The following is a 72089-nucleotide window of genomic DNA, read 5'->3' as shown; positions in this document are numbered from 1 at the left end:
CCCATATAGCTGTCTGTGTCTTTTCTTTTAAGGGCACTAGGCATATCGGATTAAGGGCCCACCCTTGTCCATCTTAATTCAAATTTTAGTCTTATCTTCAAAGACTTTATGTTCAAATAAGTTCACATTTATAGGTACCCGAAGTTATGACTTCAGCATCTTTTGAAGCACACAATTCAACCCACAAGCATTATTGCCAGCAATGGTGGCCTAATCCTTCCTTCACCACAATCATCAGTGTGTTTGACTGGGACACTAATGTCCTTGGATGCATGTTGGTGGGTTCAAAGTGGGTGTGGACTGCTCCAGCAGGCAGACCCTTGGCAGATTTTTAAGGTCATGGCACTTCTGGGGTTGCCGGCACTGACGAGATAGTAGCATTGCCAAGCAGAATAAACAAGAAGGAAAATGATGGTGGCCAAGAAGATGAGATCTTCACATACATATATAAGGCCCCTGGAGTCTCTCAGGATTATCCAGGGAGAATTTAACAGGAATATCAGGGTTTCCATATAATGGATAAGACAGAATAAGAGAAATACTTTTTGGAATGACACAATCTCTTGCATATAAGCCAGAGTGGTTTGAGAAGCACATTACAGGGTAGCCACTTAGTGTCCCCCTCCCAATAATTAACTCTCTTTTCTCCTGGTCTGCTACTTAGCTGCTACTTAGAAAATATTCTGCATCAGACTGCAGAGTCTGGTTAGGTTTCTCAAGCTGTTGGCAAAAAGGTGGGTGCAATGAAGCTGGAAAATAAAAGGGCAGATAGCAGAGGGCATGCTGACAGAATGCCAGGGCGTTAGCATGGCCGAATGCACAACAGGGAGCAGCCAAATTCAGCAGTGAAGATCATCTAATCCTAGCAGGAGTGCAAACTAGAAGCAGAGTCCAAGATGAGAGTCCACAGGTGTTATAAGGAGGGGACAAAGCACAGGAATTCAAGAAAATGAGCCTGCAAGGGGCTACAAAAATGACCTAAAGCCCAAGCACCTGCCCATCTTGGGTATACTTTCATCTTAGAGAAACCCTGTTTTGAATGTTTTTTTCCACTGGAGGGGGCATCACATGCTGCAGCACATTCAGCAGATAGTATGTTCTACCCCCTCACTCTACCCCCACTCTCACCCCCTGTGCAGCTAAGATAGACCCTCCACCCAAGTTTCTCACTCCCACTGGTTTTTGGCCATGTGAGCAAGCTGCCCTCTGCCTCAACACCCACTGAGAGCAGCACTGAGAAGCGCTAGACCAGGGGCTACTTTCTCAGCTTCGTCAGCTTCACTCTTAGAGACATGAGAAAGTTCCTTCAATGTCACTTTGGTTCTGCGCCTACCCCATGTTGTAACGTTACCTCCCCTACCTGCCATGACAGCACTGGGGACACACAAGGACTCCAGAAAAATAGCAGCAGGGTCTTTTTCACTCTCAGTTCCCTAAGCTTATGGGACATGGGGAGGTTTGGCTCATCCTCACCCATTGGAGTTAACCTGGGGGGCGGGGGGAACTATGGATTTCAAAGGATTATAGGAGCAGGATGAGCACTGAGCAGGGTATCTATGATCCGAGCAGACCGGGCCGGTAAAAGTGAGTCTTGGAGCCCTCGGTGGGTTTCTCAGGCTTTTATTGAGCTTTACATGTAGTGTAGCAGACAGGTACACGGCAGGCAGGGGTGGGGACGGGGACAGGAGGCCAGGAGGCCTCCATGCCCCCAAAAAGTCTTCACTCTGGGCTTCTCTGGCTTCTTTCATCCCTTCTCTCTCCTGCTTCTCTCCCTGACTATCTCTCAATACTCCTCCCATGGCCCACAGAAGTAAACAATAGTTTACAACAATATAACAACTGTGGGTGCCCCATCAGGCAGGGCAATCCTAATGGTGGGAGGGCAGAAAAGCCTGAAAAACCATTTACCCTAAAAGATTTTGGAAAGTTTATTATTCAAAAGGTATTTTCCCCTGCATCTGCCTATCTATTGTAGTCTAATTTCACAGACTTCTCCCATCCCTAACCCCCTACAAACCATACACAGACATGCCTGTTCTCATAGTCTGTGTTCAATGAGCCTGAATGTTTCCTGAATGTCACCACCCTCCACTTACCACACTGCAGCCCTCCTCTGACAGACACTGCCCCACCTGTGCAGCTAACGAATCCTAAGCATGCCCCATGTAATGGTCAGACACGGCCCCTCTATGCCTCCCTGAGGTGCAGCAGATTCCCATGGTGTGTACAAATGACCAGGCCACTTTGCCATAGCATCAATTATCAGGGTGCCTGTGGTGGCAGGAAGGGCACAGAGCAGGATTTCTATGATCCCAGCAGAGGAGGGTAAAGGAGGAATCCTGGAGCCCTTGGTGGCTTTCTCAGGCTTTTATTGAGCTTTGCATGTAGTGCAGCAACCAGGTACACAGCAGGCAGGGGTGCCAGTAGGCCTCCAAGCCCCCAGCCCCAAGTCTTCACTCTGGGTTATCTGGTGCTCTTTCACCCCTTCTCTCTCCTGCCTAAAATCTCAATACTGCAATCATGGCCCACAGAAGTAAACAACACAACTATAACAATGTAACAAATGCAGGTGCTCCATCAGGCAGGGCAAGCCTAATGGCAGGAGGGCAGAAAAGCCTGAAAATCACTTACCCTACAGTACCCCAGGACCTACTTCCCATAAATTGACCCTAACTTTAAAGGAATGAGGATTGTGAAGTGAAGAAGGGTAAGGAAGCTCGTTCTCCGTGCTGTGACAGTCATAGGTACCCACCAGCAGGGCCACTGCTGAGCAGATCAATCAACTCAATCAGAAGCTGATGACTCCTGTTTGAGAGCTAAGAGCTGTTTTGCATTACAAGGGATAGAGTGTTACATCCCACTGTGTTCTGATGTGTTACTTGGGATTGTGCTAGCTTCTATAACAAATAGACCCCAAAATATAATGACTCCTTCCTAGTTCCTGTTCACCTGCCAGTTCTAGAAAGGCTTTCAAGTCAACAGGGTAGTCTCTCCCAGTGATCATTCGGATCCCAAGCTTCATGCCTTTCTGTCTTCCCCAGGGTTGTGCTGCCATCTGTATCTAGCCAGTTGGAACGAAAGAGATCCTGGAAGAAATGTTGACTCAAAGCACATCACTTCCTCCCACTTTCTGCTGGCAATGACTAGTAATGTGGCCACAGCTGACTACAAGCAGAGCAGACAATATGGTATAGCCATGTCCTGGCCACACTATTATGCTAAAAGGAGAGACTAGATCAGGGCTGACCTTCCTGATCTATTCATACCCCATGGACACACCTTCCTTATGCTTTCTCCTCCAGGAGCCAGTGTATTAGGTCTAAGGCCTCCTTGTTCCAATGTTGACTACCCACTCCCAGCTACCTTCAAACCCTTTAACCTTCCCCTTCTGAGAGACTATTTTTTCATTAAATACATTTGGTAAATGTCTGAAATTTACTAAATTAAGTACACCGACTTCCAGTTGCTACCTCCAGGGGATTCTAGGGTGTGCCTCCATGTTGCCTTAGCTGAGTATTGATTAGCCTTTATTGAATGTCTACTGTGCGCTGGATGCCATCATGAACAAACTGTAATGCTGGCCTTTGACAGCGACCAGGTCACGCATCAATGTGAGACTTACTTATTTAAATGTGAAACTCCTGCTCACTGGACAGCCAGTATCTTTGTTCCTTCCCAGGTGGCAGGCCAATATGATCAGGTCTTCGTAGCCTGGGTGTTAAGTTTTTTCCCCTTTGGAAAAAAAAATCTATTTTCCTCCATGATTAATCCCCAAATAGCCAGGCTTACCTCTGCCCCAGATTCTTACCACCTACAGGGTTTTTTCCGTGTGTTTTAAGTTAAGCCCCTGATCTGGTTTCATGTTTCATTTGCCATCCACCACAAGGTTACTTTTTCCAAAGGATAGAAATCATAGCAGATGTGTTCATTGTAGGATGTTTCCTAGACACACACCAGTGAGCTCATTAGTTCAAGCTAACCAGGAGGTTTTTTCCTTTTCTAATTTTTTTTTTCACTTTGCAGCAAAAAGCATGATCACGTGGTCTCCTCCAGACAGTTCCCATTCCTGTATGTTCGGGGAGTGGTGACTGAATTATTTTCAAGAAGAACTGTGTTTTCTAAACATGCACACTTTCAGGAGCATCTGCTTATTTAGCAGAAGACAAACTCAAACAGAAAATTTCTAGGTCAGCTGGCCTCTGCTCTAATAAAAGAAAAGTCTAGCCAAAAAGAACAGCAAAACTATGGCCTGGATTTTTTAGCATGTTCTCTGATCACCCAATTATTACAGCTCAGATTAAGAAGGGATTAACCCCTGAGGTTGGACAGATGGAGAACACTATTAAAAATACCCCATGTGGGGATTCAGAGTGAATAGCAAAGTGACCACCTGTCCCTGTTTCTGGGGTCAGTCTGTCCTAATTTAGAGCCCCAAGATTACTATCTTTGATGCCCAAGTGTGGAGAAATTGCATAGCAAAATAGCAAGGTGGGGCCCCACCCTGTCTCATCCATAACTTCTGCCTTGACTCTCTCTCCCTATTTTGTGTCTGCCCTAGATTGACATGATTGATTAAGAAGTGTCCAAATAGATGACAAGTGACTTTGTGGTTGTTATTTCGCAGGGTCTTTGGGAAAAGGTCTGGGACATTTTATTAGATCCTAACATCAGTGACCTCCTATTCTCTGTTCGCTAACTACTCTCCTGCACCTCAGTAATCAAGGGCCTATGTCCCACTGTTTATTTATCCCAGAAACTGAAGAGAAGTGAAGAGAGAACTTTCTATGTCTCTGTGTCTTTTCATCCCTGTGGTTGGGGAAGTCAGAGCAAGCTCTGTACCACCTTGCTAGGCAAGACAGCTGAGTGGTTGGGGTCTCATGTCCATCCTTGAATTCACAGGTAGGAAGGTGGTCCAAGCATTACATTCAGTAGTCAATAAGCCAATTAGCTCTTCTATTTCTAACCCTTTATCTTACAGAAGTGGTAATGCTGACCTCATGAGGTTGTTCAGGAACATTAATAGTTGATGAGAAAACACTTTGACAAATAAAATATGCTAGGTAATCTCAAAATTGTAATGATTTAACTGGGTGAGTACTTCTCATATATTTCTAGCTCAAGCCAATTCCATAAAAGCATGTTGAACATTTTGAACACCACCTCCATCAAAGACATTTGAAACTACTTCTCAAGCATTTCTGAGTCTTCTGTTTTTCAGGTTAGCCTTCTTATTCCTTCAGCTGTTCTTTTGATATATGGAACCAGTCTATCCTTTTCCCCTGATATGTTTAGAATTTAATGTCTCATTCCAGGATGTACACAAGCTGGTTCAAAGAAGAAATATAATTTCCTGTCTTCTAGACATAGATACTGAATCAAATGAGAATTTTCGACAGTCACACAGCATCACATGGGAATTCTGACATGGAAATGTGATGCCCTCAACACTGTACTTGTGCCCATTAAAACTGAGTTACATTCCAGAATGGAATACTACTCAGCCATAAAAAGATAAACTCATACCATTTGTAGGAACATGGATGGACCTGGGAGGGATTATGCTAAGCAAAATAAACCTGAAGAAAACAATAGCTGTCAGATGGTTTCACTTATATTTGGAATATAGAGAAACAAAACAAAGGGTCAAACAAACACAAAACTTAAAAGTTGACCATGGATATGAGGTATCCAGGAGGGGAGCAGGAAGAAGGGGGATGAAAATGAGATAGGGGGCTGAAGCGCATAAGGGACTATAAAGATACAATGTGGGTGCTTTGGTGGTGGGAGAACATTAGTGACCACACCTGAGGGAGAAATCACACACTGTTCAAAAATTAACATCAACGTAAGAAAAAAAGTACTTTATTTAAAAGTAAACTAACATGAAAAAGAAAACAAATTATACCATTAAAAATTAATAAATTAATTAAATGCTTATACTGAATACACTGAGCTCCACTGAGAAAGCCCTGGGGCAAGTGCGAGCCAGCCTGGCACTGAGCGACTCTGTGCCTCGCTGAGGAAAACTAATTAACACAAGCAACGGAGATCTGAATAAGCCAAGAGGCAAAATGTCATCATACACATTTTTTTGTACACACTTTCTGGGAGGGCACAAGAAGAAGCACCCAGCCACTTCAGCCAACTTCTGAAAGTTTTCTAAGAAGTGTCCAGAGGGGTAGATGACCATGTCTGCTAAAGAGAAGGGAAAATCTGCAGACATGGCAAAGGTGGGCAAGGCTGGTTATGAAAGAGAAATGAAAACTCATATTTCCCCCTGAGGGAATAACAAAAAAGAATTTCAAGGATCCCAGATCACCTGAGAGGCCTCCTCTGGCTTCTTTCTTGTTTTGCTCTAAGCAATGCCAAAAATTCAAAGGAGAACATCCCGGTCTATCCATTGGTGATACTGCAAAGAAGCTGGGAGAGATGTGGAATAACCATGCTGTAGATGACAAGCAGCCTTGTGAATAGTAGGCTGTTAAACTGAAGGAAAACTCCAAAAAGAGTATTGCTACATACTGAGCTAACGGAAAACCAAGAAAAGGGGTTGTCAAAGCTGAGAAGCAAAAAAAAAAAAACAACAACAACAACATTGTTTTTTAAAGGGGAGAATGAAGAGGATGATGATGGTAAGTTGGTTCTAGTGCAGAGTATATCCTTGTCTATAAAGGAACTCACTCCTTTTAGAGGAAAAAAAGTGAAATGTAAGGCTGTGTAAAGATTAGTTTTTATACTGTACAGTGTCTTTTTTATAGTTAACACACTACTGAGTATGTCTTTAGAGAACCCTGTCCTGGTGGTATCTTCAATAGCCACTAACCTTGCCTGGTACAGTATGGGGGTTGTAAATTGGCACGGAAATTTAAAGCAGGTTCTTGTGGCTGCACAACACAAATTAGTTATACATGGGGATGGTAGTTTTTCATCTTCAGTTGTCTCTGATGCCGGTTATACAAAAACTGTTGTTTTGTTTACTGAATAGCACTGTAACTGGGGGGAGAGTGGAGGGGGTGCGGGGAGAGAGGCTGGAATGTTGCAGCTATTTTGTTGACATTCTGAATGCTTCTAACTATAATACAGCTTTTTTCAAAAAGAAAATAAAATGTTTACATCATTTGACTTCAGTGCTCTTAAAGTCCAAGGAATTAATCCAAGCACAAAGCTATTCAAAGCGTTATTTAAATGATTCTGCCATTTAATGGAACAATAGGCAACCGCCAAAAGACCATTAAGAACGTGAACCTGGTATCAGCTCAGGGACCTCAAAGGCCCTTTCCTTAGTCTCTCAGATATCTAATTAACATGCCCTGATTCTCCACTTTTGTTACATTTATGAAATGCGATTTTTTCCCTTTAATTTTGTAGACTACCAACTGCTTCCTTTCAAGTGCATTTTTCTGTCTATGCCCTGTCCAGGGCTACCTAAACTCAGCTTCTGCCTCCCTCCAGCATTTCTTGATGGTGGTTTATTGCTGTTGGGAGGATCTATAAAGGGGGTTCCAATTAGGAGCCTATCTCACGCTCTCTTAGCTCCCTAGAGCAACTGAAAAGTTCTTCCCCATGCTATCCCCAGAGCTTTTTCTCTAAAACAGCCAATTTTGCCCTAAAAGGAATTTTTATTTCAGTTGCTAATAATATACATTCTCCCTTCACATTGTATGAAGAATTTTTTGTGACATGGGAAAATGCTTACGATAACATGAGCTGAGTAGGGGAAAAAAGTAAGATACAATCTTTAAATTATACCCAGTATTGTCTCAACTATGTCAAACAATACATATCTAAGAGGAAATTTAATCAAACAGTAGCAGTGACCATCCTGGGACTCTGGATGATAGTTGGTCTCTGATATATGTACATTGCTCTATTTTCCAAGTTTTCAGAGATGATTAAAAAAAATTGGAGCTCAAATACCTAGGAGAATTGTGTTACCACTTGGAAAAATCAGAAATTCGGGAGACAAGAAAAGCCAGTGTGAGACTGGTAAATGCAGGTTACCTCCCTGCCAGGTTCAAATGGAGTGCTCCTGTGTGAGGTTTCCACCCTCCTCACCTTGTGCTGACAAACACCAGCCTCCAAATGAAAACCTGACAGTTCAATGTTTTTACATGGCAGATTTAGTTATCTGACTTCACCTTGTCTTGTTGCCAGACTGTCTATAACACCTGAAATCTCTCCAGGATTTCTGGGAGGAAGCAGTGCAGGCCCTGCAGGCCTCTGTAAACCATCAGGATGCATCTGCAGGTTTCCCGGAGAGTGTGCAAGCTGCAACTTTCCTCCCTCTGGGTTTCCACTGCCAAGTGTAGACATAATGTGGGTGGGCTCCTTTTTTTCCTCAGTCTAGCAAAACTATGGGAGTTAGGGCAATTTGTCATCTTATTTCCTCTGCTAGAAATATCACATCTTTCTAATCCAAAACTATCACCTGATAGAAACAACAATCCTCTGTGCAACTGGCAGACCTGTTTCCAGGGGAAACATGAATATCCATGAGTATAGGAAGAGGCTGTTAATATTTCTGTCTGAAATGATTTCCCCGAATCTTCATAGAATACTTTGGAGTCACACACAAATACTACTGTCTTGATGTCTCAGAAGCACAGCAACTATTCACAGCTCTGCTTAAGATAGATAGAGGGCTTGGAGGTGGGTAGTATTGAATAAGCTTCTCTTCTCTTCCTCCAACAACATGAAGAACTGGATGTTTTGCCATGCTAATAATTTATGGAGGTGGTACGTGCAGACTCTTTCTTTTATTTCTTTAAATCATTACAAGAGGTTTGCTCTCTGTGTAAGTTGAGAAGACTCTTCCTGCACCTATGAAAACATCACTCCATTGTCACTGAATGGAATTGCCCTCATTCACGTGTGAGACATCGTATGTCATGACTTCTAGGCCCCCTCAGTTTATACACAGAATGCCAGTACTTGTTTCTGTTTCTCCCCACTCACCCCTTGGCGGGAACAACACCCAAGGAAGTCAGGCAAGAATTCCCTGTCTTTACAGAGACTGAGGGGAGTACCTGGACGAAAGGGGACTGCCATTCCACTTAGACACGTAGCCCTGGAAAATGGGAGGGAGCAATAAAAAACCCTCCAGCAGATTCCAAACCAAGGCAGGACCCAGACATGCAGGGATCTCCATATTCTTTCTATTTATTTATACTTAAAAACAGGTCAGTTGGCTACCAGGGCCCAGAAGCTATGTGATATGGGGAATAGTTCAGCTTTCTCCATGAGCAGCTCCAAAGCAATCTCAACTTTATATACTTAGATTAAAAATCAGTGTTCTTGGTGCCCAAATATAGCATGAAGACAATTCTCTTAGTCTTCCAGCTAGATTATGACTCTAAGTCCTTCCTCTATAGAAAGTCTCAAGGTTCTAAACAGGGGGTGATGAAACTGGCTTATTTTGAGTCTATCGCCTGACTATTGTGGAAAGGTTAGATTTGTGAGACAGGGTGGACATGGGAAGGCTATCAGGCAGCTATGTCAGCATTGAGGGAGGGCGTGTGGTGGTTTTGACTAAGGCGATGGCAGTACAGGGGGTGAGAGTTGGTGACATGTGCTGTTAGACTGAGTACTCAGACCTGATTGTTGGTGATGATCCCTCCTAGTTAAGCATTAAACATCTGAATATGACATCGATGGTCACTATGACAACTACTATTACACTTAATTATTGACATTTAATAACTAATCTAATGAGCTCCCTTAAGGAAAGTAAGACACAAGACCTATCCTCAAATAACTTGTAAAATCTAGAATGAGAAATTCTGCAGATGACCAGATGTGACAAGTGCCATTTGAGACTTTCAATATGGAGGGCTTCAGACCTCCAAAAGGAGAAACGACCACAGACTGGGATCTGGGAGTGCTTTCATGGAGCAGGCCAGGTGCACTGAATGTGCCAGATGAATAAGGTCTTGCTGAGTAGACACAGGAAAGGGGTCCTGATACGTATGATGGAACATGGGTTAGGAATGCAAAGGCATCAAAGTGGGTTCAAATATGATGAGTTGTGGTTTGGGGGCTGGAAGGTAAGATTCACACAAAGGAGTAATCACTGGAAGAGAAAGCATGAAGATTGGGTAAGATTAGTTTAAAGAAGCTACAAATGCAGGTGAAAGAATTTATTGTGGGGCCTCCCCGGTGGCGCAGTGGTTGAGCGCTGGGCTGCGAGGCTGCCTGCAGCCTCTGCAGCGCCGGTTCGATCCCCGGCTGCTCCCCGGCCACCGGAGGAGGGTCCCATATGGCGCGCAGACCTCTCCTGCCGCCCGCTGCTCCCCTCAGCAGTGTACTTCGGTCCTTCTGCCTGCTCTGCTCCCCGCTCTGGCTCTGGTGAATTCTCTCACCCTCCCGCGCTTCTGACTGTACCCAGTGCTTGTATAAATAAATAAAAAATAAAAAAATAAATCTTTAAAAAAAAAGAATTTATTCTGTGGGCTAAGGGAGGTTTTGGAGCAGGAAATAATTGCTGTTTAAGAGATACTACTGTTGTCTGTTGCAGACAGGTGGAAGGGGGGGAAACTGGGACATGGAGATCAAGCTCAAGTCTGGTTCTACAGGAAATCAAAGTAGATTAGAAAAATGGTGCAGAGTCATGTTGGAATTTTCTGGTTGAATGTGAAGTGCAAGGAGAAAGAGAAAAGCAACTACAGGGTGTGTGGCTGAGAGAATTGGGATCTGATGTTTGTTTCTAAAAGAATTTCAAGTGCCTGTGGAACATGACGATCAAGGTTCCCTGCAAGCCCGTGGAGGCACAGCTTACACTCAGGAAGCCCAGGGTTGGGCTATTGCTCTGAGTATTCTTGGAGATAAGAGTCAAAGCAATGAGAGTGCATGAAATTTCCAAGAGAGGATAACGTAGGAGAAAGGAGTGAAGAAAACACCCACAGTTAAGGAGCTAGAAGGGAAGGGATTTGGTACAGAAGTTATCAGGAAAGTTGTTCGATGTCTTCACTCTTCTCTATCAAACTTTATTTTGTTTGGAACTTGGTGATACCTTGACACACTGCTGACTATATGTGTTCCAAACAACCTTCTGACTTCCTTGTCTGGGTATTCCATCTACACTTCATTGGACACTATGATACCTAAGTAATAATAGGATTTACTACTGCTGAGAAAGATTTTTGCCATAATTTCTGTTATAGAATTTGGTCCATGAACTTGATAATCTTTATTTTTTTTTAACCAGATAATTAATACCTTTGCATTTTTACACTTCTAGACATCTATAAATAGTATTTATGCCATCCTGGCTATCTCAAAACCATTCAGCAATATTCAAATCCTAGACTAGTGGAACTTTTCAAATTTTTTTCTTGGTGATAGTTTATTTCCTTTCATGAATACTACATCCAGGAATCACATCATGCAGAATATATGTTATTTCAAGATAAATTTAAAAGGGGCTCACCCCAGAATTAATCCAATGTGTTCCTTATGTACAAAGCACACTTACTATAGTCCCAAGTCTTGGCTTCCTGAATAGAAGCATGTGGCAGAAACTGGAAAGAGAGAAAGACAGAAATAACCAAAGCTAGATGTGAATGGTTCAGACTGCAAAGCAAGGCCAGCTTCATTCCAAGTCCAGCTGCACAGGGTCCATGCTGGACTAATGTCCTGCTAGTCGAGCTGTCTCACATTGTTGATACTTTTTGAATAGGGAGAGCTGTATTTTTATTTTTCTCTGAGTCCCACAAATTACATAGCAAGTCACGCTGCAGAGCTAAACACATGTCCCAGCAATAGCAGAAAAGGTCATTCGGGTCTCCCCTGGAAAGATGTTTGAAGCAGCTCTTTAGTTGAAGGAAGCCAGAACTGCAGGCTGTGGCCTCAAGGGCTCCCCTCACTGTCTTTCCTCACAATATTCACTGAAATAGCTTTGGGAAACCAGGGAGTCCCCAGACGCTGCTGGGAGCTTTACCTTTGAGGCTGGCGCCTGGCAACAGCTGCTCACCCTGCTTGGCTGAAGAATTTAGCTGCAAAAATCTAATTTGGAACTCCCTAATTAAGCTAATGAAGTCAGATCATTTTAATCTGTTCTTAGTCCAGTTTTATGTCTAATCCCAGAATAAATACCTCATTATGACTTTGTGGCATATGTGTCCTTTTTGGTGTGATATACCAGCCAAGCAACATCTTTATATGATTTTTTAAAAAAAACCTTAGGGAATGAAATGATTTTTCTTCACCCAACTGTTTGAGATGAGGGAAATTGTAGTGCCTTTAAAATAAATCAATCATGCTCCCAGTTTACTGGCTTACTGACTACTATAAACAAGCTGTGCCCAAATAGTTCCTTAGTTCTGGAAGATCCTAGTTGATCCTCAAATTTTTTCTTGCTTTAAAAAACACTTACGGAAAATAATTGTCACCGTACACAGATGCCTCCTAATCAGACTGAGGTTAGTAAAATACAAACAAAGCTATTCCTCTTCTTTTGCCGTGCATGCTATAAACTAGGAAAATTCACTGATTAACCTTTAAATTATATCAAATTATGTTCCTGAGACATGTGCGTCTTTGTAATCCAGAGGCTAAAGTGCGTACTCCAGATAATTCATCCATCTTCCCGCCAATCAAGACTTCTTTTTATGAAAATATTTTCATCTTCTTTTCAAATAAGTATAATTAAATCATTCTTTCTCCTTTGGACTTTGTTGATTCATTTACTGAATCAACAGAGTACGTAGCTTACTATTTAAATAGTAATCTAAGTCTTATGCTAACTTCAAGTGTCATATATCCCTTTCCAAAGGACTTCTTGTTTCTCATCCCTGTAAATTAATTTCTAAAATTATAGGGAAATATAGGAACCATTTTTAAATACTCCAGTTGGTTAATAATAACAGCAAGATAAGAGGTACGATTGATAGAGTGCTTCATATATGTGTGTCAGGCATATATGGAATATTCTACAGAAATCATTTAATTTTCCCAGTCATCAGAGGAAGGGACTCTGACTGTTAGAAATGAGGAAATTTTGGCACACACTGACTCTGCCCTTTCCTGGTTGCCCAGCTAGCAGGCAAAGGGTGAGGATCTGAGCCCCAGCCCAGCTCAGATGCTTTTACATAAGAAAGGGCCTCTGACATAGCTCAAGCTCAGCTAAGTTCCATATGCAAGTTCTGTGTTTCAGAGTGCCTGCTTTGAGACAGGATGGATGATGGATGGATGGGTACCACGCATTTGCTCTTTGGGAAGGAAAAGTCCTCTCCAATCACTGAATGCCTGCTTCCCATGTATGTGAGGCTGCCTACTCCACTCAGTGGATCCAGAATGCTCAGAAAACATAGCAAAGCCTTCCAAATTTCCTACATGGAGATCACAACCAACCATCCTGGTTTGCCTGAGACTAAAGGATTTCCAGAGATATATGACTTTCAGTCTTGAAATCAGGAAAAACTCTGGGAGACCAAGATAAGTTGCTCACTGGCTAACAGAAAAGTAAATAGTATCACTGAGTAATTTAAAAAGAAAAACACATGCACCCCTATTTGTGAACCCTCTGTTTGAACAGGCACATAGATTTTGTTGAGGTTTCTGTGTGTACCCCACGACCATGGGTGACAATATATCACCGAGATTAGCAATGTGCCCAGTCCTCCCATCTCTAGCATTGTGATTCTTAAGAACTCCAACACATTCCAAAACAAGGCTCAGAGGAAGAAAATTCCAGACGCCCCCAGGGTGGAAGAGAAGTGAACATGCAGCAGGGCTGCCTGCATGGGTGGGAGTGCTCTGGAAAGAACAGAAGCTCCCTGAGCACACTATTTGTCCCTCTTCTCCTGTTTCTCCTTCCCCTCTCCTGTAACTCTCCTGAATGACACTTGACTCTTTCAACAGCAGGCAGGAGGAACCACTGCTCTGCAGTGCAGCACACACCTCTTTCCCCCTCCTGCTGGTGACCCCAGCAGCCCTGTTCTAAGAGTCTGGGGCCATCTCCCTGTACTCTGCAAGCCTAGGGAAGATGGCAAAGCTCAACAACATACAGGACAAAGTACATTTACTCCCAGGACAGATGCTACCATGTCTCTCTGCAGAATGTTTTGAGCCTTAAGGTGGAAGCCAACACAGTGGACAGAATTAGAGGGTTTTCACGACTCCCTGTTAAGGAATCCTGTCAAACTACTAAGAATAGAGAAAGACAAACCTCTTTTCTTTTTTTTCGGTATTTGTTGCTGAACAGCCCCTTGTTTATAATTCTTTGGGCCTGTATTCAGTTCCCATGACAATGCCTATGGTGAAGCCAAAATGTGAAATGAGGCTTATTGTCACCCACAGATGTGCTGCCACAGTCAGAGTGATACAAAGTAGGGCAGGGCATCAGCTGAGCACCCAACAGTGGCCTGCTGTGTGCTGTTTACCATGATCAGATAATCACAATAGTCCAGATGGGGAATTTCACTCAGGGTCTAAAAAGCTTTAATGCAAGAAATTCTAGGGAGAAGAAAGGAGAAAATAGTTGGGTAGGTGAACTGGGTCTGAACTGGGTCACCGTAATACTTCACTATTGTCAAGTCACTGCTGAGTCAAGAATAAGTACTTGCTGTTGTGTAGTTGACACTTTACAACTTTGTTTGTTTTTTAAAGATTTTTATTTATTTATTTATTTTGTACAGAAGTACTGGGGTATAGGCCAGAGGTGCAGGGGGTGAAAGGATTCACCAGAAACAGAGTAGGGAACAGAACAGGTAGATCTACTGAAATATACTGCTGAGGGGAGCAGTGGGCAAGACAGGAGAGGTCTGCTGTGCCATGTGGGTCAGCTCCCTGGTTGGGGATCAAACTCAGGCTCCGGCTTTAGAGGTGTTAGCGCTGAGACTTAACTAACCCTAGTCTATCCCGGAGGTCTGACACATTCCAGGTTTTGAGGAGACAACTGATAAAAAAATCACTAACACTTAAGCTCATTTAAGATATACATTAACTCAGTTGAAGTGTGTCACTAGATTATTTTTTAATGCTATTTTAATTTTGAGATTGAAAAAACAAATACCATTAAAACTATTTCACCTAAAAAAATCAATTTTTAAAAATATAAAACCATAAGATTACTAGAAAAAAATCGTGATTTTAATTAAAAAGGTACCAATATTAATTTATGATTAAAATAAATCTCAGGAAGTTAAGATACAGGAGAATGTCCTCAACGTGATAAATAACATCTACAAAACATCTAGCATCATATTTAGTGATTAAAACCCAACAAAACTAAAACTAGATTTCTTGTTTAGATCAGGAACAATGTGGGAATGTTCCCTTACACTTCTTTCCAGTATTGCAATGGAAGTCCTACTTAATGCAATAAGACAAGAAAGGAAAGTAGAGAGGAAGAAATAAAGCTGTATCTTTTTGCAAATGATGTGATGATCTATGTAGAAAATCCAGAAGAATCAACAAAAATCTACTGGAACTAAAAAAGTAATTATAGTAAAGTTGCAGCATACGAAGTTAATATACAAAACTCAACACTTAATATCAGTAATGAACAAGTAGAATTTGAAATAAAAAATACAGTATCACTTACATTAACTCCCTGTAGTGTCAGGATGGCCAATGAGCAGGTTTCTAGGATCCGAGCAGACAGGTAAAGGAGAGCACTGGAGCCATCAGTGGCTTTCTCAGGCTTATATTGAGCTTTACATGCATCACAGCAACCAGGTACATGGCAGGCAGGAGTGCCAGGGGGCCAGGAGGCAAGTCTTCATTCTGGGATTCTCTGGCCTTCTTTCCCTCCTCTCTCCTGCCTCTCTCCTGCTACTGCTTCCCTTGGTGACTACCTATTAATAACCCTCCCATGGCCCACAGAAGTAAACAAGATAGCTTGCAACCATGTAACAACTGTAGGTGCCCCATCAGGCAGGGCAATCCTAATGCTGGGAGGGCAGAAAAGCCTGAAAAACCATTTACCCTACATCCCCCAAGTGAAATACTTAGATATCAATATAAGAAGATACATATAAGACCTATGCGAAGAAAAACACAAAACCTTGGTGAAAGAATCAAAGACTAAATCAATGGATACATATTCCATGTTCATAAATAGAAAGATACAATATTATCAAGATGGTGATTCTTCCCAACTCAATCAATAGATTCAAAGAAATCTCAATCAAAACCACAGCAAATCATTTGTACATATCAAGAAACTTATTCTCTTATTTTATAGGAAAGGCAAAAGATCCAGAATAACCATCTTAATATTAAAGGGGAAGAACAAAGTTAGGAACTGACACTCCCCACCACTGAGACTTACTATAAAGATAAAATAATTGAGACAGTGTGGAATTAAAAAAAAAAAAACAAACTATGAAACTCCTAGATGCTAATACAGGAGAAAGTTGGGCCTCCCTGGTGGCACAAGGGGTTAAGACGCAACCTATGAAGCTGTCCGCAGCCTCTGCAGCACAAGTTCTATCCCCCAGTGGGCCAGGGAGCAACCCACATGGTACAGCAGACCTCTCTGACTCACCCACAGCTCCCCTCAGCAGTGTATTTCAGTCAGTCTGCCTGTTTCATTCCCCACTCTGTCTCTGGTGAATCCTCGCACCCTCCCGCCCCTCTGGCCTGTACCCCAGCTCTTGTATGCATAAATAAATAAATCTTTAAAAAAAAAAAAACAGGAGAAAGTTTAGGTAACATTGGATATGGCAATGAGTTTTTTAGATCCAATACCAAAGATACAATCCATGAAAGAAAGAATTGATTAACTGGACTTCATTAAAATTAAAGACTTCTGTTCATCAAAAGATAATGTCAGAAAAAGGAGAAAATAAGACACAGACTAGAAGAAAATATTTATAGAAGATATATCTGATAAAGAACTTTTATACAAAATATATGAGTTCTTGAAAGTCAACAATAAAGAAATGAGCAAATCAATTTAAAAATGAGCAAAGATCTTAAAAGACACCTCACCAAGGAAGACAAATAAACACATGAAAAGATATTCCATATATTACATCATGAGAGAATTGCAAATCAAAACAACAGTGAGATACCACTATATACCTATCAGAATGGCCAAAATCCAACAGTAACAACAGCAAATGCTGACAAGGGTGTGGATTGTGGAAAAACAGGAACTCATTCATTGCTGGTGAGACTATAAAAAGTATCAGTTTCTTACAAATCTGAACATACACTTAATACATGATCCAGCAAACACACTCCTTGGTGTTTACTGAAATAAATTGAAATTTTATAGTCACACAAACATCTGTCATTGTATAGAGCAGCTTCATTCATAATTGTCAAAGCTTGGAAACAACCAAGATGTTTTTCAGTTGGTGAATGAATGAAGCTATGGCACACCTGCAGACCATAGAATATTATTCAACAATTTTAAAAATAAAAGTATTATTTATTTATTGCCAGTCTCCTCAGCTAAGAGACAAGAAGTGTCAGCCAAGAATTCTCTATGCTTCAAAGTTATCAATTAATGAAAGGGTAACAAAGATTTTCTCAGACAAACAGAAGCTAATGGAGTTTGCCACCACCAGAACTGTTCCTCAAGAAACAGTAAAAAGACATCTTCTACAAGAAAAGAAAAATAGAAGCAACATGACAATAGCAATACAACACTAGTAGCAAGAGCAAGAATACTATGAGTTAGCAACAAAACACTAATTGAGAGGAAGAAATGGATAGGCTAGTATAATTAAATGTTGGAAAGCAACCACCAGGAACTAAAACATAGACATTCAAGTAAAACCCCCATGGCAAACAGTAACCAAAATCCAGAATAGATCCCCACAGATCAAGAAACAAATAAATTGATGGAAATACTAAGGAAAGTTATCCAAAAAAGCAGAGAGAAAAAAAGGCAAAAGAAACAATAGAAAAATAAAGCAATCAAAAACAAAATGACGGGGTCTCCACTGGTGGCGCAGGCGGTTGTGCACAGCGCTGTGAAGCTGTCTGCAGCCTCTGCAGCACCTGTTCGATCCTGGCCGGCCGGCAAGGGTTCCACATGGCACGCAGACCTCTCCTGCTTGCCCGCTGCTCCCCTCAGCAGTGTATTTCAGTCAGTCTGCCTATTCTGTTCCCTGCTCTGTCTCTGGTGAATCCTCTCACACACACACCCCCCACCCCGCCCCGCACCTCTGGCCTGTACCCCAGCTCTTGTATGCACAAATAAATGAATCTTAAAAAAAAATACAGTCGTTGTAGGAGACTTCAACAAACCACTGATAGTAAGGGATAGATCATCTAGACAGAAAATTAACAAAGAAATAAAGGCTTTAAGTGAAGTATTATATCACATGGATTTACTGAACAATTAAAATTGCTGCCGGAAAAGCATTCAACAAAATTCAACATTCATTTATGATAAAATGTCTCCCAAAAAATGGGAATGAATGGAGACTATTTAAATGTTATAAAAGCCATAAATAACAAACCCACAGCCAATATTATACTCAATGGTGAAAAGCTGAAGTATCAGGAGCAAGACATGGATGTCTACTTATTACCACTGTTATCCAAGATAGTTTTGGAAGTCCTCACTGCAGCAATTAGGCAAGAAAAAGATATGAAAGGAATCCAAGTTGGAAAAGAAGTGGAACTGCCACTATTCGCAGATGAAATGTTAACATACTTAGAGAAACTAAAAGGTTCTGCAAAAAAAAAAAAAAACCTTCTAGAAATAATAAATGAAAACAGTAGAGTGGCAGGATACAAAATCAATACACAAAAATCAGTGGGATTTCTGTATGCGAACAATATGTCAGAAAAAGGAAAATAAGGAAAGCAGTTTCTTTTACAAGCACACCAAGATTGAAATACCTGAGAATAAACTTAATGAAGGAGGTGAGGACCTGTACAACCCTAGAAAGCTGAGTGCAGAAATGAGGCTACCAGAATGGGAGGCTGGAAAATGGCGAGCAAAGGGGGGAGAAGGGGTTCCAATGGACAATGGTGGAGAATTAGGTTGCTTTGGTGGTGGTTGTGGTGTGGTTACATATATCTAAAGAGCTGTGAACCTCTGAGTTATATGCAGTGCTGCAAAGCCATCAATATCTCGATAAAAAATTAATGCTATTTTAAAAACATTGAGCGGAACGAGAAGGCAGGAAAAAAGATCACATGCCTTCTGTTTTTTCTTGGGGACAGGAAAGAAATGCAAGTTTCATCCAGACGTGTTCTTTGGATGTCCTCCAGGCAGTGACAGTGACAGTCTCTCAATGCCACTTGGTCCTCTGCAGAACAGCAGCCCATCCTCACGGACAACTGGAAGCTGTCTTCCCAGCTCTCCCAGTGCATGGCTATCCCTAGAACCCTGTCAATCCAAGACCCAGCAATGTGTGCTCTTGGGTAGTGGGAGGGAGGTGGGTCTAAGCCCAGGGAAGCTAGGGCAAGACCTGCACTGCACAGTGGTGCCAGAGTTTGACTTTTAAAACTGAAAAGTAATAAAGTCATGTGAGTCAATATGTGACCGTAGCAAAGTCCTTAATGATTTACCCAATTGATGTGTGAACTCTTGCATGCTGGAGTTTCAGATGGATTCCAAGGAAGGAAATGTAGCTTCTCTGTCAGATGCCAAGTTTTCCTAGAATGAGTGATTGTGCCTAAGCATTTGCCAGATACAGTCTGCATAAACCAAAGAGAAAGATCTAATGCAGATAACTGGCTGGCTGATTCAAGGCCAAAATCGAAGACTGGATGCTGAAATCAAATGCACTTCACTTTTAAATTATTTTTTTCTAGGAAGTGGCAGCATTCAGAAGTCCAATTGATTCACCTGTTCTCTCAGAGTCCTTCAAATCTTACACAAGAAATGGCTAAGAAAACTTCCAAAGGGAGTAAGGAGTGATTTTTCATACTTATTCAATAGTTGGATGTTGCACTCAAAGAATTATTATATGCTCATATTTACTATTTTCATATCTCCACTGCCTGGATACACCACATGGGAATTGATCACAGACAGAGGCAAATTCTTGTAATCTTTGTAAAATCTTTTTTTCCCCATTTTCCTCAATAGCCCGTTCTTAGTACATGTGAGAACAATTATTCCCAACTTGAATATACTTGTGAAGAAGCAGAGATACTAGATGGAAAATTTTTGGCAAGAAACACTTGACTTTGGATTCACAGGCTAAGGGCCTTAGAAGAAATCAGCCTGATAAGTGGAATAAAAACAAAACAAGGCCAAGGAACGGAGCCATTTAGATCAAGACTTTGTCTATAAAGTTTGTTAACCCTTCACACTGGCAAAATTCTTCTCACCACTCTGTTAACTCTTGCTACCACTCTCAATTCTGGCTAAGTTAACTTTAGCTTTGCTTCATCTTCTAGAACATGTTATGCACACAGAGAGCCATGTTCCATGGGGGGAACTGATATAGGCTTGTTTCCTCTTATGTTTTATGTGTTGATAACCTCGACATTTCCTTCTGTCAGAAGCAAACAGCTGCTGGTCTGCAGGGGCAAGAGTCACTGCTCATCTCCCTGGGAATCTCTATACATGTCTTCATTGTGTGAGGGGGAGGAATGTCCAATTATCCAAATGACAAATGGGGGGAAAAAAAACAACACACAAAACAGATCTTCCAAATGTTGCTTAGAATTCTGACATGTTACTGAGGAGAACCATCCTTCCATAGGAAGGACTCAGTAACTATTTGTTGAATGGATGTTCCTGCCAGGCATCATCTGAGATCACATTACCTGCACCAGCATATCTAACTGAGACCACGTGTGCTGGGGTGGGATGCCAGGCCTGCCCCCAGGGAGTCTGGAGGTTCTACAGGACAAGGGGGCTGAAGCCTCACACAGTCAACTAGCAATTCCTCCTCTGCTTCCACCTCTAAATGGTGAAACTCTGAGATTAAAATCCATCTTGTTACAACCATCCAGAAATTTCATTTTTCTTAGGATATTCAAGTCTGAAATGCTCAACACAGTCTGTGTTTGCCTGATGACATGCAGGGTCCAGAGAAACTCAGTAAACCTCAGAGCACTACAGAAACACCAAGCGATTCCCTTTGGGGGAGGCAGCAGAATTGTTTTTCTCCCTTTCTCAATTCTGCAAAAAGCTTCACTGGGCGCCTTCAGGGCAGGAGGGAGAATAGACCGATCCAGAGTTCTCATGTCTTTCCAAGTTCCATTTCAGCCTCCATTTCTCGCTTTCATGGTAGTGGTGCTGATAAGCAGAGTAGAAGCTGCTATTTCCTTTCCGGGCTGTTCTCCGAGGACTACCAGGGTGCACACTGGGCTTCCTGCTGCACAAGCACTGTGACCTCATGAAAGCAATTTCAGAGAGAAAATATATGACCCCTAAAAATTCTTCTGGAATGGTGATTCCACTAACTTCAATATAAAATAATATTTATGAACTAGCCTGGGCTTTTGGTTGAAAGTGAAACATGAGGGTCATAAATATGTCATGGAGCTCATTAAGCAAGGCCATGGTCCTCGTGTCACATAAAGTAGGTCTATAACTCTGGGCGCTATTCATCACATTATTCTGTGATTACCTCGAAATCAATATTGAGTCCCTTTTGTGGGAGGGAAGATGAAAGATAAAATTTACAGTTAGTAAATACAGAAGTCCTTCAATACTGCCAATACTTAAAAGAGAGGCTGGGTGTGTGGAACTTAGAAAATGATTTTCAAATTCCCCCCACTCCCTGCAGCTGTGACACAGGTTAGAAACTATGTTGGGAGTATAAGGCATAGTAGCAGAGTTCTACCCCTACCCTTCCTCCAAATAAGCAAAAGTAAATGGCTTTCTTGTTTCTCTACTCCTAAGCTGCCAGTGCTTGGGAAGCTCCCATGCATGAGGGGAGGAGGATAGGGAACCAAACTTTGCAGAATTCAGTAAATTCCCACTGATGTTATCATTTAAGCATTGCCTTAAGCATTGAGTCTCTTCAGTAAAATGCGGAGTCTTGAACGCATTTTTCCTCTCTTCCTGCTCAACTCCAAGATGGTGAATGAGAGGCTGATAGTACATGGTGCTGGGGAAAGTCATCTCCCTGGGAAGTCCTCTGGTCATGTCTGTAGAACAGCTGGTCAGGGCAACTCCCAGATTTGTTGAGGAACCATCAGAGGTTAGTGGATCAGGGGAGCAGGGCAGGGAGGAGATGTGCCAAAACCCTCCACAGGGACTTTGTTATTGCCCCTGGTCACCAAGAGTTCTGCCCCTTGGTACTCTCCGAGGCCAAAGCTTAAACAATGAACAACAAAATAAATAACATAGTGTGAATTTATATCCCAAAATATAAAATAAATATTAATGAATCCTTGCTGATATAAAGAATGTATAAATAAATAAGTGGAAAAGAGACAAATCTTCTTTATAAAAGAGTTTCAAATTATTAATGTAGAAGTGGAGTTTTATCGTCTTACCTTTTGAATATGAGCTGTGCTTTAACTCTAGTGCTGGTGAAGATGCTTCCAAAAAGGAGAATATAGAAAGGAAGGAAAAAGCAATGCCACAGAGGATGGGAGAGTTAATTTTATACATCATCTTAACTGTGTTGCAGGGTGTCCAGATATCTGGTCAAGCATGATTTCTGTGTGTTTCTGTGATGTTGTTTCTAGGAGAGACTAGCATTTCAATCAGTGGACTGAGTAAAGTAAATGACCTCCCCCCATGCAGGTGGACGCCCTGCAATGCACTGAGGGTCTGAATTCACTTTGTGCCTGTCAGCTGGGACATCATCCACACCATTGGCTCTCTGACTCCCCAGCCTCCATTGACACCCTTTCAGGTCTTTCAGGTTTTAAGCTGGCAAATGGCAGATCATTGAACTTCTCAGTCTCCATAATCATGTGAGTTAATATTTTATAACAAATAATAAAATAAAATAAAATAAAATAAAATAAAATAAAATAGTGTCTTCTCTGAGAACACAACAAATGGCAGATGATACTGGTGCTGCAGCAGGGCTCAGAGCCCCAGGATCCATGGAATGGGAAGCTTCCAGTGCCCCCCGCCCCCAAGCCCAGGTGTCCTCAAGTGTCTATCAAACTGAATGAGAAACAATCAGTGGGAATCAGGTTGTCCCCCAACCCAATTAAAAATGGAATGTTCAGAACACTAACACAATAACACAATGCTAAAGCAATGTGCCAAAGGTAGTTTCTAGAAGGCAGGCCAGGTAATGAGGGAAACTCAGTGGGCCTTAGTAACCAAGGAGACCCTAAGAGTCAGACCACTCAGCAATGAGGAGGCACCCAACCGCCAAATCCCCACTCCTTGCCCACTATAGCTATATAAACTCCTGCTTTTCGCCCCCTCAGTGGTTACCAATTCGGAATCCCTTTCTGTCAGAGAGATTTCCTGTCCTTCCTCTTATCAATAAAAATCTTGCTTTTCTGTAACTCTGGTGTCGACTTTGAGTTCTTTCCTCATCAAAGACAAAAACTGAGAGCAGCCCCCGGGGTTCCCAAGCCCCTAATGCCCAATTCATCAACCTCTATAGGATACCAAACGTTAAAAACATTAAGGTAAAACTAATGAAATCTGAGAAAAGTTTACAGTTCAATAGTAATTATCAATGGCAGTTCCTGACAGCAAACATGTCATAGTCATGTAAGTTGTCAACAATTGGGAAAACGGATATAGAGTTGTAGATTATATGGCAGAAAACCCTGAGGGGGTGGACTGTAGGATAAGGAAAATGTCAGGCTTTTCTGCCCTCCCGCCATCAGGACAGGTGATGGATCCTTGCGGTCCTGAATGTATGCCTGATGGCGGGCACCTGGAGTAGGGTGTGGGCATAGGTAGATGGGATTCACCTGGGCTGAGACTGGGCTTTTAAGGTCGGCGTCACGGGGGTGCCAGTAGAATCCAAAAGAGAAGCCAAGAAAGAAGTAGCAGAAGCTGAGAGAGAAGCAGAGAAGGCCGGAGAGCCCAGACAGAGTGAAGACTTGCTGGGGGCAAGTCTGTGTACTAGGTAAATCCCAATAAAAACCTGCAAAAAGCCACTGAGGACTCTGGCTCCTCCTTTGCCTGGTCTGCTGGATCAGAAGACCTGCTCCGTGTCCTGTTCCTGGCCCCTACAGGAGTGGATAGACACCTCCGTGCCATCTTTGTAATTCTTCTCTAAACCTAAGACTAATTGTAAGGGCAGGACAGGACACGGTGCAGGTTTTCTATGATCCCATGCAGACCGGGTAAAGGAGGAGTCAGAGTCCTTAGTGGTTTTTGCAGGTCTTTTATTGCGATTTACCCGGTACATGGCAGGCAGGGGTGCTGGGAGGCCGGAAGGCTGGCAGGCCTCCCAGCCCCCAGCAAATCTGCACTCTCTCTGGGCTCTCCCGCGTTCTCTGCTTCTGCTTCTTTGCCTCTCCCTCGGCTTCTCTTCGGCTTCTGCTGCTGCTGGTGTCCCCGTGATGCCGCCCTTAAAAGCACAGTCTTAGCCCAAGTGAATCCCATCTACCTATGCCCACACCCATTCCAGGTGCCCGCCATCAGGCATGCATTCAGGACCGCAAGGATCCATCATTTATCCTGATGGCGGGAGGGCAGAAAAGCCTGACATTTTTCCTTACCCTACACTAATCTAAATTAAATGTTTCTAAAAATTAGATGAGTCTAAGAAAAAGTAATATTAAACCATTTGTATAGGACTAAAGAATGAAGAACTGAAAAAAGAAGTCCTAGCCTAAAGACAGTTGAATCCTGTTACTTCAAAGAGTAGTTAATATGGAATCAAAAGCAGATAACAATTTTACCAATTGCTAATTACTTCAGATTTGGGATTTAGGGTTTTGAAATTATCCATGACTGCATGGCGTAATTAATTATAAAAGATTAACTAGACTATTTGATTCAATTTAAATTTCGAGTTTCAAATTTTGCTCCCTTTTTTTCTGGGTAATTGTGAATACATCTCTGTACTGTAAACTGCATTTGTAATGACATCTCAGGAATTTGAATCAAAATGTTCTCCTCTACTAGGATAAATATATCCATGAATGATCAATTTTTAATCCCCAATATTAAGAAAAACAGAAGAGGACTTAAATTACTGGGGCTATCTAAAAACTAGAAAATTTCTGCACAGCAAAGGAAACCATAACGAAAATGAAAAGATACCATATTGAATGAAAGAAAATATTTGCACACCACACTTCTGACAAGGAACTGATATTGAAGATCTACAAAGAACTTACATCACACAACAACCCCCAAATATCCCAATTAAAAGAATGGGCAAAAGAACTAAACAGGCATTTCTCCAAAGAAGACATACAGGGGCAAACAGACTCATGGAAAAATGTTTATCATCATAGAAACTCAAATCACAATGACATACCACCTCATACCTATGAGAAAACCCCATATCAAAAAGATCAGAAACAAGTGCTGGCAAGGATGTGGAGAAAATGGAATGCTCCTACCCTGCTGGTGGGAATGCAGATTGGTCCAGCCTTTGGGGAAAACTGTATTAAGGTCTCTCAAAAGAGTAAAAGTAGGTCTGCCATATGACTCAGTAATTCCACTCCTAAAATTAAAAAACACTAATTCCAAAGGAGACTTGCATTCTCATGTTTATTGCAGCACTATTGACAATAGCCAAATTATGAAAACAACCTAAATGCCTTGGAACAGATGAGTGGATCGAGACGATGCAGTATATATATACACAATGGAATACTACTCAGCGATCAAAAAAGAAAAACTCATGCCATTTGAGGCAACATGGATGGATCTGGAAGGAATAATGTTAAGTAAAATAAGTCCGAAGGAGGAAGATAAATACCGGATGTTGTGACTAATATGTGGAATATACAGAAACAAAACTAAGGGTCAGATAAAGACAAGTTTAAAAAAACTAACCCTTGCTAGCTGACCAGAGAACTGGAGCATGGGGGCAGGGGCGAGGCGCCGGAGTGGTAAAAACAAAGAGGGAAGGAAGCACAATGGACCGTGGTGGTGGACTATGGGTGATTTGGTGATGGGTGCACTATGGTGGTGATACCTGATGAGAGGGAACCTAATATTACCTCAATTTAATTATTAATTAAATGAATTTTTTAAAAAAAGAATGATAATCAACCGGGCTTCTCTTTGGCCTTACTGCTACCTGATGAAACTTAATGCAGCACAAGCAGCAACTAATCCTGATTTACGGGAACTGAAAGGGGATTTAGAACTTTAGAGCTTTAACTCTAGTGCTAGTGAAGATGCCACTGGTGGTGCTGATGAGAGCAGAAGCCTTTTCCCACAGCTGCTTCTCCGTGGAAATGATGCTGCTTGGATGCTCCTTTGGCCACAGCAGCAGGGTCATCTGCTTCCAGTCACACTGCCATTTGAGTGGCAGCTCAGTGGGAAACTCAGCGCCACACAATGAAGGCCCTGCTCTTCAAGACCAATTCAGTAGTAACGCAGCTCTTTTCCCAGGCTTTCTGAGGAAAGGGGCTGGGAGACCAAGGGCACAGTGAAAATGCCACTTCCTCCGGCATCCCGCTGTTTTATTTCCCATCGCTGGCCTTTTCAATAAGCTAGCTTTCACACTCTGAAAGTGGTAATATCATGGTTTTGACAGTGTACTTAGATTTTGTCTTCATAAGAAAGAATTCACAATGAGGACAAAGGTTCCTTTCATTACATTCTAGCACAGCACACCAGAAGAAGGCCAGCAGGGAGACAGAGACAGTGAGGGTGTTCGATTTTCTTCCAAGAACACTGGGAAGCTCCTGGAAGGTGCAGCCATTCAAGGTCAGTGTGTGATGAGGAATTTAAGGAACCAGCCTGGAACTGGGGAGTTTATTGCCTCTATCATCTTCCTCATAAATTTTATGACAAGAGAGAACATTGGGGTCAAAAGAAACAATTTCCCCAAATCTTGATTTCCTTCAAAGGTTTACCCAACAAGCAGCTGTTTTCATGTGCTATCACCAAGTTGGAATCAGGTTTCAATTTGGGAAGGGGATGTTGGCATTCTAGATCATCACACAGCATTTTTACATGCAATCAATTAAAAAATTTTTATTCAGCATTGGCAATGACCCTGTTCTGGGCGTCAGGAGTGATGATGAACAAAACTCAGCCACTGCCCTTAACATTTTTCCAGCCTAGTGCTGGAGAAAGTCAGTAATGGGCCCTGGTTGGGAAAGATCATTTCCAGTTACCTCAGGCTTTTATAGCTTTATAAACTCACCCCCAGTTAAAAGATCTATAGAATGATACCAAGATGTACTCTGCTATTGAGACCCTACAAGTCTTTATGACTTCAAGCCTCCTTTGATGATCTTTTTTTCCCCCATCACCACCCATTTAACCCTTTCTCCCTGCCTTTTCCCGCTTCATCTCAGAAACTTTACTGTGATTATCAATGTCTGCTAGTATGTAATGTCCTAGTTCATCTTTCAACCCTATTTTACTCATGTATATGAAATTATCCAAAATTTGTCTTTATCTCTCTTACTCTGCTACATCTTTCTATATTGCTGTAAGTGGTAACATTTCCTCTTTCCTTATAGCTGAATAGTATTCCACAGTGTGGATATCTTGTTTATCCAATTCTCTACCAGTAGGTACTTGGGTTGCTTCCAAATCCCAGCTATTATAAATAATGCTGCAATAAAGATTGCAGAGCATATAATTTTTTGGGTTGATGGTGTTTTATTCTTTGGACAGACTCATTATTAGACTCACTCATTATTGGTATGGAAAAATACAAAAGATTTTTATATGTTACATTTGTAACCTGCCACTCACTTCACTGTATTCATTTATTGTTTTTCATAGTTTCTTGGGTTTTTTTTAGTCTTAATTTTTTTATTGGAACAAAATACACAACTTGGAATGGATATGAGGTAAATTGTGCTGGGGCAGATTTTCTTGAAGTAGCTAAAACAAAGTTTAAAAAGTAACAATGAAAAAAAAATTCTGGTATGGAACCAGTAGTGCAAAAAAACACTTGCTATCCAGGTGTATGATGTCTGCAGCTGCAAGTGTAGATCTACTACTGTGCAGGTCTCTGCACCCCTACTCCTATTGCTCTCCAGAAGTACACCCCCATACCAAAATTGTGAGCCCCCATATCCAGTGTAGTCTTTAAGTTCTAAATTCATGGATATGAGTGTCAATCCTTCAGTCAATCCCAGCAAAGAGGTTCCCTCTTGCAGCTGCCCCCTCCTTTCTTGGGTTGAATCGCCTGATAAAGCTCCAAACATAATTAAATTGTAGTTTTCCCTATGCCCACTCTTGTTTATTCCCTCTTGATCATAGAATGATAGTCCACTGTAATCCAGGAAGTGTTGCCTTTATTAATGTATTAACATAATTATTGTAAATATATAGAGGATAATTGTCTTCACTCTTCCAGCATTTTGCCAGACTCCCTCATCTTTAAAGTGCATGTGATTTCCATGTACAAGGAGATTCCTCAACCTACTAAAGATAGAGCTTCCATATGATCCAGCAATTTCACTCCTAGATATTTACCCAAAGGACACATTCCAAAGAGCACCTGCACCCCTATGTTTATAGCAGCACAATTTACAATAGCTAAGCTTTGGAAACAACCCAAATGCCCAAAAATAGATGACTGGATCAAGATGATGTGGTATATATACACAATGGAATACTATTCTGCTATCAAAAAAGATAAACCAGGGCCTCCCCTGGTTTATGTATATAAACTTAAAAATTATTAAAAAATTGATAAAGCAAAAAATAAAGTGTGTGTGACTTAGAAACATTTTCTGTTGACACTAGTGATTTTACTAAGGCCAACAGCCATCCACTCAGATGCTTGGGAAATTGGGGTACTGATAAAATGTTATTTGGTAACCTCCTGATTATCTTTCTGTATCAGTTCCACTGTCTTTAGAATTCAAAAATATCTCATTCACTCTCCCCACTCTGTCCTTTGAAAGCAGTCTAACACACTCACTGAGTTTTAAGGTAGAGATGAAGTTCAGAGTCTGTTGTAATGGGGCCAAAGGTTTTTCTTTCTTTTTTTTTTTTTCATTTCGTTTTGTTTTGTTTTTTTGGTTTTGGCCTAAGCTCTATCTACTAAGTTGGTTTATATATGTTGAATAAAAAAATAAATTAAGGGCCTCCTTGGTGGCGCAAGGGGCTAAGACGCAACCTATGAAGCTATCCACAGCCACTGAAGCACAATTTTGATCCCTGGCTAGGGAGCTAACCCTGCTCCCCTCAGCAGTGTATTTCAGTCAGTCTGCCTCTTCGGTTCCCCACTCTGTCTCTGGTGAATCCTCTCACCCTCCACACTTCTGGCCTGTACCCCAGTTCTTGTATGCATAAATAAATAAATCTTTAAAAATATAAAATAAAATAAAACAATAAGATTTATTGGAAAGAGCAAAAAGGGGAGAAAAGTTAGCAGACACAACAGTGGCATTCTACTACTCTAGTAAGATCTTAAAGCAATAAACAAACAAAAACAAAGACATTATGACAGCAAAAAATGTAGCAATGATATGCTATTACAAATAAAGATAATCTATCTCAAAAAAAAAAAAAAAAAAGGCAGCGAGCGCTGTCCATTCATTTTTCCAGGAATGGAAATTTTAGCATGGCCTAAGACCCACAAGCTAATTGCTGTCTGGAGTCATAGGGTCAGAAAGTGCTGTACTAAAAGAAACTCTTTAACTCAGAGAGATAGAAAGTGTGATGTGTAAGCAATGAAATTTGCATTTTATGTATGTTGCTTTTTCCTTGGATGTTGAAGTCACTGATCTGCAACATCTGCTTTGTTAAAAAGTAGACTTCAAACTCATAATTTCCTTTGCTTGGGAAGAGGGCACCACTTCATCTTTTTCTTCCATTCAGTTCCACTGCCTCACATGATCAGTCACTTCTAGTGTTCAATAAAGTCTCGATTTCTCTTTCAAAAAAAAAGGGACACTTAAATTTTCACCAACAGATATTGACTCCTTGGGTAATTCTTATTTCAAGCCACCTTTTAAAGAGCTCAAGGACACTGTATGTTCATTTCCCTTAATCCATATATATGTAGATTACACACATATATAAATATAATACACACACACACCCCTCATTTATCAAGTAACTCTTATTTTTAAGATCAGTTTTAAACAGAATTGCTTCCTCAACCTCTAAACTTCTTTGTGGGCTGGTAATGTATGTGAGGACCAAGGCAAAATTCAATCGATGGGGAATAATTTTTTTTTTAACAAATAAGACTCTAGTTTCATTTCTAAATTATGACAAATTATTTGTTTTAGAACAGGTAAAGAATGCAGCAGTTTATTGGTCTAGAAGCAAGCTATTGATTTTTAGATAATTATTTTGCATTCAGCCACTTTACTGACTCCTTATCCAACGAAATACTTTTAAACTGATTATCTGGTGTGTTTTTGTTTTTTTTAAAAGATTTATTTATTTATTTATACAAGCACTGGGTACAGTCAGAAGCGCCGGAGGGTGAGAGAATTCACCAGAGCCAGAGCGGGGAGCAGAACAGACAGACCGATGAAACACAGTGCTGAGAGGAGCAGGGCACGCAGGAGAGGTCTGGGTGCCATGTGGGACCCTCGCTGGCAGCCAGGGATCAAACCAGCGCTGCAGAGGCTGCGCCCGCAGCTTCACAGCCCAGCGCTCAACTGCTGCGCCAAGGGCGAGGCCCTGACTTTCACTTTTACAAGCGTTAAGAGCATCTACTCCCGCACATTCCTTACAATGTTAAATCCCAGTGGCATTTAAATCATTATAAATTGAACCTACAAAGTGAATGCCAGATACCAGAATCTTTAGTTAAGGGGTTTCACCCTATTTCTATTTACAAAATTATATTGACTATATGATCCCCCTTTTTTTTTAAAGATTTATTTATGCATACAAGAGCAGGGGTACAGGCCAGAGATGCGGGGGGGGGAGGGGGGTAATGAGAGGATTTATCAGAGACAGAGTGGGGAACAGAACAGACAGACTTACCCAAATACACTGCTGAGGGGAGCAGGGGGTGAGACAGGAGAGGTCTGATGTGCCATGTGGGTTGCTCCGGGCTGATCAAGGAATCGAACTTGTGCTGCAGAGGCTACAGATTGCTTCATAGTGTGGTGCTTTACCCCTTGTGCCACCAGGGAGGTCCTATGATCCCTTTGATCATCATTCTTTTTATCAATACTAACCATGAGTTTTATACCTATGAAAAAAATGAACAGTCCCTATGTCAGGAGTACACTTGTATTTGATTTTGGATATGTGACCACACCATCAATTGAGGATGTTTGCATTGGCTGCATTTGAGCCCTCCCCCCCCCATCCACTCTTGTCCTCCAATTCCTCAGGCCTGCCAGGTATCTCCTCCTCTTCCTCTGATAGTAACTCCTCACCTCTGCCCATCTTTGCTTCCATGTCACCTTCTTGGCGAAGTCCATCATGATAGTCTTATGTAATCTGCATTCTTAAGCCCTGCTAATTTTTTTCTTAGCATTAATCTGTATCTATCAAGAAAGATAAATTAATTTTAATGTCTATAATTTGTTGACACCTCTTTTCTTCCTAACAGCTACTCTGAGTATCCTCAAGTATTTTTGCCTTAACCATACCTTGTATGTTCCCTTGGCCACCCATGCTCAATTCTTTTCAACAGTGTCAATTATATTTTAGATATTGAGGCTGCAAAGATCAAATAAACCTTGATCCCTGTCCAAATGGAGATTTTATACTATATTTGAGGAGGTAGATGTGGTAACATTTTCACTACACTGTTCTGCTAAAGATAACTATGGATTTACCTGACTCTAGATCACTCAGTCTTGATAGGGAATTAAGGAAATTTCTTTATTGATCATGAATTCAAGGACTCACTGGCTTGCGATGAAGCTTTAAGGATGACTTAGCAAAAGTAAGGAATGAGGGAGAGTAAGAACAAGGGTCACGTTGGCAGAGCCAATAAACCTCCCCCAAATTCCAGACAGGTCTGCCCAGTTCCCCAGCCTATACCACCCTGGAAGGGCTGCATCTTGCAATGACTTCCCAGAGCACTTAGAATAAAATCCAAGCCCCTGCCTGTGAACATGCTTATCTATCTATCTCTTTCCTTCCTGTACTGTCCTCAGAGGTAATAAAGGGACTTTAGTTCTTATCATGAATCCTTTATTTAGAAAGACAAAATTAAACAATAAATCTCTAATATTACAACTTTTAATAAATGAATGTCCCCTTGGTTTAAAAAAAAAAAAAACAGTAAAAACTTGAAGGGAAATTAAACAGTGGGGTAGAGGACGATAAGCTCTTTACACAGCACTCTCAACTGTAACTTGGTCTTTCCTCTGAGCATCTGGAAACAGCTGCATTTAACGGATGTGAGTCAGTCTTCTTTGTGTAGATGCGCTCTCCTTTATGTTCACGATTCACAAAGCTTCCAGGCACTGCAGACCTCTTTTCTGAGCTCCAGACTCGAATCCAATTACCTACTGACCTTCTCCACCTGCAATTCCCACAGTGTTCTAAATTCTTCATGTGAAAAGTGGAACCCGTGATCTCCACCCCCTCATACATCCCTTCCTTACAGCTTTTTTTCTCAGCTGAAAATAATGACACCATCAACCCTTTCAGTAATCCAAGAGATATCAGAAGTCTCTCTTTAAAAAAAAAAAAAAAAAAGATTTATTTATTTATTTATTCACAGAAGAACTGGGGTGTAGGCTAGAGGTGCAGGGGGTGAGAGGATTCACCAGAGACAGAGTGGGGAACAGAACAGGCTGCTCTATTGAAATAGACAGCTGAGGGGAGCAGCAAGCAAGAGAGGAGAGCTCTGCTGTGCCATATGTGTGTACATTACTTACCTGTTCTAAGTTGATTCCTTCACAAAGTGAGAAAAATGCCACCATCCTTGCAGGGTTACTGGGAGATTTAATGAAACAATGTCTGTGAAGCACCCTACATAGCATGTACTAGGCATTCAGTAAATGCCAAATGACTGAAAGAAGAAAAAATGGAGGCAAAACATAAGTAAAAACAGCATTAAACAAGAGGAGAGTAGGAAGATGGCATGGCTGAGACAAATAGAGAAAGAACAGGCAGAAAGAAGCATTTTATACATTTATACAAATTTAAAGCACATAAAAAATTTAAGGACAAGCATCTTGAAGGACATTAAATACATAAAATGAATATTTTGGTGGTGGAATAAAAGTGAGATAAAAGGGAAATATAGAACAAGTAAGGGATTGTGGAGGTGTTCTTGATACCATATACCTGAAATCCAGGACACTCCTGGTTCAACAGACTTCACTCATGTACACACACCTCCCTCAGACACATGGGCAAGAAAAGAGGGACCAAAGGCCAACCTCTCTGCCCACTCAAATTTTGTTCCCAAGCTCCCTGATGTCTTATCCTCCTATCTACCAACTGCTCAAAACATCTACCTCCTGCTGGATCCAATGAGCCTAAAATCCTTAATAAATTCCCTTAGGCCCTCACCTGCCACAACTACTTAGCCACCAGTGCTCCGCCCCTTCTCAAATGCCAAGATTGCTTGCTGAGGACTTGCTTGGCAATCTGTCCATATCTGCTATTTTTAAAGAATACGTCATTGGAGAAAGACTTCAGGATTTACATATTCCTATAGGAACTCTCTCATATAGAAGTTTATAGATGATTTAAGAACAGAGGAAAGAAAAACTGACAATTTAATTTGTCAAACTGTTGAAAATTAAATTGAAAAACACATCTGCACAAGTGAGATTCAACTGTTTAGATTTTTGCTGTCCAATATAGGAGACACCTGTAAAATGTGATGAGTTCAAACTGCTATGTGCTATACGTATAAAACATACAATTTTTGAATTTTGAAGACAGTACAAAATACTAAATGCCAGATTAAAAGTTTTTATTAATTATTTGCTAAAATTATAATATTTTGATATATTAACTAAATATATCATTAAAATTAATTCTACTGGGACTCCCCGGTGGCGCAGCGGTTGAACACTGGGTTGCAAAGCTGCCCACAGGCTCTGCAGCGCCGGTTCAATCCCCGGCCACCGGGCGAGGGTCCCACATGGCATGCAGACCTCTCCTGCCGCCCGCTGCTCCCCTCAGCAGTGTACTTCCTCTGTCTGCCTGTTCTGCTCCCCACTCTGGTTCTGGTGAATTCTCTCACCCTCCCGCGCTTCTGACTGTACCCAGTGCTTCTATAAATAAATAAATAAAATCTTTAAAATAAATTAATTCTACCTACATCTTTTTACTTTTTAAATGTTGTTTCTAAAGAATTTTACATTACATATATGGCTTGCATTATATTTCTCTCAAAGAGCACTAAAATGGACTCTCCTTATTACTGTTTCTCGGTCACTATTTTACCATAGGAAGATCCGCTGACATCTGATGATCTGGTGATTTCAGTAAAACTTGTCACTAACCTAATCCACACCCATATGTACTACTCCACATGTTTCCAACCTCTTTTCTTGTATAACATTCTGTGTCTACTTTCAGATAGCTATAGTGAGTCTAGAATTTCTCATATATCTTACATGATCCTTTCAGTCGTATTTATTTTAATTTCTATGCATTTGGTAACCATGTCGAAAGAAAAATTTAAGATGAATTGAAGTATGATGGCTCAGTTAATGAAGCTGAGAAATCCTGTCTTTCCTCTTGCTTGCCTATCAGGTTTTCATGGTGGTAACTCTACCTCTATTTTACAGAACTATAAATAATAGCTGGACTAAAGCCAAAGCCACCAAAAGAAAACTAGACCAGTATGCCTTACAGACATTGATGCAAAAATCTTTAACAAAATATTAGCAAACTTTGTTCAAGAGTATATTTAAAATATTATAGAGCATGACCAGCTGGAATTTATTGCTGGAAGGCCAAAGATGATTCAACACACCAAAGGCAATCAATATAATACATTAAACTAACAGAAAGGGAAGACATAGGATCTTGATTAATACAGAAAAATCCTTTGACAAAATTCAATGATAAAAAAATGAATAAAAGAAAATTTTCTCAATAGAATAAGGACTTATATGAAAAATCCACAGCTCACACCACACTCAATGATGAAAGACAGAAGGCTCTTTCCATCAGGTCAAGAACAAGATAGGATGCCTATTTTACTTCCACTTCTTTTAAACAAAGTACTGGAAGTTACAGCCAGATCAATTAGACAGGAAAAGAATGGCTTCCAAATTGGAAAAAAGTAAAAATATCTCTGTTTGGACATGACATGATCTTATCTATATAGAGCCCTAAAGATTATAAACACATGCACACACAGACACACACACACGCAAACACATACACACTGGAGATAATGAATGAATTTAGCAAAGTTATAGGATGTCAAATCAGCATATAAAAATCAGTTGTGTTGCTACATGCTATCAATGAACAATCAGAGAAAGAAATTAATAAAACAATTCCATTTATAACAGCACAAACTAGAATAATGCTTAGGAATAAATTTAACTAAAGAGGCAAAAGTCCTGTGCACTAAAAACTGAAAAACATTCCTGAAGAAATTAAAGAAAACACATATGTATTGGAAGACTTAATACTCTAAAGATGACAATACTATTCAAAGAAAACAATATATTTAATACAACACTTATCAAAATCCCACAGAATTTTTTATTTTATTTTTTAAATTGTATTTTTATATTCCTCATACAATTGCAACCCCCTTATTTTGACCCCAACCCCTCCTTTCCCCGCTCCCCACCCCCCCATAGTGTGTCTCTGGTTCATAGTTGTTTGTTGATTTTGATTTTTTTCTTTCTTATAGCTATTCTTTTTCCTGGTCCCTTATTTAGGTTTTTCTAGATTCCTGCTATGAGTGAGACCATCCGATATTTTTCTTTTTCTTTCTGGCTTACTTCGCTGAGCATGATCCCTTCCAGCGCCATCCATGTTGCTGCAAATTGCATGTGTTTATCTTTTTTGAATGCTGAGTAATATTCTATGGTGTATATGTACCACATCTTCTTGATCCAGTCATCTATTTTTGGGCATTTGGGCTGTTTCCAAAGCTTAGCTATTGTAAATAGTGCTGCTATAAACATAGGGGTGCAGGTGCTCTTTGGAATTGATGTTTCTGTGCCCTTTGGGTAAATACCTAGGAGTGGAATTGCTGGATCATATGGGAGCTCTATGTTTAGTAGGTCCAGAAATCTCCACACAGCTCTCCATAGTGGTTGGACCAGTTTGCACTCCCACCAACAGTGCAGAAATGTTCCTTTTTCTCCACACCCTCGCCAACATTTGTTATTGCTAGTTTTTTAAATATGTGCCATTCTCACTGGTGTGAGATTGTATCTCATGGTAGTTTTGATTTGCATTTCCCTGATTGCAAGTGATGTTAAACATTTTTTCATATGCCTGTTGGCCATTTGTATTTCCTCTTCAGAGAAGTTTCTTTTTAGCTCTCCTGCCCATTTTTTGACTGGATTATTTTCTTTGTTTTTGTTGAGTCTCATCAGCTCTTTGTAGATTTTTGTGATCAGTCCTTTATCATTAGTGTTGGGTGCAAAAATGTTCTCCCAGTCGGTGGGGTTTCTCTTTGTTTTGATTATTGTCTTTTTCGCTGTGTGGAAGCTCTTTAATTTGATGTAGTCCCAGCTGTTGATCTTTGCCTTCACTATCACTGCTTTGGGTGATGTGTCTGTAAAGATGTCTTTGATGTGCATATCATGTAGTGTTTCGCCTATATTTCCTTCTATATATTTTATGGTTTCAGGTCTTATGTCTAGTTCTTTAATCCATTTTGAGTTGGTTTTTGTGCATGGTGTGAGGTAGTAGTCAAGTTTCATTCTTTTGCATGTAGCAACCCAGTTTTCCCAGCACCATTTATTGAACAAACTTTCTTTGCTCCAGTGCATATTCTTTGCTCCTTTGTCAAAGATTAGTTGACCATAAATCTGTGAGTTTATTTCTGGGTTTTCTATTCGGTTCCATTGGTCTGTGTGTCTGTTCTGGTTCCATTACCATGCAGTTTGATGAAAATCCCACAGAATTTTTGCAGAAATAGAGAAACATCCAAAAATTATTATGGAATCTCAAGGGATCCTAAATAACCACAACATCTCAGGAAAAAAAAAGAAAGTACCATTGTTTTACATCTTGTTAATATTTTGATAATATAGGATTTCTCCCCTTCGGTGTGGCGATTGTAGCTTTCCACCAAAAGCACTTACAGTCTTCTGTCATAGTCCATTGAGCACAACAGAATATGGGGTTGTTAAGAATACATTATTTTTAGGAAAAAGGAAGCATCTTGAGATGTGAATTTGTTGGGAAACAAACTTCTAAAGATAAGCATCTTACTGAGACAAGATAATATAAACCAATCAGGAGACAGACAACAAAGCCAGCCATTTATTAGAGAAACTGCATTTCACTATAGTAACAGAAGAGGCTCTGTTACTTAGTAAGACATGCTAACTATTCCATTCTTCTACAAAGGATCACTTGTTACAACTGACCCAGGAAATACAACACAATTACTCATGAATCGAACACAATTACTCATGAATCGAAAACAATCAAGCAACAAGCATTTGTGTGATGTTATTATATAATGGGAATTAAAACTTTTCAGTAGTTGAGACTGATGGAGGATAAGAATAGAAAAACTGGAAAGGAGACAAAAAGTCAGGAACCTGTCTCCCACAAGGAGGTCGGGGGGCGGGGCGGGGAGAAGTGATTAACATAGCCAGTAAATCCAGCTGTAGAAACTATCAGACTGTTGTAGGGAGTGTCAGGAGCACAGACCTGAAGGTGAAGATAGGAGATTAAGGAACAAACCATCCACCCACAAAGATGAGCTACTACCTACCGAAAGATGATAAAACCTAACATTGCCTCCCCAAAGGGGCAGCAGTCTTTCTGCCCATCTGTGACTAAGCAAGTGCTTCTTTTCACCAACTCTCTCTCTCTGCAGGGCAGCAGCCTTCCTGCCGCCAGTGACCTGTAGCATGCCAGGGCTTCTCTTCACTGACCTCCCTCAGTCAGCTCTCCTCAAGGCCGCTTGCCTGCATCTATGCAGGCCTCTCCTAGCAAACCTGTCCGATTGTAACAGGGTGGTCCTCAGGAAAGGGGGAAGTCCCAGGTACACTGCCCCACCCAAGGGAGGGTGGAGCTGAGCAGATAAAGAGAGAAGCTGCAGAGGAGACTGAGGAAGGAAGCAGGATGGAGAGCCAGAAGGAGACCTGGAGGAGGCACATGGAAGCAGAGAGACACATGAAGAAACTGCACTTGCCTTTTGGTCATGAAGTGGTTGACACAGATGTGGCTGAGAGACCCATGGGGAGGTGACAATGGTGGTTTTTGTATTGATTTTGATTTTGCTCTTTTCCTTCCAGACTTGTCTTGTTGTTTCTGATCCTTTTCTGTGGGTCCCCACTAGAGGATGCTTTAGACTTGTGGCAGGCTTTGGGGCCTTGCTCTGGGCCAATCCCTTTTGGATGGACTTTTACCCACGAGGGGACGGGTAACTTTGAGTACTTGATTTAGAAACTAGATTCTTTGCCTTTCCTGTATTGTTTCCTAATTGTATTAAAGTTCCTTCCCATTAACGTCTCATATTGTTAGGGAGAAATGATGTCCCGAGCTAATCCCATACAGGCTTTGTGGACTCCACCCCCACTCCAGACTAAAACCATCAAGACATTGGGAAAGACAAATACCATCACCACCAAAGGGAAGGGGCTGGGACCTGAGGGTGGAGTTAAGCAGCCAGGTTGGGTATAAAAACCAAACACGTGGGCCTTGGGGGGCTCGCTGTCGCTCGCCTCCTGGCTTCACGGCTCCTGGCTTGCAGCCAGCTCTGAGTGCCATTTGGGATTCCTGATCGGCAGATCGGGTAGGACGCATTTAAAACTTTGTCTCCCACTTTTCTCCCTGAGCTGTGCATTTCCTCATTTCCCCTTCCCTTGTAAATAAACCTTTTATTAACCTTTCGCGTGTGCCTGCAGTAGAGCATTGGTAAGTCCTTTTAAGCGCGCGGGTGAGGACCCACAATCAGGCACCCCATTTTGTATCGGGGTTGCTCTACAACAATATGTTTTGTGTTAATGCAGAGGATGGCAGAGCCCATCTAGAGTAGGCAGGTTTGAGGGGTCTAGGATGCCCCCTCTTCCTGCCCTGTAACACCTTTAGGGGCAGCACTTTCTGTCCGCTTGTGTCTATGCAAGTGTCTTTCACTCTTCTGTGCCTTTTCCTAACAAACCTGCTCTTTTAAATATAATTAGCGTCTCTGTATCGTGGAGAAACTCCCCTGGGAAACTTGCTGCACGCCACTGAAATGGGAGCTCTGGTGAAACCTTTCCCAGTGGGAAACCAAAGACCCCACACTCCAAACCCACAAACTCCAAAAACGACATCAAGACCACACAGAGAAAGGCTACAAGTAGAGGGAAATTATAGCTATACTAGGAAAAAGTACATTAAAATAGAAGTGAAAAGGCAAGTGCTGATATAACCACTAATCATAAACTGAAAAGCTCAGAATAGAAAGGAAAAAATGTGAAACTAAAACTGAAGAGATTGAAACAAAACATTCTAAAAACAAAGATTAAATTTTAAGCTTCTAAAAGGGAGAATATGAATACTTGAACATACAGTAAGAAATATAGAGGAAAATCAATGTTTTGGTGTCCTTTGGGTAGATCTCTAGTAGTAGAATTGCCGGGTTGTATGGTAGCTCCATTTTTAGTAGACAGAGGAACCTCCAGACAGCTTTCCATAGTGGTCGGACCAGTTTGCACTCCCACCAGCAAAGTAGGAGAGTTCCTTTTTCACCACATCCTCACTAACATTTGTTGTTGCTTGTTTATTTGATATGTGCCATTCTTACTGGTGTAAGGTGGTATATCAATGTGGTTTTGATTTGAATTCCCCTGATTATAAGAGATATTGAACATAGGAATCTACCCAATGGACACAAAAACATTGATTCAAAAGACCACCTGTACCCATATGTTAATTGCAGCACTATTTAAAATAGGTAAAACCTGGAAACAACCCAAATGCCCAAAAATAGATGACTGGCTCAAGAAGATGTGTTATGTATACACAATGGAATATTATTCAGCAATTAAAAAAGATAAACTCATGCCATTTTTAGCAACATGGATGGAGCTAGAAGGAATTTGCTCAGTGAAATAAGCCAGAAGGAAACAGAAAAATATCGGATGGCTTCCTTTATAGCAGGAACATAGGGAAACCAAATAAGACATCAGTGTAAAAGAATAACAGTACAAAACACAACAAAGCAAAAACAGACAATTATAAACCAGAGACATCCTGCAGGGGAGGAGGAGGGAGAGGGATCAGAGGGAAGGAGAGAGGAGCACAGGGGACTGAGGTGATGGTGCACGGGTGCATTGGTGAAGGAAACTCTATGGAGACTACACCTGAGGGGGTGGGAGGAAGCAAATATTGTTTAAAAATGAACAATGATGTAAAAAAATAAAAATAATTTTTAAAAAAGAAATGAAAAAGTGCTGAAAATTAAACAGACATGGGGAAAAAGGGTAAAAAGGAAAGCTGAAATAGAAAATGAAAAAGACCCAACATTCATATAATTTGAGTTCCTAAAGACATAAAGTAAAACAACAGAACTAGTGTTTAAAAGCACAATTCAAGAAAACGTAACTGAAATTAGAGACCTGAATCTGTATGTTGAGCCAGGTCTTAATGCACCAGGTCTTATAAGCATTGGGCAGTTACCTCTTCTTGGAAAAGTTGACCAAGAGGAGGTAACTGCCCAATGCTTATAAAACTATTTCACTTTTAAAAGAAAAGAAAAGCCCACTGTGCCTCTAGGGAAAGAACCAAGTCACTTACAACAGAAAAAAATCAAACTGGCACCAGTCTTCTCAACGATATACAAAAGTAAGGAAACTGTGGAACATTATTTCCATGAAAGCCCAGAAAAATTGTGAGCAAAAGATTTTATAACTAGCCATGCTACCCTTCAAGAACCAAATCTATGGGAAAAGTTGTAATCATACCAGATATAAAGATTTTTATACCTGTAAGCCCTTTGGAGGGAATAAACACTGCAGAAATGTTGGCAAAAGGTAGGTGTTGAGCATTGAAGATTTTCTGTGATAAATTCAAGAGTACAAGATTAGAGGTAAGGGTGGGAAAATACTTTGGTAATGTCACATATCCCCATAACATGAAATAAATAGCTGGAAAAAAAGGGAGGAGAAAGGGAAAAGTAGAAAAAGCTCATTGATCGACAGATGAGTCAAACAATAGTACATGTAGTTGACAATCCAAAAATAAGAACCTAACTAAAGCAAAATGAACAAAGTGCTTTATATAGAGTAAAAAGACAACTACTAGAAGTCCAAATACATAACAAAAAAAAAATATTTCTCTGAAGAAATGGTTAATTCTAAAACTGGGATAGAAAAAAAAAAAAAAAACAGAAGCTTGGGACATCTGCTTATGCCAGAGACCAAAAATGTGCTCAAAACTAGTAAGGCATGTCAAAAAAGGATATAGAAGCAACTTGAAGGGCCTCCCCTCTCTAGATTTAGAACAGTTTGAGGGAAAAGCACTTACTGTAATTGACTATAAAAATTCACATTCCTGCAGACAGAAAACTCATTTTGGGTAGGTGACTATTACAACTCCTTACTGTGAAAATTAAAGGGGAAGAATTAAGCACATGCTTTGCCTTTTTCTCCCCAAGGAAATTTTCCCAGTTGATAAATGAAAGCATTTCTTTAAAAAATGTCATAAAACAAATTTTACAGTGGAAGACAAAATTAGAAAATCACCATTTTAAAACACCTAGTAAAACAATCCATTCAGTTAAGTACCGTCAATGGATAGGTGCTAGGGAATGAGATAGTTTGTTGCCAAAACATCACCCCATTACCACAGAGCATTTGGTAAGTACAAAAGAGGGGGTGGTGTACCTTTACAATGGACTGCTTAATTTGAATTTCATTTATGCTTATTTTGCAGGAGGTACAGCAGATAGAACAAGTTAGATTCACACCATGAGGAAGTAGACAAATGTAGAAAAGTGAGAGGATACAAATCTGGTTCAAAGTCAGTGCTAAGAGGGAGAAATTGAGGGAACTGTCAAAGACTAAAGAGTTATAAGCAAGTGCAGTGCAAGAACCTTAACTTGATATGTACAAAAAAATAACAGAAGACCATTTGGCAATAATGAGTGACTAGTCTGTAGATGAAATCAGAAAGTTATTGATTTCTTAGGTGTCTTAGTGACTTCATCTTTGACAATGAACTAGGTTAAGCTACAGAGACAAACTGTCCCAACTGTCAGTGACTTAAAACCAAGGTTTATTTCTCACTCCTACTTATGTAGTAATGTTTCAGAAGTATGCTGCTCCCCAATCTATTGCTCTTCATACAAGAGTAATTCTGCATTTCTTTTAAGAACAAGAGATGGTTGCTGCTCTCAGGGTAGGTGGCTTCGGACATTTCTCAGTGATTCCCCTATCACTTTGCATCAGAGTCAAAATATTGTTAAATGAAATACTTTGCTATGCAAATTATTTTAGCTCCAAAACCCCAACTAAAACCTGTTGAATGAGAAACTCAAGGTCGGGCATTAAGTTGTTTTCAGTCATACATGCCACTATTTTTATAAAAGTCTATGCAAAGATACTTCACTTGCCTAGAAATAACAAGTAACACACTAGTACTTTTTATAATAATGGCAGAAATCAGTTTTTTTTTTTTAATAAATGGCAAGTACAGTAGAATACTGTTTTTCAAGACAATCATTCTGGATTAGACTTTATTAAAAATAGATCTCTAGATTCCTAACACATAGTTAATGCAATTTTGAAAACAAGTTCTACATCTTATTTCAAGATATGCTGATGTCTATTAGATGGCCACATTGAAAAGCCAACAAAGTAACTAAAACTTGACTAATGAATCAATGTCTCTGAGAAAAGTCTGCAACTGCTCTAGTTTTGCTGATGATCGACATTTCATTAAATTTAAGAGTAACAACCACATATTTTTCAGTATTTTAAAGGTTAGTGTTACCAAAATAATCCCAAAAGGCTAGTACATGCCTGTTAGAATGGTCAAAATTCAGAACATTTACACCACCAGACACTAGCAAGATGTGAAGCATCTGGAGCCCTCATTCAAGATGTTAAGTGTAAGGTATGCAAATGGTACAGCTACTTTGGAAGACCGTTTGGCTGTTTCTTAAAAAATGAACATACTCTTAACATGTAACCCCAGTAATTATGTACCTTTGGTATTTACCCAAAGGAGATGAAAACTGGCCACACAAAAACCTTCACACAGGAATTTATAGCAGCTTTATTCATAATTGCCATAACTTGGAAGCAACCCAGATGTGGGTTGCTTTTTAAAAAAGTTTATTAATTTACGCATACAAGAAATGTGGTGTAGGCCCGAGCTGCAAGGGGTGAGAGGATTTACCAGAGACAGAGTGGGAGCAGAACAGGCAGATCTGCTGAAATACACTCTGAGGGGAGCGGTGGGTGAGGTCTGCTGGGCCACGTGTGTTAGCACCCTGGCAAGGAATAGGACTCACCCTGCAATGGCTGGCCATAGCTTGATAGTGATGAGACTTTAACCCCTGCGCCACCAGGAAGGTCCCCCAAGATGTGCTTTAATAGATGCATGGATAAACAATCTGTGGTACATACAGAGAATGGATACTAAAAAGGAATATATCAAGGCATGAAAAAACATGGGGGAACCTTAAATGCCTATTATTTAATGAAAAAGTTAATCTGAAAGGCTATATACTATAATTCCAACATTATGACATCCTAGAAATGGTAAAACTATGGAGATAATAAAAGGATAAGTGGTTGCCAGCGGTTGGAGGAAAGGGGAGGGGTGAACAGGTAAAGCAAGATGACTTGCAACGCAGTGAAAAATTTAGGGCATTAAAGTACTCTGTATGATATCATTATACATTTGTCAAAACACACATAACATACACCACCACAAGTGAATCCTCAGGCAAACTATGGATTCTGGGTGAGGATGAGATGTCAACATGGGTTCACCAAATGTAACAAATTACCACTCTGGGGGGAGATGATGATAAGGGGGGAGGCTGTGCATGAGTGGGGGAAGGGGCTGCAGGAAAAAAAAATCTCTGAAACTTTCTCCCAATTTTTTTCCTGTGAACCTAAAACTGGTTTAAAAACAATTGAAAAAAAAAAAAAAAGTTAACACTACTTCCCAACCAAATAAAGAGAATTTTTAAAGTCTTTCCTACATTTTAATTTATTCAAGGTGCTCTAAGCTACTTCTAGCCTATCTAACCTATTCAAACATCCCCAAATAAAGTCATACTTTTCTCTGCCAGTAATTTTCCTTCTATTTAAACACCCAGATCAACATTTGGAGAGTCATTTCACCTTGAATGTACCTATTCATCAGATACTGTCTTCCATCAACATGTTGGTAAGAGCACAATAGTGATTATAACATTAGAAAGTGACAGAAGCAAAAGGAAAACGTAATGATATTATAAACTGTATTTGCTGGAAATTATTTACGCATGTAACAGTTACCATTTTTCCACATCCATATTTTGAAAAATGAACTGCTCAAACTTTATACTGTTATGATCACTATAGAGTGGAGGTCCATTTGTTTAGGTAAAGGGGAAAAAAAAACAGCCATCTGATCCTATTTGCTTTTTCAAAAGTAAAACATGAACATTTAATTACCTTTAAATAATACATGAAATAATTTACATGCTATAGATTCTCAGACATACTGAATGTAAATCCAATTTTTTAAGACATATATACAATCTGCTTCTTGCCAACAAACATTTACCTTGCAGGTCACTTACAATGTTCACTGATTTCTCAGTCTGTGTGAGCACATAAACACATACATATATGTGTAAAGTTGAAGATTATGATAATAAACCAAACAGGTGAATATAAAAGTCTGCCAAGAAAGATTCTAAAACCACGATCAGTAACAAGAACCAAGTAACAAGGCACTAAAGTTTCCCTTTGCAGTCACAAAGATTAAGTTTCCTGTCCCAGAGCTTCAATATGGAAATAGGCTTTGCTAAATCACAGACTATATTTAATAGTATTTTTCTGTTACTGTTATTGTTTAAAATGAATATTTTTCTTATTATGTAACATGTTACAGAAAAGCATTGGAAAAATAAACAGGGTTAGATAAGCTCTCATACAATAAAGTTGTTTTCTACTTGAAAAATATGTTTACGATCAAAACTAACAATAGACATAGGTGTAATAAAGAGACACTTGAGGAATCCTATGCAGAGACGCTCGTACTCCTGAATCATACCTTGTGCCACTCATGTTACTTAAACTTTCCATTTTAAAGCCAGAGAGGTGATACTGTCAATTACAAATGATTTAATTTAAAGGTATGTACTAGTTCATAGACTAAACAGTTAACATGGTAAAATAAAACAATTCCTAGTATCTAAGTTGCTTTTGTTAAACATTAGCTTCATATTAGGCTATCCTTAATTATCCTTTTTCACTCTTCTCTACTAATAGAGAAGAAAAAAAATGTTTCACAGAAATAACTGCTTTAAAAATGTTCAACATCACTTGTCATCAGGGAAATGCAAATCAAAACTACCATGAGATACCATCTTACACCAGTGAGAATGGCACATATTAAAAAAACTAGCAACAACAAATGTTGGCGAGGGTGTGGAGAAAAAGGAACTCTTCTGCACTGTTGGTGGGAGTGCAAACTGGTCCAACCACTGTGGAAAGCTGTGTGGAGATTTCTGGACCTACTAAACATAGAGCTTCCATATGACCCAGCAATTCCACTCCTAGGTATTTACCCAAAGGACACAGAAACATCAATTCCAAAGAACACCTGCACCCCTATGTTTATAGCAGCACTGTTTACAATAGCTAAGCTTTGGAAACAACCCAAATGCCCAAAAATAGATGACTGGATCAAGAAGATGTGGTACATATATACCATGGAATATTACTCAGCATTCAAAAAAGATAAACACATGCAATTTGCTGCAACATGGATGGCGCTGGAAGGGATCATGCTCAGCGAAATAAGCCAAAAAGAAAAAGAAAAATACCGGATGGTCTCACTCATAGCAGGAATCTAGAAAACTTAAATAAGGGACCAGGAAAATGAATAACTATAAGAAAGTGAAAATCAAAATCAACAAAAAACTATGAACCAGAGACACTTTTAGGGGGGCGGGGGCGGGAGGGGAGGGATTGGGGTCAGAATGGGGGGCTGCAATTGTATGGGGAATATAACAATAAAATTTATAAAAAAAAAAAAAAAAAAAAAAAAAAAAAAGACTCAAAAGCTAATAAATATGAATATCAATCTGTGAAAAAAAAAAAAAAAAAAAAAAAAAAAAAAAAAAAAAAAAAAAAAAATAAAACTCATGCAACCAAGCCAAATCTAAACTATCTGTAGTTCCTTTTTTAACCTCTAAAATTTTGGGTAAACTTTAAGTTAGATATTCTAGGAACAACAATTCATCAGAGATAAAGAAGTTTAAAAAATATGTATGTATGTACATTGTTTCTAAAAACAATTTCAGTTAGAACACTTTACACTTAGTTACCAAAGGAATAAAGTCAACCACAAAAAATAAATGGAATGCAGTAATCCATACACAAAAGACAGTCAATATTCTTATATATACTCAAGAAGCCAATAATCTAAGTTGTGAATAAGTTATCAAATGTAGCACTAAACAAACCGTAATCAGAATAAAACCTTCAGTTTTGTTAATTTTGAATGCAGATTTGGGACCTGCTAAACATTACAGTAGCAGTGTACTTTTGCAATTGCTTATATAGGCATATTATAGCATGCAACTGCTGTTACAGAGCACAACTCTTTACAAATAAAACAAGGTTGGCCAAAACAAAAAAAAATCTTATTCTAGGCTAAAAAACTTACGTGTAAAGAATAAACTGAGATTTTAAGGCTTTCTTAGAAATATATTTCATGGCACTTCAACATTAAACATCACTAGTAGGCAAAATATGTAAATATTCAGCTACATAATCAAAGTACATGCCGTTTCAATTATTAGGGACCACTTTGTTAAGTTTGTTTACTGGCAATTAAATTAAGATACTTAAGGATGGCCACTGATGTTTGTCTGTAATTAACATATAAATGATACAGAAATGTCAATCCACTACTATACAGTAGAATTGTTTCTTGAGTGAACCCACCAACACCACTCATTTCTCACAAAACTGAAAGTCATTCCTTGCCAGAAATGCAATAAAACTGACATATTTCTCTGACAAGAGCAGTTATTATCCTCTCTTCAACTATTAACTGTTAAACTCTAAGATCATTATAAGACAAATTACTTTTGCTCATGCACACACATCACCCTCACAATAATCCACTTCTTCCATTACAATAGGTTCAGAAAATACTCCGTAAGTCTAACAAGTCATTCTTGCTACACCATACTCTAAGCTGACCACAGCAGGTTCTGATTTGGAAAACTCTTCAGTGTATTCACTGTAACGATTATCTGCTGGGTTGCTGCCCTCTATAGTTCGAAGAGCATCATTCCCAGGTAACAGAGATTGCTCTTTAAAACACAGTGAAGCTTTGAGGGTAGGTGATTCAGGATGAACTGAATGCAACAATTCCTTGGTGAGAACTCCATCTGCTTGCTTCTTTTTGTATTGCTTCATTTTCTAGAACAAATTCAAATTTCAAAAAAAAATTACTAAATAACATATACTACATGTTCAACATGTTATATGAAAGAAGAAAACATGCTTTAACAAGTTTCTTTTTATGTACAATAGTTAAATTGTATATAATTAAAATTACTCTAAAAAATTAATAAAATTGAATGTAGGTGAAAAAGACATTGTTGAGAATCCTAGCTCTTCACAAATTTTGCAATGAAAATCATTAGCTAAGATTTTATTACAGAAGATCATGGACTACAGAAGATCACTAATATTCTATATAAATTAATAATAAATTAATATTTGAAAAGGACATTTACTACCTACAAAATCTAACTATACATTTTATAATGAAAGAAATACAGAAATACACCCTGAATTCACAACTGATAATGTAGCAAATACATTATCTTCTTATTGCCTAAGAAGATTTCTTACATGGTTTTTCTACAAAGATTTGTGAAGTAGACATGAAAGCACTTTTTAAAATTTTTAAACATAACAGAAGATTGAAAAAAAATACTTTCTGGCAGAATATCAAACTCTCCAAATCATTGGCCTGATCTCCATTCAATCTTCTTTTATTAACTACATTACATCTTCGGTTTGCCTCTCCTTTTATGTATCTTCCTGCAGTTCACTAAAGCAATCATTACTTCTTAGCTGAGAAATGGTTAAAGAATGTTCCCACCCGAGAGGCAGACTAGATAGTCTTACTGAACTACAGCAACTACCTAGGATTTAAAAAATACGTAATTACTATTCCTTTTCAGTTATATATATATAAAGACAAAGAAAAGATTATAGAACAATCTCAGGGTGGAGAAGGCTTTCTTAAACAAGGTACACAAAGATGCACAAAACACTATATTAAAATTCAAATATCTGTACAAAACTTGCCACAAATAAAGTGGGAGAGACAAAAATAGACAAAGACATTTCCAATACATATAACAAAGAATTAGTGTCTTGTATATGAAGAATTCTTACAAAGTCAGTAAGGAAAAGGCAAATGTGACAACAGGAAAATGAGTGAAGATTTGAATAGGCCATTCGCATAAAAAGAAAAACCAAGTGGCCAACAAACTCATAAAAAAGTCATTCAGCTTACTTGTTCATCATGGAAATCCAAAACTGAAAACGTTTTAAATATTCAGTAACAGCTGAAGGGATAGACTGTGATATATTTATTCATATAATAGACTATTATACAATAGTTTCCCAAAAATGATAAAACTACATGTATCAATTATCCATGCATTTCAAAACACAGTTGAGCAAAATGGAGAATGACCGTATGAGAAGCCTGTCATAGTTTTAAAATATGCAATCTCTTAAGTGTGTAAAGGATATATGGGCATCTGTATTATCTGCTGCCTCATGTCTTTATACAATATGTATATTCTTTTGTGTTTTCTCAATACATAATAATAATAAATGTAATATATATTTATATAATAGTGGACAAATGTATATTAAAACATTATAAATTGTAGTAAACATGCAATACAAGTATAGAAATATACACAGGTATGATTCAGCACAGTAAAAGTAGATGGGGAAAGAGTGAGTAGAGAGTCCTCAAATACATTTATAATGCATTATTTCTTGAAATGAAAAATCTGAAGCAAACAAGGTAAATGCTAAAATCTCACAGAGCTAGGTTGTGGATACCCCAATATTTATTAGGTTTATAGCTATGCTTTTCTAAACATTTAAACTATTTCAATATATTTTAAAATATAGAAAGCCACTTCAAACAAACCTAAAGTAGAGATCTGATTTTGAAGCAATCGTGTACTTACAGTTTTCTGTACACACTGATTTGCACAGACAACACAAGTAAGGAAACAGATTTAATATTCCAAATATTTTACATTAGCTACATTAGAATACTTACAGATTCTAAGTCTTTAATATCTTCCTCTAACTGCTTGTTTTGCTCATTCATATTCGTAATTATGTCAAACACAGACTGTCTAGGATGCAATGTTCGATCAAATTGGTGGTACATGCTCCTCCAAAACCTTTATGACAAAAATGAAGTTTCAATAAAATGTGTTTGAGAAAAGTCAAGTATAAATTAAACACTTCAAAGATGCTGACTTACTTGAAATTGAAAGAGACTGTATTTGGCTCCAAAACTGCAAATTTCTGAGATTTGGAGCTGTAGAGAGGATTTAAGTACTTCTTTTGATCATCCAAAAGAAATGGCCACACAGAGTAAGTCTTCTCCTTTAACCTTAATGTAATGAAAAACAAAGATCTTTCCCATAGATGGTCACACTAATTTTAATAAATCAGGCAAAAAGTTTTACTTTCTCTTCCTATTCAAAGTCTAACCCCGTCTTGTCTCTGAATTCTGTATTCTCGTTTCACCTTTTTCACTCAAAATCGTATAATAAAGAAAACCACATATCCCTTGAATATATACAGGTTTATCAACTTCTCTCAAAACCATAAACTTTAAGAGATTCCTTTCATTTTTAAAAAGATTTTTATTTATTTATTTTTGTGTAGAAGAACTGGGGTATAGGCCAGAGTTGCAGAGGGTGAGAGGATTCACCAGAGCGGGGAGCACAACAGACAGATCTACTGAATCAATACACTGTTGAGGGGAGCAGCAGGCCAAACAGGAGAGGTCTCCTGGGCTGTGTGGGTTAGCTCCATGGCTGGGGATAGAATTCAGGCCACCAAAGTAGCATTAGACTTAACCCTAGGCCACCAGGGAGGTCCAAGAGATACCTTTCTTACCTCACACAATTTCATAAAATTTGCTCCCTGTTACGCCTATTTCAAATCATCACACCTAAGTACATCGAACAAGGTGTTAAGAAAAAATCATATTACTCAAGAGTAAAAATTACTAATTATATTGCAAATCTAAGAATAAGTAGGTGAGTAAAGAATAGAATAGTTTTAGATATACTTACGAAGTATACATAAAATAGATAGGAGTAAAGGGGGGGAAGTGGAGAATATGCTCATTTTTTTATAGCCCTTAAAATGACACGTAGGTATGTTCTTAAGAGAATGACTGGTAGGAAATAATCTCTTTTATTATCATTCTCTTATTTATGAGAATGTTTAGAACTAATTGAGAAGGGAATTTTTCGTAAAATAGCTTTAGATTCCAAGAGTCACCTGCTCCAAATTATGATAAACCGTGAATTACTGCAGCACAGAGCTAAAGTCTTAATGTTTGTGATTTTGTTCATCTCTTTCAAACTCTGTTTACATATGCTCTGTTATTCCCTTTACACATCTTAGAATCTTCCATATGATCTCAGTTCTGCCTTCAACTCTGTTGGGAGTAAGAGTACATGGCTGCTCAAATTACTAACAGATTTAGCTTCTCTAGTATCTCACTTGAACATTCACGAATCTGTAATTGCTTTTTATTGACTCTTTGGAAGAAATCTATAAACTCTGAATCCGAGGCATGGATATATACCTCATAGCCTTACCTAAGCCCTCCCTTGCATTAGAATTCAGCCAGAAACTGCTACCTTCAAAGCCAGGGTAGGGAAGAATAAGTATGGGACCCCACTCAAGGACAAACTGCAACCAACAGAGGCAAATTTATTCATGCCAAAGAAATGCCTGTTTAGAAATGTAAGAACTATAAGGTTTCATTGTACTTTAAAATCAATACTTAAATCTTTTACCATACTTTAAAATTTAATGATGAATACTTTCTGGAAAATGGAATTGTGTCAAGATTATTTTGTTCTAAATGTAAATTCAGACTAGAAAGGAGCATTCTAGAATGTTGGTAATGTTTCTTATTCTGGGTGCTGGTTACATAGGTAAATGAATTTAAGATTTATTGGCCTTTAATTGATACTATAGGTACTTTTCTATATGCAGGCTACACTTCAAATGTTTTGAATGTATTTTTACTATTAACCTGAGGCTATGAAGGATGAAGGTATTGAGTTTCAGAAATACAAACAAAATTTTTATGATAAAATTCAGGACTATTTCATGTCAAGATATTTTATGAAGTTCAAGGATCTATGTTAGACCTCCCTCAGCTAGTAGAAAAAAAGAGAGTCCATTTTCATCAAACCATCTTACTTGAGTTCTTCTCTTTCCTTCTGACAATTTCCAAGGAAGTTTCCAAACTGACATGAATGAATATGTTCATGGATCTGAAGAAGAAATGCTTCATTGAATTCAAAGGCCTGTGGAAACTGTTCAGTCAAATGCCATACACATTCCAAGAACTGAGTAAACACCGGTGAGACTTCCTTTGCATCACCATCCAAATGGCCACACCTGAGACCCCAGAAAGTACAAGCTTTTAAAGTTGCCTCTAAAAATTCATTGTTCAGGTATTGTTAAAATTAAACACACACACACACACACACACACACACACACACACACACAAAATCACCATTGTTAGATTATGACAAAAAACTATATTGCTTTTATTAAAACAACTTATGATGATGAGTTTTTCAAGTGCAATTTTAAAGGATCTGTAACTACTAACTACAACATATAAACAAAAAAGGTAGCAAGTAGCCATGAAAATTAACTCAGGTAAGAAAACTGAAATGACAGAAAAAAATTAAATCAGTCTTTATCCAAAAACCATAGCACTCTCACACCCCATCAGATATGCAAGCAGATGAAGACAGACATTGTGGCACTCTAAGTTAGTTATGAATTTTACAGCATATGTAAAAGTCTAACTGTGACTCACCTCTCTGAAAATTTATGTCCAAAGGAGATCCAATCCTTTTCTATTAAAACCTTAATGATAAAAAAGTATAAAATTTATTTTATAACTATTTTCAATTTTCATTGTTGTTCAGAATGGACTAAATCTTATTATCTTAAAAAGAAGCACTTATACTTTAATTTTATGGTTGAAAACAAAACAACAAAATATTTTTAATTGTAAGAAAATCCCTGGATTTTAGAGGTGGGGTTAAAGAAGTGAATGACACATAAAAGGAAATTCAGTTATCTGTGACTTTAACTGTTTCAGTTGTACTTATTACATTTTAAGTGAAAAGCACATATTATTATAAAGCAGTACTGCACTTGCAATTATGTATGTATGATGAAACTATGTGCATAGAAAAAAAGACTAGGAAAATGTAAAACAAAATGCTAACAATGGGTAATTTTGGGTGGTAGACTATTGTGGATGTTTAAAACTTTTGGCTTACTTGTATATTACTTATATAATAAAATGGTAGAGACCAATGAAAAGTTTGCATTCAAATTCAAAAGTTGACATCGAATCTCCTGAATCTTCCTTTTATCTGTTTTCGGTCACAACACGATCAAGTAAAGATGCAATTTCTGGAGTTATATTTTATGAACTTAAATCCTAACTTTGCCACTTCCACACCTGTGACCTGGGCAACTGATCTTCAGGCTGGAGCTCAGATTTTATTATAAGCCCTCTTCCATTCTCTATACACCAACATTTAAAACTTAACTCAGTATCTTTCCCACTAGATATATTACTCTGCTTTCTTCAATGAAGAGCAGAAGAATAGCAATGTACATATTGGCAACTGAGTCTGGAGCCTGGATCCTGGAAATGCCTCTCTCTTATTCCACATCCACAATCCATGAACAATTCTTACTGACTGTACTTTCTTAACACCCCTTTGGAACTTATCCCCTCCCCTCCATTTCTGTGGTCCTGCCTTAAATCTGACCTCCTTTTTTCTCTCTTGAGTTATCATAACAGTTTCTATATTGGTCTCCTAGCCTCCGCCTCCATTCCCATTCCCCTAGTCTTCAAGACATGAAAATACCTTCTTAAAAGCATCTAAGCAAATTACAAAATGTTTCTCTAAATAAAGTCCTTCAATGGCTCGTCTACCCAAAGAGGGCATAGTCCAAACTCTAGTCTTCTTCAGACTCTCAACTCCACTATATTCCTCTGCACCCAAGTTCTTAACACTAACACTCACCCTGACTCCACTCTGCAGACATCTAACGGAGCTATGCTTTATTCTCAATGTTCCTGTTACCTGGGAAGCTCTTACATTGTCCCTATTGTTTATTACATCATTTTACTTGGATGTCTAGCAAACAATCACAAATTAAACATGTACTTCCCTTTGTCCTGCTCCAGATTCAGTATGTTAGCACCACAGAGTGGTGATATTAAACCTGGTGATACTAAACTTTCTCTTGCTTTAAGCTGCATTTTAATTAATACTTATAAACTAATGAAAACTTTCTACCATCTCTTCATTTACTTTACATGACAATAGTTAAATATATATAAAATTTGAAAATGAGTTAATCTGATCATATGTAAAAGAAACAATAGACAAGTCAGGGTTTTAGTTAAAAAAGCTGAAAATCTGTTCAACTGGAAATTTAATCTTCAGATATAAAACATGCTTCCTAAAAAGTAATTAGCATATGAAGAACTTGTAAATAGTAAGTTTCCTCTTGAACATGATTTTTTAATATTCTTATTTATGCCTTATTTTACCACATTATTTGTATTTGTTAGATAAATGAGAAATACTAAATACCTCTATTGTAATATTTTAGGGAAAAAACTTAAAATCTAAAATTTTTGTCAAGAAGGTGTCACAAAAGGAAATTAGTGTAACTCAAGGCCTTTTAACCTTAGCGTTACTAACATATGTCCAGATCATTCTGTGCTGTAGGCCCATCCTATATATTATAGAATGCCTAGTGTCTCTGGCATCGGTAAGCTAGATGTCAGCTACAGCCTTTCTTTCAGTTGTAACAATATCTCCTAATACTACCAAATTTCCCCTAGAAGGACAAAAATCAACCTTACTTTAAGAAGCACTGGTCTAGTCTAATAAATCCTTACCATGAATCCTTGGATTGTCCTGTAGTAGGAATCCAGCAATAGAGAGCCAAGGGAACAAACCTGGGAAGTCCTATCCCACCCATCAGAGCAATGTACCAACACACTTGCACTTTCAACCATTATTGCCTGAAAAGAAAGATCACATAACTTAGATTCTACTAGGATACATGTTAGGTAATCAATAAGTTCCACTTATTCAAATATCATACTAGTAATTATTAAATGATAAAGAACTCTGATTGCAATGAGAATGTCACATAATAATTTCTAAAAAAGAAGACAAAACACCATATAATCTTAAAGCAAAAACCAAACACAAAGGCACTGTTTCAGAGAGTGTGGGAATTTCTTTTTAAGTCCCTACATTAAGTGCTACATAATATTGTTAAAGTTCAAATTAAAGTAAACCTCATTAAGAGGAAAAACATAATAAAATTTATCTAACTGGAAAAGATTCTAGCACCCAACAGAATAAACCCATTCCTTTCCAATCTTCATAAACCCAGAAGCCAAATATGAACAATGAACAGTTACTCTGGCTAAGAAGATTGCAGCATCCATAACAGCTTTGATATGACGAAGCCATCCTGAGTTCTCCAAGCCAGAATAGAAATCATTGACCGAAAGCCCCTTAGTCCCATTGACTAAAAAAGGGAGAAAAACATTTCATTAGAATGGCACAAGAGTCTATTTAAGATGTCCTATTTAAGATGTCTCTAGGTGAGTGAACTGTGTAAGAAGAGAAGGTGACTATAGGGAAAACTATATATAAAAAGATACTATGAAGCTCAATAACGGATTTGGGGGTACATTTTGCTATCATTTCCTGTGTTTTAAAAAAAATGCTCCAATCTCTTTATTAAAATAATTTGCAGCACAACAATTTAATTAAAAATAGTCTGGTATTTTAATTTTTAAAAATTCCACACCAGATCATTAATGTTTAAATGAAATATTATGATCCTACATTAATCTTCACTACCAAGAATATCTAACAATAGTAATTTTTCTAAAACTATTAGAACCATACCATCCAATAGAGTGGCCACTACCCAATTATGGTTATGGAACACCTGAGATGAGGCTAAGACTTACAGCGAAAATATGTAAAATATCTCATTAATAATTATTTATATTGATTACATGTTAAGCTTTCTTAATGTTAGATTAAGAAAATATATTCTTAAAATTAATTTCAACTACTACTTTTTTAAATATTAGAAAATACTAATTCTACAATTTTAAACTTTAATATGTGATTAGCATTATATTTCTATTGGACAAAGCTGCCTAGAAGGTAAGCAATAATCATACCTTCCAGTAATTTCTGAAGGCTGGACCTCATGACATGAATATTTTCAATTCCAACAAACTGAAATCTAATGTTAGAATAGTTGTCTTCATTTTCATAACCTTTTCCAGCTGCTCTGTTGGCCATTGCATTCAGCTAAAATTTAAAATTATAGAAATTTAGTGACAAATTATCTTTTAACTTAGTTTTTACCAAAATATGAAAATATTAAATAAGCCATATTTTAGCTACAAGAGAATTTAAAGGAACTGATTAAAACTGAATATGGTGCTATTTTTTAAATAAATAAAAATGTCACATGTATTAACAGTAAAGAAGAATACAATAGGGCCTCCCTGGTGGCATAGGGGTTAGTCTCAGCACTATGAAGCTATCTGTAGCCACTGCAGCACAAGTTCGATTCCCAGCCATGTTGCTGACCCACATGGCGCAGCAGACCTCTCCTGTCTTGCTTGCTGCTCCCCTCAGCAGTGTATTTCAGTCAGTCTGCCTGTTCTGCTCCCCACTCTGTCTCTGGTGGATCCTCTTATCCCCCTGCACCTCTGGCCTACACCTCAGTTCTTGTATGCATAAATAAAATAAATCTTTAAAAAACAAAAGAATACTATAACAACATGAATACATAAAAGTTCCCTACAAATAATTCATGAAAATAATTTATTTTTGTTTTTAATTAGTTTTCCATATTTCAAAATTTATGTTTCTAATTTTTCAAAATTTAAAAAAAGGAAATAATCTCTCCTTAATCTGAGATGATTGGAGCTGAGCAGAGCTGTGGAGTCTTTGTTTTACAGAATGAACCTATAAATTTTACTTCAGAATAAGCCTAGAGCACTTGGTCATTCAGAAAGTCACATATTTGAGGTGAGTCAGATCATCTGAAGTCCTCAATATTACAAACAAGTGGAGATCCATACAGTATATAATACAACACATAATCCATTAGCCTGATAGATCTCCTAGAATTGGGCCCAAAACAAACTTCTCTCTAGGAGTAAAACAAACTGCCTTTAGGCCCGTGGCCTTCAGTTATCAGATCAAATGCCACCAGAGGTTCACTGAGGCCTTCCATACGTTTGATTCTTTCAGACTTGGATTTCATATAACACATCATTACAATTTACTTAAATATTCTTATGAATTTGAATGAAGCAGAACCAAATTTAGAAAAAAAGCTAAGTGTTTCCATTCAATGGACCCAGGCCAATGTTGCTAACAAGCACTGTAAAATTTTATTTACCATTTCAGTGGTTATTCAGCACTGATGATGACTAAAGTCAGAGTTAGAAATTTAAAATACTATTCTATATTACTACTACTTAAGTTTAACTAGTAAAGCAGTCAAAGATATAATTTTTGTATCAAAATCAGTAATACAAATAAAAGATAATAGGTTCTGAGAAACAAATCTTCCTCAGACCTCCTATCCAGAAAGTCCTGTATTATAATCATCTCTTATATCAAGTATTATCTAAGCATTAACCTAGCCAGATTACACAAGTAAAAAAAATTTTTACAAGAGATATCACCAGTACTCTTGAATTCTAAGAAAGTATTTTCTCTTTAACAAGTTTTCAAATTATTAAATTCTACCTTTTATTACTTTTTAATTTACTGAAATTAATCTTGTTTTCTACATATCTTTTTTTAAATTACACAATGATGAGAATTACTTCTAAAACAACTACCATTCCTTTCAACAAAGCTGCCTAAAATTGTGTTCTATATTTATAGCTCACTCGCTTTTTCTCATCGCTTTCTCTTATTTTCTCATCATTCCAGATTTTTGAAGAAATCCTCACTATAATTCTGCCAATGTCCTTTTGTGAAGCCCACCAGCTCTGCATGTGATGCTATAATAAAAATTAAAAGTAATGTTAGCTATTACCTTTGAGGATTTTAATTACTTTAGTTTCAGGATCCTATATAAACTGGCTATTTAAGTGTGTTTGTTAGAAAAAGGGACTCTGACATTTGTTCCCGTGATAAAAATTTAACCTTAAATTAAAGACAACTAACAGAGCAACTATTTCCTATTTACTATTAATTCTCTAGATCCATGTTTCCTAAGTTAACTGTTTCCCTTAATGTCTTGAGTATTTCCAATTAAGATGCATTATTTTAACAAAGCATTTTGCCAATTAAAAATTCTACCAATAATAGTAAGAATTTCTAATTTTTTACATCACACATTATTCAGTATTCTTTCAAAATAACTTAAACACTACTGAGTTCCCAATATAAAATCAGTTTCCCCAAATTTCTATTACATATATGTATCAAAAGACTTAAGAAATCACCATCTGGGTTACTGAGAATTTGGTTTCCTATGATGGTAGCTTTTAAGAGACTGAATTCCTTAGTCATCATTAGACTGGATTAATACAAACTAGGATTCATCAGGTATTTTAAATATGGACTGATTGATAAACTCCCAATAATTAACAAAGATTTGTACTGTTTTCAAGACACATACTTTGGGTCTGGTATCCACAACATACATATAGCGATTGACTGGGTTGGCTTTACTAATGGCTTGAAGCAAATGTTCATCCTCCAGGCATCTGGCACTGAATCCTGAGAGTGGTTGACTACATCGACAAATGGCAGCCTGATTTTTAAAAGACAGAAAATAGATTATCCAAAGATGTCTAGAATATGTCTTAAAAAATGCCTAAAGGAAAAAAAATGCAAAAATTTAAATCAAATATGCAATCTGTTTTCCCACTAGTCTCTTCTACTAAAAAGCCTAAATGCTTTCTTACCTAGCTTGATTAAAAAAATCTTAGGTCCTCTGAAAAAATACCTGGTCAGTTGTATGTCACGTTCCCATATTTTCATTCTGTGCTAGATTTAGATTACAAAATAATTTCAGTTTAAGTAAAAATTAGTCAATAAATATAAAACAAATAATTTTAAAGCAGCAATATATGAACTTTTATTTTTCAAAGACCGTTAGATCTCTAGAAGTCAGCAACATTTATGTAAAATGAGATGTGAGAAAACTAACTTTCAACTCAAATCTGGGTTAAAGTATAGTAAATCTAAGAGGACTAAAATATCTGTAAGAAGTAGTAAATGTGGATTACATAATTTATTGTCATTTAAAATCTTAAAAGAAGATTAAAAAAATGTAAGCCTATATACTTTTTCTCTAATCTTATCCATACCAATTCCAGCTCAATTCTACTCAAACAGTCCAACCACAATATCATTAAGAAAAGAATATCTATGTAATTCACACTCATGTATTTTACATCCACACAGAAACTAAAACCATGAAAATTTAATACAATAGTAGGAAGAAAATAAGAACTACTTTATTAAAACTTCTTTCAGACCTCCTTTCTGATTTGTTAAGTTAGGGATTAAATACCTATTATCAGCCAAGTTTTCCAAATAAAAAATGTATACAAACATGGGTGTGTCAAACAAAGGCCATACCATAACCTGTCATATCCCTATGATTTTGTTCTGAAAAGTAAATTAGGAATGTGTATTTGAAACTTTATTTTTTACCTCTGGCTCCCTTCTAAGCCCAACTAAAGTTCAAATAAAGAAATTTAAAATGTATAAAACCAAAAAGGCCAAAGAGAATGGCGGGAAAGACAAAATATAATAGAGATGCAATAAAATTGGAGGAAATGAAAGCAATTGACAATAACCAATTATTTGCTGTGACTCACTAGAAGCAATATATCTGGAGCAGCAAAATCCAAGGAAAGTTCAGGATTTGGTACCTCTGAAAGCTTCAGTTTGGGTAAACTGGAGAAGCTACTATGCACACAAACAAACTACACAACTTTGTAGTACCTCACTCTTAAATATGAGAGGTCAGCCAAGAATAAGATATCTGAAAGACATGAGAAACAAAAACAAACAGAAAAAAAGGAACTCTGAACAAACAGATAACTAGCGTGGGAAGCATTCTTTTCACAAAGAATTCAGAAAACAGGAAAGAGCATACAAGACTTTCAAAATGCTATCGCAAAAATAAAGAATTAAAGAGATGAATTGGAAATAATGTTGAGGAATCCTCCAGAAAATAGAAAGAGATAGAAAATAAGAGAGAAAATTAAGAAAAACTGAGGCTTACACTAGGAATCCCAATTGTCAATGAATACACACATACACACTAGAGTAAGTTAACAAAGAAGTAATTTCCCAAAACTGGGACCTGAGTTTCCAAATAGAATTTAAAATAGCACACCAAGGCACATCACTGTGAAATTTCACAATAAGGAAAAAGAAGATTCTAAAAGTTTCCTAAGGACAAAAACCAGGCCACAAAATATTGGGAGTCAGACTGGCATCAAATACCTCACTTACCAGATACATATAGGAAAAGTGACTTATCATCTCTGAACCAGTTTCCCCATTTGCAGGTTACAGGTACATAGCAAAACCTGCTTTATATAGTTGTTATGAGGCTCTCATGCATATAAAGCATTTAACATATAATACCTGCTAACCTACTGTTACAGGCTACAAAAGTAAGTTCTACTAAAATGAAAATCCCTATCAGAGCATCTTAGTATAAAGCTTCCTACTTTCCCTCTTCATATCGCAAATCCCTCCTAGTTTGAAATGCTTACTATGAAAATGAGTTTGGAATATCTATGGTTCTCTCCCTTTTCTCAAAAGTTGCATTGTCAAAATTATCTGGTGTCCTCCACTACAAGCAGGATCAAAAGAGAACCAAAGGAAAGAAGAGTCTGGTCATGAATCTTATTGTTTTCAAGTCTCTACTCAAACAAAGGAAGTGGGGAAGAGGGAAGAAAGATACAAGAATGAAAGTTTCTGTGATTGTCATGGCAGCTTTGCTTTAAAATTTCAAAAATGTAATTAAAAAGTCAGCACTCCTCTATCATCAATACCTCTATCAGCACTCCTCTATTATGTCAACAACTTCTTAATGTAAAAGTGAGTGTTCTTTTGGATACTTAAGGCAGAAGTCGGGTTATACCACCTTTATAGAAAGCAAATGAAAAGATTCCTACCTCCTTCTCTTCATGATAATAGGACAGAACTGGGAATCTTCCCTTGCTCCGGAATTTGGAACTGCCAACAATTATTGGCTTGCTTACACTTTGGGGAACATAAAGTTCTCTGGGGTAAGTTTCACATATCTGTAAATAACAAATAAAACAAACCTTTTTTTTTTTCAAAGTTCAAAAATCATGAGGTTAGAAACCACCTTTAAAAAACTTTAAAATGCAAGCATTTATTAAATGCAAGAACAGTACATAGCAATACAAAGACAATTTGCTACCATTATACTCTGACTCTCTGGTACTAACACTTTCTTAATTTCTTCGAAATTGCTAAGTTACCTTATATTCTCGGTTGGCATCAGACAACTGCCAGTTTGGGTTTGGCACGCCCATCCTCTTATATTCCTTAGCAAGGTCAATGAGCTGCCAACCTTGTAATCGTTCTGAATCATTTTGTTTCGGATTATAAGAGAATGCATAAAGATCTTCATATTTTGCTGTAGTACATAAAAAAACACACGTTAAAACTAACAAGACTTGAAGCTCTATGAAAAAAATATATTTTTTTCATTTTTATGCCTCCACTTTTTCTTTAAGAGATGGGTAATATATGAACTAGTATTTTCTCAGTTCTGACACAATTAACTATATATAAAGGCACACATATCAATCTGAGATTCAATTTATAGCATCAGCAAAATTAGTAGATAAAAGTTAGACTTAAATACTAATTTCTCCACTATATTTCCTTTTCTTTCTTTTTTTTTTTTTATAGAGGCATGCTTATTTATTTATTTATTATATTTGTTTGTTTGTTTTGTTTATACATGCACTGGGTACAGTCAGAAGCGCGGGAGGGTGAGAGAATTCACCAGAGCCAGAGTGGGGAGCAGAGCAGGCAGAAGGACTGAAGTACACTGCTGAGGGGAGCAGCGGGTGGCAGGAGAGGTCTGCGCACCATGTGGGATCCTCCTCCGGTGGCCGGGGAGCAGCCGGGGATCGAACCGGCGCCGCAGAGGCCGCGGGCAGCTTCGCAACCCAGCGCTCAACCGCTGCGCCACCGGGGAGGCCCATATATTTCCTTTTCTTAAAAGTAAAATTTTAAAGACAGACTCTTCCCATTCAACACTTCTAACACATGAATGTAAACAGAAAGATAGTAATCTAATAAAAAGCTAAATGTTAAATATAGAATGTAAAATTGCACATACATTCCCATAGGACAGTGTGAACAAAAATGCAAGGATTGCACAGAGCTCCAGAAAACATTTCTGAACAATAGTAAGTTCCAGAAAAGTCACACAATCATCTTTACTATAAGACCTGATTTAACCTGAGACAATGGGACATAGATTACAGGCTTTATGTGTTACAAGAGGGAGAGCACAAACCCACTCCAAAACTACCACAATCCAGCAACATTCAACTACCACAAACATAACATTCAGTAAGCTCAGACAAACACCTGTGCTTTGTGTTCCTGAAGAGATCTATGTGATTCAAGTCACATTGGGGGAAGGACGCCTCCAGATTCCTAAGGCATAAGGTTCCTCTTTAGGACCTATACTCTCAATCCTACCTCTACTGAAGTAGGATTCACACTCTCTTTTCCCTCTGCTCAGTTCCCTTATGCTCCATTCTAGTCCATTAAACATATTAGTCCCTTGCTACTGAAAGAGCCTGGTCTCCTTAAACTTTCCTTTTGTAGTATCAATTTCTAAGTTATTCCCCTTGGTTGTGGGATATCCACTTTTAAAAAAAGCTCCGACACTATCAACAGACTTCAAAAACATAAACATATGACTATGGTTTTTCAAATCGATATGCTTTTTTTTGGAACCATTCTTTTAATTCTTACAATTCACATTAGAAGTTTCTAACTCTTTCTAGACAACATATTTTGGAGTGCACAAGAACTTGACTTTAGAATAAGTTAAAGTATAAAACAGCAATATTAGACATTAGATAATTCATTTCAAAATTGAGCAAGTAAGTTTTGCTGTCTAAGATCAGTACCTTGTTTTGACAGTTGTAGCAAAGAGTTGTAAATATCATGGCAATCTCTTTCTCTGGGAACAATAAAATGCACAATCCTGAAGTTCTTGCACTGAATTACAAGTGGGCATCCAGAAGTAGTCAAAGCCAATTTCTCTACAGAGGCAATATGGTGGTGCAATATCTACAACATGGAAAAGCAAACCAAAAAATTTGATCATTCATTATGAAAAGCACAAAGTATCTTATTCTTTGTGAAAATGCAAAAATGTTAGAAATGGCCTCTTGAAATAGTCTAAAATGTTATATGCTAAACAAATACTCTTAATTCACATACTTAATAAGGTTGAAAATGTACTTGTCTAAGACCAGATAATTTAACCCCAAGAAATATCTGAGAAACTCTGAACATATATGAAAAATACAAACACACACATAAAAAAATTAATTTGATTGTTGCTATAATTTGATACCAATACTACAGAATATACCATTTGACCCATTAACATGTACAAATATTATTTAGATTAAAAAATTTTAGAAACAAAATATTAAAACCAATGTTACCTCAACTAAAAAAAAGAAGTAGATGGTTTATAATTACTTATGTAGATAAAAAGACTTGCTGGTTATTTGCAAAATAATTCCACATTCCACATGATATTGTTTTATTTATTTATTTATTTTTAAGGTTTATTTATTCATGCATACAAGAACTGGGGTATAGGCCAGATGCCTGGGAGGGTGAGGGGATTCACCAGAGACAGAGCGGGGAGCAGAACAGGCAGACAGACCGAAATACACTGCTGAGGGGAGCAGCGGGCGAGACAGGAGAGGTCTGCCTTGCCATGTGGGACTCTCCCAGGCTGGCCGAGAATTGAACCGGTGCTGCAGAGGCTGCAGACAGCTCCATAGCACTGCACTCAACGGCCTGCGCCACCAGGGAAGGCCCCACATGATATTGTGTTATTAGGAGGGTGGGTAGAAATAATCCAGAGACTCCGAAAAATGTTTGGTTGAGATAGTTAACCAGTAATTAAAATTCTTTGTAGATGTCCAAAATAAAACACAGAAAAAACTAAGTTCATGATTACAATTATTTTAAACAATAAAGAGAGGAGGAACTCCTTACCCAGGTTTCTTTCTGGTGAGAGTCTATAAATAATAGATGTGTAGCAGTAAGATACAATGTTCCTGTTAATGATTTGTTATTGGTACTGAATCTGTCAAGTAATTTCACTTGCTCTACCTGAAAAAGAAAAAGATGTTACTTCTCATTTAAAAAGTAGTATAAACAGTTTTTCTGTTATCCCAAGATTTTAAAAGTACCATTTTCAATTTTTTTCCTCCTTTTCAAAAATATTAGTTTATTTAACTTTGAAGGTTAAGTTTCATGTATCTTTTGGGGATATATATATACAAAAACCACAAACAACATAGGTAGTTTTACAGTTACAAAGGTAACCAATAGAAAAGAACTTTATAAAAAATATTGACACAAACACTGAGAATAGAAAGGGTATGATATAAATAAGCAGAAAATATTTTTTCATATCCCAGAGTCAATGCTTTTTTATTGAAGTGGTAAGTCAAGTAAGAAATATATAAGGTTATTACAGAGGTAAGCTACCAGAAGTTAAATCACTTAAAAGTCAAATGGTTACAAAACTCCACCTCAGTCTTTGTAGTCTTCCCACCTCTCCACACAGGACATTGTTTTGCGTTCAGCTCTGTGTTTATTCATACTATTCTCCCTTCCCCCAAAATGGTTTCTTCCATCTAGCTAACTGCTAGGCATTCTTCCAATCTTACTGATACCCTATCATCTCAGGAAATCAATTAGTTACTTAAAGCCTATTTTTATATTTCTTCCTGGCTCTGAATTCCCAGCATAGATTATGCCATATGTGGCTTCTTTTTGTATCTCATCATATAGGCATGGCTGACTGAATTACTGGCCTTTGGACATAGAACTCAAGCTCCAGGCCCAGTCCCTTCCCCAGAGGTGGTGGGGTGAGGGGCTGGAAGTTCCGGCCTCCCCTTAATGGTTGACTTCCCCAGCAACCAGTTCCCACTCTCACAACTTTCAAAAAACCACCTTGTGAACAAAGCAAAAGACAGCTTTATCACTCATAGCACTTAGAAAATTCCAAGAGCTTTTGAAAACTGAAAGCCAGGAACTGTGAATGAAGACCAAACATGTATGAGAAAAATATACTTTTCTCATCTCATTTAGGTGACCAAAATATGTATTTCCTACAAATCATAATATCAGTCTTTCACATATAGCTCAGGAAAATATTCTTCCATTTCATTCTGTACAGTTTCATTCATAAACAGTACAATATCATTCACATCAACATATGATTTATGCAGCACTGGTGTCTGGCAGGAGAAAGGCTGTATAAAGAAGAAATGTGTCTGTATTTCCCATTGTTTCTTGGCAAGACTATCTCATCATGATAAAGTTAGTGCTCAAAAAAGCAGTAATTACACTGTTCATTAAGAGTAGCTTGGAAATGATCTTGAAAATATCAAATTTAGGGCCTCCCCGGTGGCGCAGTGGTTGAGCGCTGGGTTGCGAAGCTGCCCACGGCTTCTGCAGCGCCAGTTCGATCCCCGGCTGCTCCCCGGCCACCGGAGGAGGGTCCCACATGGCACAACAGACCTCTCCTGCCGCCCGCTGCTCCCCTCAGCAGTGTACTTCGGTCCTTCTGCCTGCTCTGCTCTCTGCTCTGACTCTGGTGAATTCTCTCAGCCTCCCGTGCTTCTGACTATACCCAGTGCTTGTATACATAAATAAATAAATAAATCTTTAAAAAAAAAAAATCAAATTCAGCCTTAACACCTTTATTGCTATTATACACTTAGTAAGCCAAATGTGACCAAGACAGCTTATATCTGTTCTTAAATTTCAGAATAAAGTCATTTAACTGTTACTCTGCTCAAAATGCCTTCTCTGATAAATTTCTGATTAGTAAGCAATAGACAAGTGACCAGCAATAAGCAAGGTTAAGAAAGTATTAGGGGGAACTCTTAGAATTAATGATTTATTTCTTAATATTAATAAATTTTAACAATTATTACAATAAATTAAATTAAAACTACAGAGAGGAGACAGTAATTTTTAGAGTCAAATATTAGTCTAAGTTTTCACTCTACTTTTCATGAGCTAATTGAGTAAATTACGTAAACTGTATAGATATTTTCTCCCTATCTGTAAATAGAGCTAATGTATCCAACTACTAAGGTCATTTAAGAAATTAACGATCATTTTGTATAAATTAACACACGAAATTTTAAATATTGTGAAGTAAACCTGTATAGTTAGCTACACTGATGCACAGTTGCTCAATAAAATGGCAATTATTACTTTATGAGTATCTGAGCAATTAAGAACAAATTACTAAAAAGTTACATAGTACTACCCTACAGTCAATTCTTGATCAGTGACTGACTACAGAGAGTTAAATACAATTACAGCAATTCATTTTTAGTTTTGAAATAAAATTAATTTGTAGGAAATTAACCATGTCCAAGTGAAACCTTCTACACAATAACTAATTGACTATGTTCAAATCAGTATTTTAAGGTTAAGTACAACTTAAGAAAATGTTATAGTCCAAACAATTATCAGAATGCATAATGGGGTCCATGATACCTGGTATCTGTACAATGCCTGGCGTGTAGTCTACATAACCCACTTAAGATTATTCCAGAGTAGTAGCTGTTCAATGCTAGAAAATTAACCCAAAGTAATAAAGGAGCACAGTTGAGAAATAACTGTAATAGAAAATCAGAAATCTCTCAGTCTCTGGAAAATCATAAAAGTTTCTCATCACTTAAAAAAAAAAAACAAAATTAACTTTGTATAGGTACAGAATGTTAACTATTGATAGATTTACTGTGGTGATTATTTTGCAATATATAAAAACAGTTAATCATATTGTATAGCTGTAGATATTGTCAATTCCATTTTTAAAAAGTCTAATTTGGTGATTTAGTTAATCGTCCTTCTACTTTCATACATTAAGTGCCAGCAACTTAAATTCTAGAGTTACCTTACCTTTATTAAAAAAAAATTTTATTAAAAAAAAATTAAAAAGGGTTTGATTTTTAGCATCTTCAATTTTATTAAATGTAGTTCATGCAATGATAAAAACAAGCTCTAATGGACAACTTAAAGACAATTGTGAAACATTTTAAAGACACAGATCTCAAATTCTCCATGAAACAAATGAACATACGGTGTGTCTGCTCTTTCCTAAATGAACAGTAACTTCAGGATGAGCAGCAACTAACATGATTCCAGCAACACTAAGACTTTGTTCGCACTAGGTCCTCTTTCTGATTTTGACTGCCTGGGATCGTTCTTAAAATGTTGTTACTCAGTTTATGAGTTTCAATTTGTTTCTTCTCCCTCCCAAAATTAAATTTAAGTGATGTAGTAATCTAGTAATACTTTAATGTCATTTCCTTCAAGCTTTAAAATCTGTAAAAAAAATCACTGGAACACTTGTTTTCGAAAATTAATGTCTTTCACACAGAAATTAATCAAGGATTTGATAAGTTTAACTGTAGAACAATCTCATCAGATACTCTAAAATATGGGATAAAAATCTTTCCCTTCTCTCTATCCCCTCTGCCAGGCTGACATTAAAGACAATAAAGTCTCAAGTACAAAGACGAAAACATCAAATCTAAAAGCCTGGAGACCAAGACAAGTGAGATGAAGCTGAGTGCTGATCTCAGCTTCTCCAAAACTTGCATCAATAATCTGACAGAATACAATTTAAACGTGAACTAGGAAAAGCGCAAACAGCATTGTTATGTTAATTTGGGGACCCGCAGACCATCCACCCTATAAGGTGGTGAAGGCTGAAAGCCCTGAAGCTAAAGGAGCCCGCTTTTTGCCCTACAAAGTGTAGCGCTGAAAGGGCAGCGACCAATTTCCTGGGACTTAACCTCAAGTTCCCCAAATCATCCGGATCCCAAGGCCAAGGGATAAAGCAAGCCGCCTCGCCCATTGTGGCCCGAGAGGCCCCCCCCCGCCCCCTCGAGACCAGCTGGCCCATCCCCTCGCGCCGGGGGCCAGGCCCCTCCTACTTCGGACCAGGCCCCCGCCCGGCCGGTCCCCAGCGCGGGTGGGATCGGCGGGGCTCTCCTCGCTGCCCGCTCCGCCGCGTAAGACTCGGGCCCGCGGCGAGCAGTTCTCCTATTCCCCGCTACCTTGGTGGTGCGGATGTGCTCCATCCCGAGACGTCAGTCAACAACTCGCCCGCCAGCGCACCGAAAAGCCACCCAGCGGAACTAACGCGGCCCGCCAGCTCCGGGGTCAGTCGGCCCGCCCCCGGCAGCGTCAGCCGCGCAGGCGCAGTCGGCCAGCGCCGTCTCCTAGAAACACTTCCCCAAACCAGGCAGCCGCTGGTAGCGCGCGCGGGCGCGTGAAACAGCGTCAGCCAAGGGAGAGCAGAGTCTGATTTGTTCCCCGGCTGCCGTGGATCCCACAGCGCCCCCTACTTGTGGAGGGAGGATAAGCTCACCAAACCCTGAGGGAAGGTTCTGTTGGACGGTTGTCCTTGGAAACAAGAATGATTTATGAATCTGGAGGAGCCCGTCCTCCTCTCACGAATGGCTTCTGTGGACATGGTTGTGTAAAGAGAATTTGGTGGACGGGGTGAGACAAGATCTCACTGAAGTTCATCACCCTACTGATTAAAAAAACACCAAATTTCAATACTTTTCTCTTTAGTTTGAGCTGCAGTTTAATAAGCAAGTATTTATTCTTAGGGAATAATTAGACATAGCTAGTGTAGCTTTATTTGAAACAATCCAAATCTTCAGACATCTTTACAGACACATCACCCAAAGCAGTGATAGTGAAGGCAAAGATAAACAGCTGGGACTACATCAAATTAAAGAGCTTCTGCACAGCAAAAGAGACAATAACTAAAACAAAGAGAAACCCCACCGACTGGGAGAACATTTTTGCACACAGCACTAATGATAAAGGACTGATCACAAAAATCTGCAAAGAGCTGAGGAGACTCAACAAAAACAAAGAAAATAATCCAGTCAAAAAATGGGCAGAAGAGGTAAAAAGAAACCTCTCCAAAGAGGAAATGCAAATGGCCAACAGGCATATGAAAAATGTTCAACATCACTTGTAATCAGGTTAATTCTATTTAATTCCCTCTTAAGTGATTATAAATGAAGTTATTTTCTTAATTTCTCTTGCTTCTTGTTTGCTGTTGTATATAAAAAGCTATGGATTTTTGTACATTGATTTTGAAACCTGCCATTTTGCTTTATTCATTTATTGTTTCTAATAACTTTTTGAGGTTTTTAGGATCTTCTTTACATAGTAAAGAAATATTTCTGCAAATAGTGATAGTTTTACTGCTTGCTTTCCTAGTTGGATTCCCTTTATTTCCTGAGTTTGTCTGAATGCTCTGACTAAAATCTTTTATATTAAGGTAATAGAAGAGGTGACAATAGACAATAGGCTTTCAGCTTTTCACCACTGAGTATTACATTGGCTGTTATTATAATGATTTTTTAATGTAAAGTGTTTATGTCCATACAATATTAGCACTGTCATTCATTAAAAAAATATTTGTTAGGTTCGAACAACGAGAAAATGCTGAAAAAACTGAAAAAAAAAACTTTTTGTAGATACAAAAAAGTCAGTCTTAAAGCAAATCACTGCCTTCAAAATTAGAGACAGGGATGACTTACAGGAGCAGAAACACACAGCCAGCAGCATCCTGGGATCCAATGGCATCCAGTTCTCTAACGCAGCACATCATGTTTGACCATCCAGAAAAAATTAAAGACATACTAAAAGGGAAAAAAAAGACAGTTTGAAGAGACAGAGGAAGCATCAAAACTAGACTCAGATATGGCAGAAATGTTGGGATAATCAGACTGGGCATTTAAAACAATTATTAATATACTAAGGACTCAAAGAGATAAAAGTAAGTAACATGCAAGAACAGATGGGCAATTTGAGCAGAGAGGTGTAAATCTCAAGAATCAAAAGTAAATGACAGAGATTTGATAAACATTGCAACAAACATGAAAAATGACTGATGAACTTAGCAGGCAGGACATGACTGAGGAATCCCTTTCTCAACAGAGACCTCCAAAACTGAAAAATGAAGAGAAAAAAGTCTGGGGATAGGGAGGAACAGACTATCCAAGAATTGTGGGGCAAATACAAATACATTTAATGGAAATATCTGAAGTAGAAAAGAGAGAACAGAAATAAATATTTGAAAAAAATAAAGACTGAGGAATTTCCTTTAAATTAATGTCATACACCAAACAACAGATTCAGAAAGTCCAGAGAACTTCAGGATAGAATAAATTCCAGAAAACTACATATCATTCTGAAACTACAAAAAATTAAAGATTAAGAAAAAATTCTTGAAGAGCAGGTAAAGGTGGGGTGTGTGTGTGTGTGTGTGTCCCTGCACTGTAACAGATTAAGTGGCATACCTAAAGAAAAAAACAGGACCCTCAAAAGGGGAGTTGATCAGCAATGAGACCTACATCAGGGATATTTAATATATCCCTGTAAAAATCCCAGAAACACTACTATCTTGATTTGCAGTTGGTATATCCCAATAGAGTTTACAGATGCATCAGGATTTTGGCTGAATGACAACAGCCTCTTATCATTTAGTTCTTATTCCCTTGCACTGAATTCATGCTAACAAAGCAAATGTTCAACTGTAGTGTCTGCTTAGCTTTAAAGGAAGAGAATATGCTGACTCTCATTCCTGTCTGCTTTAGACGTCTTTTTTTCATGGTTGATGACTAAGTGGTATTTTGATGTTCACCAATATAATTAACCCTAAAAAAGATCTTTTTTGGGCTGGATGGTTTTGCCTTATGTTATCTTGTTCCTCTACTGAAACTGTAGTTGTATTAAATGTTTGTCTGTGTGTGTGTGTGTGTGTGTGTGTGTATGTAAGAGTTGAGATCAGAACAGCAGAAATACTTATTCTGATTATCTTTATTGTAGCCCAACATTGTATGGAAAGTATTTAGGATAAACTAGTGCACATTGAAATCCTTTTAGGCTAGACGATATGTTTTTAGAACATTAGTAAGAATAAAAAGAAATCTCAACAAACAAACCTCTTTTCCTTTCTGGCATCTCTTTATTTCCCTTGAGTGAACCTACTCTTTTGTAGAACCCCCAAACCTGCCTGCTTTAAATAGGTTCTGCCATACACCACACGAAGACAAAATATACTCTACTGCCTAAGACCTTCGATGGAAAGGAACTTTAATACAATTAGTGTGCGATACAGAAAAGGGAAAGAATAAAGTTTCCAAATCAAGCACCCAAAGTTACCCATCTCCTCTGGGTCACTGACCAGCCAAACAGGGTTGGCCCCAAACAGGACCACTGCGGCCTGAAAGCCTGTCACGAGTTTAAGGCACCTTCTGGTGGGGACCCATAGGAAAGGGGCAGAAGGAGCACAGCATGTGTGGGACAAAAGAAGCAAAATCAAGATAACGGTTGTCATTAACCACCCAAAGGGTCTCTCATCCACTTCTCTTCTACCAGTCTAGGGCCAAGAAGCAAGTGCAGTTTCTTTACATATCTCTCTGCTTCATGTGCCTCCTTCAGCTCTCCTTCTGGGTTCCCATCCTTCTTCCTACCTTCTAGTTTCCTCTAACTTCCTCTTCTCCCTGCTCAGCTCGACCCTCCCTTCCATGGGTCAGGAAACCTGGAACCTCCCCTTTTCCTAGGAACCAACTAAGTTTGTATCCAGAAACTACACTGTTTTTTTTTTTTTTCAGTTTTGAGAAATAATTGATAAAAATCACTGTATATGTTAGAAAGTCATCTCCATAAAAAGGGAGATAGCATGTTCCCTGTCCCACTTACCTATGGGAAGAATCAAATGGCCAGGGGAAGCTATTAATATATAACATGTAAGGTAGGTATGCTCTGGGTAAGAAGAAAAGAAGGAAGAAGGAAGAAGAGAGCTCTAATTCCTCTGGCCCAACTTGTACCTTGGTACTGCTGGGAAGGAAACATGGAAGGAGGCACTGCATGAGAGCCAGGGAGCAACCCACATGGTGAAGCAGACCTCTCCTGTCTGGCCCGCTACTCCCTTCAGCAGTGTATTTCAGTCAGTCTGCCTGTTCTATTCCCCACTCTGTCTCTGGTGAATCCTCTAACCCCCTCCCACTCCTCTGGCCTGTACCACAATTCTTGCATGCATAAATAAATAAATCTTTTTAAAAAAGAGGTTGTCTTTGCTCTTTTGTGCATGTATCACCGGACCCCTTTAGAG

The 72089-nt window shown here is 38.4% G+C and overlaps 1 protein-coding gene and 1 pseudogene across 8 annotated transcripts; one reads left to right on the top strand and one right to left on the bottom strand.

Moving 5' to 3' along the window:
• The first annotated feature begins 6071 nt into the window (after nt 1-6071).
• LOC311171846 (high mobility group protein B1-like) lies at nt 6072-6606 on the top strand (annotated as a pseudogene). The gene has a single exon. The product of its transcript is annotated as a high mobility group protein B1-like (transcript).
• A 40773-nt stretch (nt 6607-47379) lies between these two features.
• Nucleotides 47380-68025, bottom strand: MTMR6 (myotubularin related protein 6; the record flags this gene model as incomplete). Of its 7 annotated transcripts, XM_084234975.1 has the most annotated exons (15): nt 47380-47640; nt 49541-49667; nt 49751-49882; nt 51721-51921; nt 52354-52403; nt 54472-54597; nt 55006-55115; nt 55786-55918; nt 57523-57636; nt 58260-58394; nt 60784-60912; nt 61117-61274; nt 62794-62956; nt 63905-64021; nt 68002-68025. In XM_084234975.1, 15 exons carry the CDS (start codon nt 68023-68025, stop codon nt 47380-47382), a joined length of 1980 nt encoding a protein of 659 aa, XP_084091101.1. The 7 variants fall into 7 exon arrangements, with proteins under 7 accessions (XP_084091101.1, XP_084091102.1, XP_084091103.1 ...); XM_084234976.1 differs by lacking the exon at nt 57523-57636; XM_084234977.1 differs by lacking the exon at nt 57523-57636 and having other exon boundaries at nt 61117-61220.
• Between the last annotated feature and the right edge of the window lie 4064 nt (nt 68026-72089).

Source organism: Talpa europaea (genome assembly GCF_964194135.1).
Source record: "Talpa europaea genome assembly, chromosome: 6".
Lineage (NCBI taxonomy): Eukaryota > Metazoa > Chordata > Mammalia > Eulipotyphla > Talpidae > Talpa > Talpa europaea.
This window is presented reverse-complemented; position numbering and strand designations above follow the sequence as displayed.